The following is a 60,948-nucleotide window of genomic DNA, read 5'->3' as shown; positions in this document are numbered from 1 at the left end:
CGGTAGTGAGTAAGTGTCATGAGATCTGATGGTTTTATAAAGCAAACCCCTTTCACTTGACTCTCATTCTCTCTTGTCTGCCGCCATGTAAGATGTGCCTTTTGCCCTATGCCATGATTGTGAGGTCTCCCCAGTCTGAGGTGTGTCTTTATCAGCAGTGTGAAAACGGATTAATACAGTGGTTCACACCTGTAATCTCAACTTTGGGAGGCCAAGGCAGGAGGATCACTTGAGTCTAAGTTTGAAATCAGCCTAGGCAACATAGACTACATCTAAAATAGAGACAGAGAAAGAGAGAGAGAGAGAGAAAGAGAGGAAGCCATGTGAAGACAGAGGTGGAGACAGGATCTATGCATGCACAGCCAAAAAATGTGTGTGGCCACTAGGGACTGGAAGAAACAGAGGATTTCCCTCGAGTGCCTTCAGAGAGACTATGGCCCTGTGGACACCTGGATTTCAGACTTCTGGCCTCTGAAGTACAAGAGAATAAATTTCTGTGGTTTCAGGCCACCAAATTTGTGGTGCTTTGTTACGGCAGCCCTAGCAAACTAATACATAGTGAGCATTCTAAGCTTTTGTATTATGAACCCAGCCTGCTCTCCAGCTTCATTTTCCAACTCTTCTCCAGCTTCATGCTTCTGTTTTGCCTCCTTTACTATATTGCCTCAAAGCCTTTGCACGTGCTGTTCCACTGCACTAATTACTCTTCTCCATTCTTTACCCATCTCTTCAAGACTTGTTCAGGGAACCTAAGTGACCCTCAAGCCTTGCTCATCATCCCACAATGCCCGCTCTCAGCAACATATAGTTCTTTTCATAGCCCTGTATCATAGTCTGTATCTTTACCAGTGTGACTGTTAGATTCTGCCTCCTTACCAAATTCTAAGCTCCAGGGGAATAGGCACAATGCCAGTCTAGCCCTGTGCCTGCAGTACCAAAGCAATCCCTTCTGAATGAAAGAATAGCCACCGTTCCAGTACAGCTGCAGACCCAGGAACCTCCACAGCCTCTGGGAGGGCTGGGAGCTAGAAGGGTGACCATGACATGTATTCTTCAAATCCTACCACTTCAGAGAGCGAAAAGGGGTACTCTTCACACTTAGGAGTTGCCTGGTTACAGTCCCAGCCCTGAGTAACAGGCTGTGCCTGCAGGCCACAGGAGCAAGGCGAAGACAAGAGTCTAACCAGAAAGGAATGGGCTACAACATTTTGGGGGAATGGGGAGAGGGTAATTTAAATTTTGCTTAATTGTCCCCGCATTTTAACTGCTGTCTTCTACATCATGTATTCATTTGTACATTCGTTTGTCCCCCTCTCTAGAAAGTAAGCTCTGAGAGCCGGGCTTGGCCTGTTTGTTCATTGCTATATCCCACGCTAAGTGCCTGGTACATGGTAGACGCTCAATAAACATTTGAATGAATGTACTCACAGCTGAGTGTTATGTCCCAAGTGAATAAAGGATGAAGAATCATATAATACTTAAAAATCCAACAGGCCAGGCGCGGTGGCTCACACCTGTAATCCCAGCACTTTGGGAGGCCGAGGCAGCAGAGGCTTGAGCCCAGGAGTTCGAGACCACCTAGGCAACACCGCGAGACCCCGTCTCTATTAAAAAACAAATCCGAACAAAACCGAGACCTCACAGTTGGAAAGCCGAAGGCTCAAGACCAGAAGGGCAGGAGACCTACCAACTGCCAAGGTCCTGGGTTGAGGACGATGCGCTGAGGGCCGGGGGGGGTGGCGCGGTTGAACGCGGCTCTCACCGCCCCCACCTCTGCCTCTGCCCAGCCGCAGCCCCGCCACCACCTCTGGGTCCTCTAACCCCCGACGTCCCCGACGCGGCCCCAAGCCCCCTCTGGCTTCCGTCCTCCTGACATACACTGGCCCCCGCCGCCCCCTCCCCAAATCCCGTCGCACTCCAGGACCCTCCATACCCGAATCTCACAGAGCCTCCGAACGGCCACACTCCTGTCTTCGGGATTCCCGCGGTCCCCGGGCCGCGCCGGCCCCGCCCCCGCCCCCGGCCCGTGCGTCCAGGCTGGCGCCGCGCTGCGCCCCCTCTGCGCCGGCCTCTGCGGCTGCGCGCTGGCGGGGCTGAGGCCGAGGGGTGGGGGTCGCGCCGGGGGCCGGCGGAGCTCCTGTGGCGGCAGCGGTGGTAGCGGGAGAGTGAGCGAGACTAGCGGCCGCTGGCACACCCAGAGCGAACGGAGGAAGCGGTCATGTCTCGCTACACGAGGCCCCCCAACACCTCCCTGTTCATCAGGAACGTCGCGGATGCCACCAGGTGAACGGCCGCGGCTGCAGGTTGGGGGCTCGGAGGAGGGGCGGGGTAACGGCTGCGCCGCGGCGCCCGGCCGAGGCCCGGCGGGACTGCGCGGAGCCTCCCCGCGGGCCCAGGCTGCGCAGCCGGCGGAGGCGCCTCCCCGGGGGAGGTGTGAGCCCGCTGACTATTCCGCGGCCTGGGCGGGACTCGCGCCTCCGCCCTCCCGGCCAGCTTTCAGCCCTGGCGCCGCGCACATCGCTTGCCGGGCCCACGCCGCTTTCCGCGCCTCAGCGGCGCAGCCAGCGGGCCGTGGGGGCACGGGGCGCCCCTCTCCGGAGCCCAGATCGCTCCCCGCCTCGAACCGGGAGGGTTTTCGCTCCAGCGAGTGCCCGCGTTTCAGCCCCTTTGTCGCCATGCCCCGATAAAACCGCGCATCCAACCCTCCTAGATGAAGAGGAATTGGAGCTGGTGAGAACGTACTGTACCATAATGCGTACTCGGGCCTTACAGTTTCTTTCCCCCAGTTATGGTCTACTTACAGACGGTGCTGCTTGCATTTTATTCACACAATTTTATTCTGCACACAAAAAATAACTTCAATGAATGAGATCGGTGCGGTTTTCTTTTAAAGTTCTGAGTCCAGTATTAACACCCTTTTTAATGGCTTGAGGATAGACTCACCTGGTTGATCCTGATGCCCTACCCCTCTTTTGAGAATTCTGTCTACAGAGTGTCTGAACACAGATATTAAGGAATTACTTCTTCATATAGCACTTCCTTCCTTAATGGAGCTGGAGAAATTGGGGACGGGGGAGAGGGAAAATAGACATTTTCATTTCACTGGGCTTACTTCATTTACTTCCCCCAACCTTTCTACCTATGCAGTACTGTTTTATTGTACATAAGGGAGAGCAGAAGCTAAGAGTTCTAGTGATTCACCTGGGACTGACTAGACAGGTACAGATATATGGAGCTCTTGACTCCATAGTCATCTGAGATGAGTATTATAATTTACCTTTGAGAAGTAAATAAGTGTTACGTATTTTTTATTTTTAGTTATTTTATTTTATTTTGTTTTATTTTAGACGAAGTCCCGCTCTTGTCCCCGAGGCTGGAGTGCAATGGCCCGATCTTGGTTCGCTGCAACCTCTGCCTCCTGGGTTCAAGCGATTCTCCTGCCTCAGCCTCCCGAGTAGATGGGATTACAGGCATATGCCACCACACACGGCTAATTTTTGTATTTTTAGTAGTGACGAGGTTCCGTCATGTTGGCCAGGCTGGTCTCCAACTCCTGACCTCAAGTGATCCGCACACCTCGGCCTCCCAAAGCCACAGTGAGCCACCGTGCCCGGCCAAGTATTTTTTATTTGATCACTCCAAGTACATGTGTCAACTATATGCTGTGATTAATATATCTTAGTTAACACCTAAAAGGTGACTTGTTTACATTTCTTCTCTCAGCCTGTTTATCAATATATTACATAGAAAACACGAACAAAATTCATGATTTGGGCAGAATTTTAAAACCTCGCAGTTGAACAGACAACTTGAAAACGGAGTAAGCATCAAGCCTTTTCAGGGTGTCTGTAGAAAAATCAGAGGTTTCCAATTCTAATGGTTCACAGGGGCCGGCCAGGGTAATATAAACGAGTGAGGCTGCCAGCTTATAAGGCACAGTAGGATGGTGTGGACTATCAAATAGAAATAGAATAGCAAATAGAAAAGGAAATATGCCATCTAAAAGGAGCAGCATCTGCCTCTAGGCTCCAGCTGACAGCTGCCATGTAGACATCTGGACTTACTGTTAACATATCATCCTAGTTTTAAAGAGAAATCAGAAATCTGGATTTTGTATGTGTAAACTCAGTCTTTAGATGTTAGTATTAAGTTGAATCATATGAAAATCCCATTCATGGCCGGGTGTGGTGGCTCACGCCTGTAATCCCAGCACTTTGGGAGGCTGAGGCAGGCGGAATAAGAGGTCAGGAGATGGAAACCATCCTGATTAGCACAGTGAAACCCTGTCTGTACTAAAAATACAAAAAATTAGCCAGGTGTGGTGGCGGGCGCCTGTATTACCAGCTGCTCGGAAGGCTGAGGCAGGAGAAGTGTGAACTCGGGAGGTGGAGCTTGCAGTGAGTCGAGATTGCGCCCCTGCACTCCAGCCTGGAAGACAGAGCGAGGACTCCGTCTCAAAAAAAAAAAAAAGAAAAAGAAAATCCCATTTGTAGATTTGAAAGCTGTAAAATATAAGGCTGGGCGCGATGGCTCATGCCTGTAATCCCAGCACTTTAGTAGGAGACTGAGGTGGGTGAATCACTTGAAGCCAGGGGTTCGAGACCAGCCTGGCCTACCTGGTGAAACCTCGTCTCTACTAAAATACAAAAATTAGCCAGGCATGGTGGCTGGCATCTGTAATCCCAGCTACTCAGGAGACTGAGGCACAAGAATTGCTTGAACGCCAGAGGTGGAGGTTGGCAGTGAGCCAAGATCAGGCCATTGCACTCCAGCCTGAGCGACAGAGTGAGACTCTGTCTCAAAAAATAAATAAAGCTGTAAAATATAGCCTGGTGTATGACACCTGTAATCCCAATTACTGGGAAAGCTGAGGTTGGAGGATCACTTGAGCCTGGGAGGTCAAGGTTACAGTGAACTATGATCATACCACTGCACTCCAGCCTGGAGCAGAGAGACCTTTAGAAAGTCTAAAAAAATAAAAGCTGTGGCCGGGCGCGGTGGCTCACACCTGTAATCCCAGCACTTTGGGAGGCTGAGGCGGGTGGATCACAAGTTTAGGAGTTCAAGACCAGTCTGGCCAACATGGTAAAACCCCGTCTCTACTAAAGATACAAAACATTCGCTGAGCGTGGTGGTGCACGCCTGCAATCCCAGCTACTCGGGAGACTGAGGCTCTACTAAAGATACAAAAAATTCACTGAGCGTGGTGGTGCACGCCTGCAATCCCAGCTACTGGAGGCTGAGGCAGGAGAATCGCTTGAACCCAGGAGGTGGAGGTTGCAGTGAACCGAGATCGTACCATTGCACTCCAGCCTGGACGACATGGTAAGACTCTGTCTCAAAAACTAAAAATAAAAAATAAAAGCAGTAAAATATTGGCAATTTCATGTTTATACACATTGTTTTAAATGTTTAAACGTCGTGCAGGCCAAATAAAACACATCTGCAGGTGACACCTGATCTCTGATCTATGTACTTCATTCACCAATGAGTGATTGAGACTGATAGTTGAGATTTACAGATTTCCTTTTCCATTTTTTCACTTTTGTTTTTTTAGCTCTGCCACTGGCATACAATCAAAATCTACAAGATTATATTGCATGAATGAAATAATCTCTAACATTTGTTGAATACTCACTGTGTACTAGGTGCCATACTAAAAACCTTACATATATTAAATTTTCGCAGTAACCCTATAATGTATAGTTTGTGGTTGTTGTTTTTTTTTTTTTTTTTGACACAGAGTTTTGCTCTGTCAGCCAGGCTGGAGTGCAGTGGCACAATCTCGGCTCACTGCAACCTCCACCTCCTGGGCTCAAGCAATTCTCCTGCCTTAGCCTCCCGAGTAGCTGGGATTATAGACGTGTGCCACCATGCCTGGCTAATTTTTGTAATTTTTGTATTTTTAGTAGAGACGGGATTTCATCATTTTGGCCAGGCTGGTCTCGAACTCTTGACGTCAGGTAATCTGCCCACCTTGGCCTCCCAAAGCGCTGGGATTACAGGCATGAACCACCGTGCCTGGCCGTATGTTCTTTATTAACCCCATTTTATAGATGAAAAACCAACATTTAGGTTAAGTATTTTGCCTAAGATCGAATAGCAGGTGAGTGATGATATGAAGTTAGAATCATCACATGTAATCTATATTAACCTTTTAGTACAAAGTGGTATACAGTATAAGTTAGCAATGTGACATGTAAACATGTTTTAAATTGGCTTTAAAGGTAGGGCACAGTGGCTCATGCCTGTAATCCCAGCACTTTTGGAGGCTGAGGCGGGTGGATCACTTAAGCTCAGGAGTTTGAAACCAGCCAGAGAAACATGGCAAAACCCTGTCTCACCAAAAAATTAAAAAATTAGCCAGGTGTGGTAGTGCGCACCTGTCGTCCAACTACTTGAGAGGCTGACATGGGAGGATCATCTGAGCCCAGGTGGTCAAGGCTGCAGTGAGTCAAGATTGCACTACTGCACTCCAGGGGTGAGAGTGAGACTCTGTCTCAAAAATAATTAAATAAATAGCCTTTAACATTTAGTATGCTTATAAACAGAATCTTTGGGGCCTGGCACGGTGGCTCACATCTATAATCCCAGCACTTTGGGAGGCTGAGGCGCGTGGATCACTTGAGGTCAGGAGTTCGAGACGAGCCTGGCTAACAAAGTGAAACTCCATCTTTACTAATAATAGAAAAAATTGGGCCAGGCACGGTGGCTCACACCTGTAATCCCAGCACTTTGGGAGGCCGAGGTGGGCAGATCACGAGGTCAGGAGTTCGAGACCAGCCTGGCCAATATGGTGAAACCTTGTGTCTACTAAAAATACAAAAATTAGCTGGGTGTGGTGGCACTTGCCTGTAGTCCCGGCTACTAGGGAGGCTGAGGAAGAAGAATCGCTTGAACCTGGGAGGCAGAGGTTGCAGTGAGCCAATACTGGCCACTGCAATCCAGCCTGGGTGACAAAGTGAAATTGTGTCTCAAAAAATAATAATAATAATAAATCATTGTGATAAAATGTTATATAAAATGTATGTAAAATTATATACACAGCATGATTTCAATTACAGTCATGCATCAGTTAAGGACAGAGATAGGTTTTGACAAATCCATTTGGTGATACTGTTGTTGTACAAACCCAAACCTACTTTACATAGTAAAGCCAGCTATACACCTAGGCTATGTGGTAAGGCCTGTTGCTTCTAGGCTACATACCTGTATAGCATGTTACAATATTGAATACTGTAGGCAATTGTAAGACATTTACCTACATGTATCTAAACATAGAAAAGACACTAAAAGGCCGGGCGCGGTGGCTCAAGCCTGTAATCCCAGCACTTTGGGAGGCCGAGACGGGCGGATCACGAGGTCAGGAGATCGAGACCATCCTGGCTAATACGGTGAAACCCTGTCTCTACTTAAAAATACAAAAAACTAGCCGGGCGACGAGGCGGGCGCCTGTAGTCCCAGCTACTCGGGAGGCTGAGGCAGGAGAATGGCGTAAACCCGGGAGGCGGAGCTTGCAGTGAGCTGAGATCCGGCCACTGCACTCCAGCCTGGGTGGCAGAGCAAGACTCCGTCTCAAAAAAAAAAAAAGAAAAGACACTAAAAATATAGTGTACAAGATTTTTTAAAAGGTACACCTGTCTAGGACAGCTTTGTTATAAGATTATGGGGCCACTATGATATATATGGTTCATCATTGACTGAAACATTGTTATGTGGTGCATAACTATATTAAAAAATGAAAAAAGGAAAAACTATAAATGGAAAATGAGACTAGGGCCAGGCTCAGTGGCTTATGCTTGTAATCCCAGTGCTTTGGGAAGCCAAGGCAGGAGGATCCCTTCAGGACAGGAGTTCAAGGCCAGCCTGGGCAACATAGCAAGACCTCATCTCTACAAAATAAAAGTTAGCCGGGCATGGTGATGGGTGCCTGTAGTCCTAGGTACTGGAGTTCAAGGTTGGAGCAAGCTATGATTGCACCACTGCACTGCAGCCTGGGCAACAGAGTAAGACCCTGTCTCTAAAAAAAAAGAAAGAAAGAAAAGAAAATGAGACTAGAAAGAAATTCATTTGGACAGTAGGACTTAATTTTCCTCTTTTTTCAAATATTTTTCAAATTTTATTTACTAGGAATGTTTTAAAACAAAATCAATTTTTAGAAAATTAAAAGCAGAAGACACTAAAAGGCTTTGTGAATTAGTGTAAAATTTGACAGAAATGAAATTGAACACAATAACTGAAGAAATTTTAAAAATAAGTTTTAGGCTGGGAGAGGTGGCTCATGCCTGTAATTCCAGCACTTTTGGGAGGCTGAGGTGGGCGGTTCACCTGAGGATCCCAGGCAGACTGAGTCATGAGAATCTCTTGAACCGGGGAGGAGGAGGTTGCAGTGAGCCAAGATCACGCCGTTGCACTCCAGCCTTGGCAACAGACTGAGACTCGGTATCAAAATACATAAAGTTTTAAAATTTGTGTTGTGTTTCTTTTCACTGGTGAAACAAGATGTGGCTTAGGAAAAATAATATCTTTGCTTTTGTACTATATAAAGGAATAATTTTTTAATGTCAAATATAGTGTATTAATGGAACTGCAGTCTAGGTGACAGAGTGAGATCTGAGACCCTGTCTCCAAAAACAAAAACAAAAAAAACCAGAAAGTGTGAGCAAACTAGGAATAGAAGAGAACTTCTTTTTTTTTTTTTTTTTTTTTTTGAGACGGAGTCTCGCTCTGTCGCCCCGGCTGGAGTCCAGTGGCCGGATCTCAGCTCACTGCAAGCTCCGTCTCCCGGGTTTACGCCATTCTCCTGCCTCAGCCTCCCGAGTAGCTGGGACTACAGGCGCCCGCCACCTCGCCCGGCTAGTTTTTTGTATTTTTTAATAGAGACGGGGTTTCACCGTGTTAGCCAGGATGGTCTCAATCTCCTGACCTCGTGATCCGCCCGCCTCGGCCTCCCAAAGTGCTGGGATTACAGGCTTGAGCCACCGCGCCCGGCCAGAAGAGAACTTCTTAACCTAATAAATGTCATCTGTAGAAAACATGGCTAACATCATACTTAATGATGAAAGACAATGCTTTCCTTGTAGAATCAGGAACAAGAAAAGAATGCCACTCTTACAACCTCCAACATTTTACTGCAGGTCCTAACCAGTGCAACAAGGCAAGAAAAAGATATAAAATACAAAAATTGGAAAGATATAAGTAACCATTCTTAGGTGACATATTTGTTTACATAGAAAATACTAGGGAATGAACAAAAAAACTGCTAGAACTAATTAGTAAGTTATGAGGATATAAGGTAAATTTACAAAACTTTTATTTCTATATATTAACAGCAAACAATTGAAAACAATGACAATTTAAAAATTGCATTTACCATAGCATCAAAAGGCATACTTAGGAAAACAGTTAACAAAAAACATGCAGAGGCCGGGCGCGGTGGCTCAAGCCTGTAATCCCAGCACTTTGGGAGGCTGAGACGGGCGGATCATGAGGTCAGGAGATCGAGACCATCCTGGCTAACATGGTGAAACCCCGTCTCTACTAAAAAGTACAAAAAACTAGCCGGGCGTGGTGGCAGGCGCCTGTAGTCCCAGCTACTCGGGAGGCTGAGGCAGGAGAATGGCGTGAACCCGGGAGGCGGAGCTTGCAGTGAGCTGAGACCCGGCCACTGCACTCCAGCCTGGGCGACAGAGCAAGACTCCGTCTCAAAAAAAAAAAAAAAAAAACATGCAGAACTCTGTGCACCAAAAACTACAACATATTTTCAAGAGGAATTTTAAAAGCCAACATAACAAAATCCCATCTCTACTAATAATAGAATGAACTGGGTGTGGTGGCACATGCCTGTAATCCCAGCTACTTAGGAGGTTGAGGCTGCAGTGAGCCGAGATTGTGCCACAGCACTCCAGCCTGGGCGACAAAGCAAGACTCCATCTCCAAAAAAAAAAAAAAAGACAAAACAAGTCTCACCCTGTCTCCCAGACTGGAGTGCAGTGGCATGATCATAGCTCACTGCAGTCTCAAGCTCCTGAGCTCAAGTCATCCTTCTTCCTCAGCCTCCTGAGTAGCTGGGATTATAGCCACCACGCCCAGCTAATTTTTTTTAATTTTTTTGTAGAGATGGGGTCTCACTGTGTTGCTCAGGCTGATCTTGAACACTTGGGCTCAAGCAGTCCTCCCACCTTGGCCTCCCAAACTGCTGGTATTGCAGGTGTCAGCTGCCGTGCCTGGGCAACAGTGGGAATTCTAACACATGTTTTTGGAAATATAAGTTGGTTGGGCCACTCTGAAGAACATGTAGTGAATGAAGCTTGAGATAGGCATACCCTCCAGCCTACCAATTTCTCTGCTAGTGATACTGAAGCAGGAGAATAGGGTCTGGAGGCAGGGAACCTAAGGCTGATTCACACTGACTTCCTAGAACTGAATCAAAAGGAGAACTCCACCTCTCTACACCCAAGTGACAAAAGGATCAGAGGCTACTCCCTTTGCACTGTATTACAGATAAAAAATGGAAAGTACCTCTGACTGGTTCCCTCCTGCAACCAATCAGACTGGTCCCAGGCCAAGTCTTCATGTGTAACTCTGTAGCTTTGCTTCAGCCTCTGATTGGTCGCCTCCCTCCACCAGACTGGTGGTGGGCCAAGTCTTCATTTACATAGGGTGTAACCAAGTAACCAATGGAAAACCTTAGAGGGTATTTAAACCCTAGAAAGTTCTGTAATGGATGCACTTGAGCCGCTTGCTTGAGCCTGTTCCTACTCTGTGGAGTATCTTTTCATTTCAGTATATCTGTGCTTTCATTGCTTCATTTTTTCATTGCTTTGTGCATTTTGTCCAATTCTTCGTTAAAAATGCCAAGAACCTGGAGGACTCATAGTCAGGACCCTCCGTTGGTAACAGAAGGATGTAATATTTCTTTAAAAAATACTGAAAATCATGGCAAATATGTCAAATACTGAGAAAATAATTTTTTTGTTTTCTTTTCTTTTGAGACAGAGTCTTGCTCTGTCACCCAGACTGGAGTGCAGTGAAGCGATCTCAGCTCACTGCAAGCTCCGCCTCCTGGGTTCACACCATTCTCCTGCCTCAGCCTCCCGAGTAGCTGGGACTACAGGTGCCCACCACCACGCCCGGCTAATTTTTTGTATTTTGAGTAGAGACAGTGTTTCACTGTGTTAGCCAGGATGGTCTTGGTCTCCTGACCCGCCCGCCTCGGCCTCCCAAAGTGCTGGGATTACAGGCGTGAGGCAGCTCGCCCGGCCAGAAAATAAATCTTATTGGTAGATACATGGGTGTTTATTATTCTCTGTACTTTTTTGAATGTTGAAGTAGATCATACCAAAAGTACAAAAATAAATGAAAACAAAACAACAGCTAACAGGTGAGGGAGTGGAGACAGTGAATGGGAATTGGCTCTTTTGAAAAGACCTGTTCCATCCGACTCCCATCACCCTTGGCTTCCAGGACTCCAGACCTCTGTGGTACACAGTGCTCCAGCCTCCTCCTTTATATTATCTGTGGTCCCTTTCCTCTTAGCCACTACATTTGGTTGATGGGATTTGTTGTCTTAGAAGACCCTCATTTGAATCCTAGCTCTGCTACTGGCTGTGTAGATCGCTGGGCAAGGTAACTTCTCTCACCCTCAGTCTCCTTAACTCTTAAATGGTAACAGTAATGTATTCTTTATTCATTGATAGGCAAATGTGTATTGAGTACCTACCGTGTGCCCAGCAGCTACATTAGGTGCAGAGATACGCTGGTGAAGACACCTACTTTAGCAGTGATTCTCAACCTTCAGTCTCAGAATTGCCTATGAAATCCTGAAAAAATACAACATAACTGGGCCTCACTAAGGAAAATACTAATTAGATCCGAGTTAATGCATCAGGTTGGGGTGCCTATGTCTGTAACATCCCTTCACAGATGATTACAGTACTCAGGAGAGGTTGAGACCCTTTATACCACTCCATGGTCTGTGGGAGCAGGAATTGTGTTTTTCTTGTTTCTCATCATATTCCTAGAGCCTGGCACATAGTAGATGCTCAATAAATATTTGCTGAATTCTGAATAAGTGAAAGAAAAAGACGTTGTCACTGTCCTCAAAAACTAATAGTAAAAACAAACATGTTCTATTAGTATTAAGTGAAATAAAGTATGTCATAATATTGACTGAGCTACTGGCATATAGTGGATGCTTAGTCAATTTTTGTTGAGTCTTATATGTAATAATTTCTAAATCCCCATCTCTAGCCTTAATCACTGGCTTCTAATAATTATATTAATACACACTAATTAATATAATGCATATAATCACAATTTTCTGTTGCTTATAGAGCTCTTATCGATGTTCTACCATCACCTCAAATTCTGCATTTCTAAACCTGAAAGTTGCTTTTGCCTCTTTTCTTCCTCCTTGATCTAGCTCTTTTCTAGTTTTTGTCACTGACACCATCTTTTTTCCATTTGTCCAAGCTCGAAGCTTCTTAGTCATCTTTGAATCTTTATTTCTCTTGAGCCACATTGTATGATCATAGCTTGATGCAGAATCCCTGTGATAGCACCATGAAGCAGTAGGGTGTAGTGGTTAAGATGGACCAGTGTGAGACTGAAAATTTGATTTCTAGCTCTGTCACTTGCTGGCTCAGTGACCTTAGAAGGGTTAATCTGTCTGTGTCACCTGTAATCTGCCTGTATCACCTGTAAATAACCTGAAATCTGTCTATATCACCCGTAATTTGTCTATATCATCTGTAAATAACCACAGGGAAGTTGTAAGAATTAAGTGGTTGTAAGGTGAACAGTGGCTAATATATAAATGCACTGTAACTGTTAGCTATTATTGCTAAATATTTTGTCTCTTCAGTTAAATTGTAGCTCCATGAAGATAAATATCATGCTATTTAATTTTTTTTGGTATCCCTTCTGAAGTTCCTAATCACACTAGAAGGCATATAGCAGGCTCGAAATACCTATCAAATTTGGGAATACAGTAGTTACTTTGTTTTATGTTTAATATTAAAACATCCATTTTTCTTTAAAGCCTGATAAATAATTTTAGGACTTCTTTAGAATCTAATTCTTGCTATCTGAAAACAAGATAAACATAAACATGAAATTAAAGTGAGGCAAAATGAATGTGTTCTTAGTGCAACAATTACTTATTAGATCTTATAATAACTTTCAGAGGTGGATATCCTGGGTCAGTGTTTCTGGAAATTAAGCGTAACAACCACCTGGAGTGCTTGTAAAGATACAGATTTCCAGCCTCTAATCCAGACTTCCTGAATCAGAACCTATAAGAGAGGTGTGAGAATCTGGGGAGGTTTTTTTGGTGTTTTCTTTTTTTTTTTTTTTAAGACAGGGTCTCACTGCCACCCAGGATGGATGGAGTGCAGTGGTGTGATCTTGGCTCACTGCAGCTTCAACCTCCTCACGCTCAGGTGATTCTCCCACCTCAGCCTCTCGAGTAGCTGGGACTACAGGCACATGCTACCACACCTGGCTGATTTTTGTATTTTTTTGTAGAGATAGGGTTTCACCATGTTGCCCAGGCTGGTCTTGAACTCCTGGGTTCAAGTGATCCACATACCTTGGTCCCCCAAAGTGCTGGGATTACAGGTGTGAGCCACTTCGCCTGGCCTGAGAATTTTTTTTTCCTTTTTTTCCCTTTCTTTCAAAACCTGCATGATTCTTACAAAAAACAATTTTAGATAATGCTGGTCTAGATGATGTTCTTTCTTTTGAAGGTTTCAAGTGGATTTCTGTAGGCAAAATATTTTAATCCAGCTATTCATATTTCTTTGCCTTATTTCTAAAACACTTCAGGCCTGAGGACTTGCGCCGTGAGTTTGGTCGATATGGCCCTATAGTAGACGTTTACATTCCACTTGACTTCTACACTCGCCGCCCAAGAGGATTTGCTTATGTCCAATATCCTTTATTTTATTGTGTGCATGTGAATATACTGTATATGCGTGCTTATACGTATATGTATTCAGTAGCATATGTTACGAGATTAATATTGCCTAATTAAATGTGTTTATTTCTTTATCTCAGAAGATCTAAAGCAGTCCACAGTAGCTGGCAAGCACCCCCCAGTTTGAACCAACCTGTTAGCTAGAATCCAAGCATAAACCCAGCAGGCGAGACAAAAGGCACCTAAAGTTCAAGCATCAAGGAGTAAAGAGGGAGGGTGGACACAGATATAAAGACCTGGAAGAGGGGAAGTCTTTATCAAGCAAAAGACAAAGCCAACACCAGGTTGAGACTTCGGCTTTCCTACATTTACTCAGAGTTCCAGAGTCAAAGCCAAGTCTGATTTTGTTGGTTCTGCGTCTCTTGTAAAGTCCATCTTGCAAGCCTTAAAGAGTAAAAGTCAAGGTTCAAGATCAAGTGACATTGAGGTAATTGCCAGTCTCGTTTTATATTGCTTATCTTGAGCTTTTTCTGTTTGTTATTTTTTTAATTAAACCAGTGAACAACCTCCTAAAAAAAGTTATTTATTTTTATATAGCTAATTTCCATTATAGCTAGGTTTAATATTATATAATTCATATACATAAGGAAGTTTAGTGGGATATTACAAACCAGTATATGTAATTCCAGATATTTACAGATTGCCCTTATGTTTCTTTTATATTTATATCCCAAGTAGTAAAAACATAAATGTTTGGCGGGGTGCGGTGGCTCACACCTGTAATCCCAGCACTTGGGGAGGCTGAGGTGGGTGGATCCCCTCAGGTCAGGAGTTTGAGACCAGCCTGACCAACATGGCGAAACCCCATCTGTACTAAAAATACAAAAATTAGCAGGGTGTGGTGGTGGGCACCTGCAATCCCAGCTACTTGGGAGGCTGAGGCGGGAGAATCTCTTGAACCTGGGAGGCAGAGGTTGCAGTGAGCTGAGATCACACCATTGCACTCCAGCCTGGGTGATGAGGGAAACTCCATCTCAAAAAACAAAAACAAAATAAATGTTTGAAGTGGTAGGTTCAAAAGTAGATACCATTTTGAAAGGACTAAATCATTTTTTTGTTTTAACTCACTTGTATATGTGCAATTTTGTTTGTAAGTGATGTCTCTTAAATGTCAAATTTAAAAGCCTTTTAATGAAAGAGTAATTTTAATTTCAGAATAAAGGCTTCTTCATGCTGATATTCAGTGAAAAACCTGATGGATCCTTTATCTGAAAGAAGGGAGTGAGTCCTAAACAGTTTGTAATTTTATAATGCTAGCCAAATTTGGACTTTTTTTTTTGGTTTTCTTGTTTTCAAATTATACATGCATACTGCAGCCACACTATTGTAGACACTAAAAGTACAGTTACATGTTTGTTTTGTTCTTTTTATTTTTAGACTCACTCTTCTAAATCATAATGGGTCATTTGTTTTCATGAGAAAAAGTGAAAGTTTTTTTTTCTGATTATTCATACTATATTGAAGATGTGAACTTAATAACGTGAACTTGATTTTCATATTAATTTCATTTCATATGTAAATAATACTTTTAAAATATGTTTACTTGATATCTCGTGTTCAAAGTGTCCTTAACAGCTGGTCATATTTGAAGATGTTCGAGATGCTGAAGACGCTCTTTATAACCTCAATAGAAAGTGGGTATGTGGCCGTCAAATTGAAATACAGTTTGCACAAGGTGATCGCAAAAGTAAGTGTGACTGAATGCCAGATTTTATTTATTCAGCAGAATGAGTTTCAGTGATGACTCATTTTTTTTTTTTTTTTTTTTTTTTTTTTTTTTGAGACGGAGTCTCGCTCTGTCGCCCAGGCTGGAGTGCAGTGGCCGGATCTCAGCTCACTGCAAGCTCCGCCTCCCGGGTTTACGCCATTCTCTCGCCTCAGCCTCCCGAGTAGCTGGGACTACAGGCGCCCGCCATCTCGCCCGGCTAATTTTTTGTATATTTTAGTAGAGACGGGGTTTCACCGTGTTAGCCAGGATGGTCTCGATCTCCTGACCTCGTGATCCGCCCGTCTCGGCCTCCCAAAGTGCTGGGATTACAGGCTTGAGCCACCGCGCCCGGCCGATGACTCATTTTCTAATTTAAAATTCTTTTAGTAAATGATTACTAGTTGAGTGGTTGTTACTGTGGTGTTCAGGTAACAAATTATGTCATAAGTCTTGTTCTTTATGTTCCAGCACCAGGCCAGATGAAATCAAAAGAACGTCATCCTTGTTCTCCAAGTGATCACAGGAGATCAAGAAGCCCCAGCCAAAGAAGAACTCGAAGTAGAAGCTCTTCATGGGGAAGAAATAGGAGGCGGTCAGACAGCCTTAAAGAGTGAGTACAAAATACAAGAGGACCAAAAACTTCATTTTCTACTTTTTCTAGGAAATATATATAAATATATATGTTTTTTGATAGGGTCTCACTGTTTCCGAGGCCGGAGTGCAGTGGTGTGTGATCATGGCCCACTATGGCATTGACCTCCCAGACTCAAGCAATTTTCTTTATGTTCCAGCACCCCAAGTAGCAGGTACTACAGGTGTGCACCACCACACCAGGCTAATTTTTTTATTTTTTGTAGAGATTGTAGGTCTCGCGCTGTTGCCTAGGCTGGTCTTAAATTCCTTGACTCAAGTGATCCTCCCACCTCAGCCTCCCAAAATGCTAGGATTACAGGTATGAGCCACTGTACCCAGCCTGGAAAATATTTTAAAGTTTTTATAAACAGTCCAGCTGAGTCATTTTGCTTAATGTACGAACATAATCAATTTTTGTTAAAAGATAACACTCGGCCGGGCGCGGTGGCTCAAGTCTGTAATCCCAGCACTTTGGGAGGCCGAGACGGGCAGATCACGAGGTCAGGAGATCGAGACCATCCTGGCTAACACGGTGAAACCCCATCTCTACTAAAAATACAAACACTAGCCGGGCGAAGTGGCGGGCGCCTGTAGTCCCAGCTACTCGGGAGGCTGAGGCAGGAGAATGGCGTAAACCCGGGAGGCGGAGCTTGCAGTGAGCTGAGATCCGGCCACTGCACTCCAGTCCGGGCGACAGAGCGAGACTCCGCCTCAAAAAAAAAAAAAAAAAAGATAACACTCTTCTCTATTTATCATATATTGTTATTTAACTTGGGTTTATGGGATTAATTCTTATGTTAAAGTTACAGACTTAGCTTTTATCTTTTTACATAAGAAGATAATATATAGTGAGCAGAAAACAAAAAGTAAAAAAAAATACATACTCAGCCGGGTGCAGTGGCTCACACTTGTGATCCCAGCACTTTGGGAGGCTGAGGTGGGCAGATCACAAAGTCAGGAGTTCAAGACTGAACTGAACAACATGATGAAACCCCATCTCTACTAAAAATACAAAAATTAGCTGGGCGTGGTAGCCACACACCTATAACCCCAGCTACTCAGGAGGCTGAGGCAGGAGAATCTTTTGAACCTGGGAGGCGGAGGTTGCAGTGAGCCGAGATCACACCACTGCACTCCAGCCTGAGCAACAGAGCGAGACTGTGTCTCAAAAAAAAAAAAAAAAAAGGTGATGAGTTTTAGATAAATAAAATTTTCCTAAATGTGCCCAACAGTTTGTAGTCTTTAACTTTAAAAATGTTTAAATGTGGAATAAATAGAATAAAACGTACAGGTGCAGTATTCTCAGCACTTTGGGAGGCTGAGGTGAGAGCATCACTTGAGGCCAGGAGTTTGAGACTAGCCTGGCCAGCATGGTGAGACCCCATCTCTACAAAAAAAAAAAAAAAAGAAATGTAATAAAATCCCTTGTGAAAGGTGGTTGACTAAAGTTAATGTAAATCAATGTACTTATAAAAGATAAGTTATCAAGAATAAATTCCAAGTATTGAAGAAGACATATTAAATAGTAATTTTGGGGGAGGGGAAAAGATATTTTGAAGAAGACATATTAAATAGTAATTTGGGGGGAGGGGAAAAGGTATATTCAAGTTATTTATTTTGCTAGCCAGTTTATCACAACAGAAATTAATTATATGAACCGGGCATGGTGGCTCATGCCTGAATCCTAGCACTTTGGGAGGCCAAGGCGGGTGGATTACTTGAGGTCAGGAGTTCAAGACCATCCTGAGCAATATGGTGAAATCCTCTCTCTACTAAAAATTCAGGGTCAGCACAGTGGCTCATGCCTGTAATCCCAGCACTTTGGGAGGCCACGGTAGGCAGATCACCTGAGGTCAGGAGTTCGAGACTAGTCTGGCCAACATGGCAAAACCCTGTGTCTACTAAAAATACAAAAATTAGCTGCGTGTAGTGGCACACGCCTGTAATCCCAGCTACTTGGGAGGCTGAGGCAGGAGAATCGCTTGAACCTGGGAGGCGGAGGTTTCAGTGAGCTGAGATTGCGCCACTGCTCTCCAGCCTGGGTGACAAAGCAAGACTCCGTCTCAAAAAAATAAATAAATAAATAAACAAATAATTTAAATTGATTTTTCTAAATGCATTACAGCTTTAGTGAACCAGTTTTTTTTCTCTTGCTCGATTTAAATAAGGTGGATATTCACATCATTTTCTGCCTTCTGGTGGAAGTAAAGTATAATACCTGACTGTCTCAAGTCATTATCGAGTATCAGGGATAGAAGGGCCACATCTTTCAGGACAATGCTATTCTGCTTTGTACTTGTTATCAGACCATTGCTTAACCTCCCTGACCCCAGTTTTTCTCATTTTAAAAATTGTATTATGGCCAGGTGCAGTGGCTCACACCTGTGATCCCAGCACTCTGGGAGGCCAGGGTAAGATCACGAGTCCAGGAATTCAAGAGACCAGCCTGAGCAACATAATGAGACCCCCATGTCTACAAAACTAAAACTAAAAAATATTAGCCGGGTGTGGTGGCACACACCTGTTCCAGCTACTGGGAGGGAGGGAGAGAGAAGGTGGACTGAGGTGTGAGGACTCCTTGAGCCCAGTAGGTCAAGGCTGCAGTGAGCCATGATTGCATCACCACACTCCAACCTGGGCAAGAGAGGAAGACTGTGTCTCACAATAAATGAATGAATGAATGAATGAATGTAAGAAAAGGTATTCCATAAATCTTTGTTAACTTTATATCAAGGAATGTGTATGTTAGAACTCTAAATGTTCCTAACAATGTTAAAATTGCTCCTCAACTCCCTTTTCTTTAGTCCAAATATATTATAGCATCCTTCTTGTACTATGTTAGGATTTTTTTTCAAGGACATTTTCTTCATTTTGCTTCCTACAGCTGTCTACAAAATGAATGAAATTTAATAATTTCTAAAAGACTGTGAATTTATTCCAGAATATATTCTACATCAGTATATTTTCAGTATAAATATATAATAAAAAATTCAAGAGAGGCAAGGTGTAGTGGCTCATACCTGTCATCACAGCACTTTGGGAGGCTGAGGCAGGTGAAGCACTTGAGGTCAGACAAGCCTGGCCAACATGGCGAAACCCCGTCCCTGCAAAAGGTACAAAAATTGGCCAGGTATGGTGGCGTGTGCCTGTAATCCCAGCTACTTGGGAGGTTGAGGCAGGAGAATCGCTTGAACCTGGGAGACAGAGGTTGCAGTGAGCCATGCTTGCCCCACTGCACTCCAGCTTGAGTGACAGAGCAAGGCTCTGTCTCAGAAACAAACAAAACAAAAAATTAAAGAGGCTCTGCATGGTGTAATCATTCTCCAAAGAAAGCTTTTTAAATTTCTTCATCTAGTTCAATGTTACTATCTAGTATCATTTTTCTTCAGTCTAAAGAATATTTAGTATTTCTTTTTTTCCTCTTTCAGCTCACCAGGAAGTACCAGGGCAGTGAATATTTAGTATTTCTTGTAGTATACATCTGCTGATAGTGAATTCTCTCAGCTTTTGTCTGAAAACATCTTTAGTACTCGTTTGTGAGAAATATTTTTGCTGAGGATCAAATTCTATATTGGCAGTGATTTTATTTTTCTCTTTAAAAATGTCATTCCATTGTTTTTCTGATATCCATAGTCAGTTGTCAGTCTTATGATTGCTCCTTTGAAGGTAATTTGTCTTTCATTCTCTGGCAAGGTTTTCAGATTTTTTTTTTTTTTTTTTTTGAGACAGTGTCACTCTGTCACCCGGGCTGGAGTGCAGTGGCCCAATCTTGCCTCACGGCAACCTCCGCCTCCCAGATTCAAGCGATTCTCCTACCTCAGCCTCCCACTACCACATCCAGCTAATTTTTGTATTTTTAGTAGAGGCGGAGTTTCTGCATGTTGGCCAGGCTGGTCTGGAACTCCTGACCTCAGATGATCCGCCCGCCTCAGTCTCCCAAAGTGCTGGGATTACAGGCATGAGCCACTGTACCCCGCCAGTTTTCAGATTTTTTCTTTGACTTTGGTTTTCATCAGTTTCACTGTGATGTGTCTAGTGTAGTTTTCTTTGTCTACATGGGTTTATTGAGCTTTTTGAAATTGTGAGTTAATGCTTTTTGTTAGTTTTGTAAAATTCTATGCCATTATCTTCAAATATTGCTTCTGCCTTATTCAGTCTTTCCTCTTGCCTGTGTGACTGTATGCTATACATCTGTTGTGTTCTTCTATGGATTTCTTAAAATTCCTTTTCTCGCATTGTATTTCAGTAGGATGTTTTTCTAATGATATTTTAGTTAACTATTTCTTTTCTTTTCTTTTCTTTGACTTAGAGGTTTTCTCTTGTTGCCCAGGTTGGAATGCAATGGTGCGATCTCGGCTCACTGCAACTTCTGCCTCCCAGGTTCAAGTGATTCTCCTGCCTCAGCCTCCCAAGTAGCTGGGATTACAGGCATGCGCCACCACGGCCGGCTAATTTTTGTATTTTTAGTAGAGATGGGGTTTCACCATGTTAGTCAGGCTGCTCTTGAACTCCTGACCTCAGGTGATCCTCTTGCCTTGGCCTCCCAAAGTGGGATTATAGGTGTGAGCCGCTGAACCCAGCCTAGTTCATTATTTCTTCTGCTATATCCAATCCAGATTGCTGTTAAGACCATCTAATGACTTTTTAATTTCAGATACCATATATTTTTAGTTTTAAATGTCTATTTGTTTCTTTTTATAGATTCTAGTTTTCCACTGAAACTATCTTTTTATCTGTTTTGTCTTTTCCTCTTATTTTCTTGAACATATTATTCATAGTAATTTTTAAAATTCCTGTTTGATGATGCCAATATCCAAATCATTTTGGGAATGATTCTTTTGCCTTTTTTTTTTTTTTTTTTTTTGAGACGGAGTCTTGCTCTTTCGCCCGGGCTGGAGTGCAGTGGCCGGATCTCAGCTCACTGCAAGCTCCGCCTCCCGGGTTTTACGCCATTCTCCTGCCTCAGCCTCCCGAGTAGCTGGGACTACAGGCGCCCGCCACCTCGCCCGGCTAGTTTTTTGTATTTTTAATAGAGACGGGGTTTCCCCGTGTTAGCCAGGATGGTCTCGATCTCCTGACCTCGTGATCTGCCCGTCTCGGCCTCCCAAAGTGCTGGGATTACAGGCTTGAGCCACCGCGCCCGGCCTCTTTTGCCTTTTATTTTCCTTAGTTTTTAGTTATTCTTGCCTGTTTTTTTTTTTACATGCCTCATAATTTTTTAAAATAGCATGTTGGACATGGACAGAAAATTGTAGAGGCTCTGCATCACATTATCATTCTCCAAAGACAGTTGTTTTTTTTCTAGCAGGCAGAGTACTGGCGGATCACTTTGATCTTAAGGCTTGGTTTTGGGCGTTGTTAAGGCTGCTCATTTTGGCTTTGTATTTATTCCTAGGGCATGGCCCTTGCCTCTAGAATGTAGCCCTTCTGGATTGTTGCCTAATGTTCCTCATTGACCTTTTGGGAGTTTGGACTGTAATCTCTCTCCCCAGCACCATGTGTCTGATAAAAATTTCAGCTCATTTCTTGAATTTCTGAATTCCAGTTTTTTTCTGGCCCCTTGGAATCTCTTCCCATACACACACAACTTAGAAGATGGCCAGTGATTTAAGGAGAATTTGTAGGCAAATTTTAGAAGTACTTTTTGATCTCGAATTTACTCATCTCTAGAGTTTTTGCCTCTCATTGTCCCACCCATTTTGGTAGCCCTGAATTCTAACTTTCTTCAGCTTAGTCAAAAAGCCATTTTCTGGTTGGGCTCAACTCCTCCATGCTGTCATTTGAAAAATGGTTTTATTTATTTATGTATGTATTTATTTATTTATGAGACGGAGTCTCGCTCTGTCACCCAGGCTGGAGTGCAGTGGTGCGATCTCGGCTCACTGCAACCTCCGCCTCCCGGGTTCTGCCATTCTCCTGCTTCAGCATCCTGAGTAGCTGGGACAACAGGTGCCCGCCACCATGCCCGGCTAATGAAAAATTGTCTTAGTAATAAGAGCCAAGGCTTGTAATCCCTCAGGTTCTTCCTGCTTGTGTTGATTATCCTCCAGTGCCTTTGAACAGTTGTTTTATAAGTGTTGTGTAGCTTTTCAATATAGCTGTTTTCAGCCAGGCGCGGTGGCTCACACCTGTAATCCTAGCACTTTAGGAGGCCAAGGCAGGGGGATCACCTGAGGTCAGGAGTTTGAGACCAGCCTGACCCCCATCTCTACTAAAAATACAAAATTAGCTGGGCGCGGTGGCGCATGCCTGTAATCCCAGCTACTCCAGAGAATTGCTCAAACCTGGGAGGCGGAGGTTGTGGGGAGGTGCGATCGTGCCATTGCACTCTAGCCTGGGCAACAAAAGCGAAACTCCATCTCAAAAATATATATATATATATGGCTGTTTTATATGGGAAGATTATTCTAATACAAGCTGTTCTGTCATGGCAGGACCCAAAAGTCCTGCATCTAGATTTTTATTTTTATAAGCATTATTTGAACTGTAAGTAATTGACTTTTTAATCTTTTTTTCTTCAGATTTTTGTACCTCTTAAGAGCTGTATAACCCAGACTAAATATGCAGTGCATTTTTCAGAACTGATCCCTATAAGATACGTCTAGCAAAGTAAAAATTTTTGGCTATGTATTCTAGTATAACAAATATTACAAACTTGTTACTTATGTTTTAACCAAAAGCATGCATGATAAAATGAGAAATTTTTTAAGCTTATCTAGTAAAAATATAACTAATGTTATGTAAAGTATGTAAGTTCCTGAAAGTGTTGTTTCCTGATCTCTTATTTTGTATGAAATATATGCTCTAACATTATGGATGTTTGCAGGTCTCGACACAGGCGATTTTCTTATAGCCAGTCTAAATCTCGTTCCAAATCATTACCAAGGCGGTCTACCTCAGCAAGGCAGTCAAGAACTCCAAGAAGGAATTTTGGCTCTAGAGGACGGTCAAGGTCCAAGTCCTTACAAAAAAGGTCCAAGTCAATAGGAAAATCACAGTCAAGTTCACCTCAAAAGCAGACTAGCTCAGGAACAAAATCAAGATCGCATGGAAGACATTCTGACTCAATAGCAAGATCCCCGTGTAAATCTCCCAAAGGGTATACCAATTCTGAAACTAAAGTACAAACAGCAAAGCATTCTCATTTTCGGTCACATTCCAGATCGCGAAGTTACCGTCATAAAAACAGTTGGTGAACAGCAACAGAAAGAGCACCACGCAGTCTTTAATATAAGTTATTAAACTCTCATTATGTTAAATAAAAATTCTTTAAGGCATACAGAAAATGCGAGTTGATATTACTTTGGGCATAGGGAAGAAATAAAATCTCTAGCTTTGGATTAATAAAAATTTGGTCTCCATTTAAAGGGCCTACACTACAAATTATGATTTGTCTAATGTCACCATTTTATGGACCATTTTTTATTTACATTGTGGCAGAAGGGTACTTTTCAAGGGAAATTAGTAAACTGGAACTAATTTTTAAACTTCTACTTGGATAGAATTGATTAGTACTATTAAATATTTTTGACTTTAAAGCACTTTTATGTAAAAAGTAACTATGACTGTATAATTGCATAGAGCAGACTTAAGCTGTTTGACACCTATGTCTCTTTTGTGTCTTCTGTTTAAACTTGGGCCAATTCCTGGTGGATATTAGTTCATACTACAAAATTCTGATGTTCCAAAAAGTAGAATTTATATAGAGATCAAACATTCAAAAGATACATTCTCTCCTAAGCTCAAAGGTTATATTTTTATTGGGTAGAACAGTATAGGTAAGTTGACATGAAATTGCATCCTGCACCATGTCCACATTAGTAATATCAAAACTTTTGAGAAATACTGGATTTTGAATGGTTTGAGACTAATTCTTTAAAAATTAGGCTGAGCAACACTCACAATCCAAAAATATTCATTTTAAGCCTTACACATTTGAAGAGTGGTACATTTTGTATAAAATCATATTTCATACCATTATTTCCACATACCTACTTTTCATCTGCTGCTTAATTTTTTCTTTTTAGAGTTCTTGCTCAACTTTAAATTATATAGAATAAGTCGTATTATTTTTGAAAGAGTGTTTAGTACCTTGTATTAAGAAACTTGGCCAAGGTGGTGGTTCACTCCTGTAATCCCAGCACTTTGGGAGGTCGAGGCGGGCGGACTGCTTGAGGCCAGGAGTTTGAGACCAGCCTGGGCAACATGGTGAAACTCTGGCTCTAAAACTTAAAAAAAAAGAAGAAGAAACTCAAGACTACATCTTCAAAAAACAACTTCGCATTATTTGAATTTTACATTATACTGCCCTTCATTTCTGACAGCCAAATAACTCTTGATATTTATTGCTTTTGTAGTTGTTATAACTAATAATTTCTTTGAAAATGTGTTGTAGTTTATGTTTTTCAAAGGATTTTGGTAGTATTTGTGATAGAATGGTTTTGCATATGATTATTATAGGGGATATATTTATAGAACTCCACTTGTATACTTTGCGACTTACGAAAACTTAAAAGTTCTCAACCCATACAGTTAGTATTTGTATCCAGAGTGTTTAAGAAAAAAATCTGTCTTATATTTTTAGTATATAGGAGCCAGTGTTGCTTCTATTTGTTTTGAATACAAATTCCATTTTTCTTTGCTTATTAGATCCCATATGTAAGAAACAACTTTACACAATAATTTGTATGCTGGTAATATTTGGACAAGTGCCATAAATTAATGTATGTTGTACTTTCTGAATAGATTTTCTCTAATCATAGCAAAATTTATTTCAAAACCACAACTCTTTGAAGTATTCAGCTATAATAAAATTTACTTATAAAATTATGTGGCACTACTGAATATCTAAAGGATAATCTGAAGAATGAGTAAGACAAATATTGATAGTAATTTTTAGTATTTTCAAAATGTTTGGGATCATACACTTAAATGAAATCATTTGGGCCGAGCGTGGTGGCTCAAGCCTGTAATCCCAGCACTTTGGGAGGCCAAGACGGGTGGATCACGAGGTCAGGAGTCCTGGCTAACATGGTAAAACCCCATCTCTACTAAAAAATACAAAAAACTAGCCGGGCGAGGTGACGGGCGCCTGTAGTCCCAGCTACTCAGGAGGCTGAGGCAGGAGAATGGCGTGAACCTGGGAGGCAGAGCTTGCAGTGAGCTGAGATCTGGCCACTGCACTCCAGCCTGGGCGACAGAGTGAGACTCCGTCTCAAAAAAAAAAAATCATTTTAAAAACTAGGGGCTGGGCACAGTGGCTCACACCAGTAATCCTAGCACTTTGGGAGGCCAAGGCAGGAGAATTGCTTGAGCCCAGGACTTTGAGACCAGCTTGGGCAACATAACAAGACCCCTTTATCTATAAAAATAAAAATAATAACTAGGTACTATTGTGAAAAATAACTAGGGATTGATTACAGTGTCTTTACTATGTGTTCACAAATTGATTTCTATATTCCCAAACATATTTAATCCTTTGATTTACCTCTGACCAGGTTTGTCATTGTAATCCCTAGGCTGCTTAGGAGGATACCATTTGATTTGATGAAAAAGCTGGAATGATAACAGCTCGAACTCTTGAGCATTTAGTACATGCTTGGCACTGTTCTATATGTTTTAAGTTATTCACTCATGTATTTAACCATCAACACTCTTATAAGGTAAATATCCTGCAGTTACTTTTGCACCAACCTAATACCACTGCAGACAAGGAAACAGATGCAGAGAGGCTAAGTTACACACAGCCATAAACTTCGGATCAGTAGAGTGACTGGGCTTCGAAGTCCTCTTCCTGACTGCCGTTCCCGTGTCTTTTGCAAAGAGAAGTCTTTGACAGGTATGTGCTTTATTAAGATCATGCTTAGAAAGAAATGAGAGAACAGAATTAGAAAAAGAAATGACTGTAGGCTTCGATGAAAATTACTTTTGTGACTAAGTGAAAATTGTTTGGCTAGGTATCTTGGAAAATTGTCTTCTGGGAATATCTATATTCTAGGGTTCACTTTTGTCTTAGAATTGTTTCTTGGCCCATTTACGAGAGATACTTTGTTTATTAATAAATGTTTTAATTTTAGACATCTGTGATCAGTTCTTTTAAAGTGACTGTACTTACTTAAGTACTTCCCAAGTTTAGCGCAGGGGTACTACCTACCATTTATTCAGGATCATAGAGGATAAGTTAGGGTCATAGAAAATAAAGACTGCCATGAGAGCTGCTTGCTTGCTTTCTCCCAGGAATAATGCACAAATAATTTCTGTATAGCAGCTGATATTTTTCGGTGTTAACAGATAAAAGGGGAATTTGCTGAAATTTTTATTTGGAGCTTCGGATTTAATTTTATGCCACTGGGCTAATTTATTTTTAAATGTAAATTAATTCCAGTACTCTATTTGTAAAGTTTACTTGAGATCTAACTATTCTAAGACACGCTGTTGCATTACAAATAAGAATTGCTGCTTTTATTTTGATCCCATTGCCAGAGGCAAAATTAGTCAAAATTTAAAGGTATGTAGAAATACTTTTGTAATCCTTCTAAACTACATTAAATTTCTGGCTGACCATGGTGGCTCACACCTGCAATCTCAGCACTTTGGGAGGCTGAGGTGGGCAGATCAACAAGGTGAAAGCATGTCTTTACTAAAAAATACCAAAAAAAATTAGCCGGGGATGGTGGCACATGCTACTCAGGAGGCTGAGGCACGAGAATCTCTTGTACCCGGGAGGTGGAGGTTTCAGAGAGCCGAGATGATGCCAGTGTACTCAAGCCTGGGCTACAGAGTAAGACTCTCTCTCAAAAAAAAAGTAATTTATTAGATTTAAAAACTAAACTTGTTTTCCAAAGAAAGAGGGTAGTAGAGTATGTAGGGTACTTGTATAGATAGATATATGCTACTTAATGCAGTACAGTCTGGTGCAGGGGATCTTAACGTGGCATAATAGACCCAGAGCTTCAAGTCTAGGCCGTGTAAAGTGAAATGCCAAACTACCGTGTGTGCATGTGTCAAAAGAAAGGTGATGTAGTTTTACACAATTTTGAACCAAGTCCATGACTCCCAAGGGTTTAAGGACCAATGATTCAGTGAGACTTTTACAGATTTTGAAGTCAGAATTCAGTGTGAATTCTACACACATTTACTAGCTATGCAACCTTGGACAAGTTGCCTCACATCTGTGAGCCTCAATTTCTTAACCTGTAAAATGTGGATATATTTGCCCCATTGGGTTGTTAGGGTTAAAAAAAAAAGATGCTTAGCAGAATGCCAAGTACCTGATAGGCATTCAAATATCAATTTCTTCTTTCATTTTTTTATTTAAATATTTAGAAAACATTTCCTATTTCTAAATGTGAATTATGCACCTTAGCATTTAAATCACTCCCTGGATGAAAATAGGGTACTGAGGATACCCTAGGTATATGTTTGGTTCACATAATTCAAAACACCATAACCTACATCTGTTTATAAGCTAGTAAATAGGTTACAAATTAAAATCAAGACTATCTAGGCTGGGCGCGGTGGCTGATGCCTGTAATCCCAGGACTTTGGGAGGCTGTGGGGGAGGGCGGGGGGATAATTTGAGGCCAGGGGTTTGAGACCAGCCTGGCCAACATAGTGAAACCCTGTTTCTACCTAAAATACAAAAATTAGCTGGGTGTAGTGGCACACCCTGTAATCGCAGCTACTCAGGAGGCTGAGGCGGGAGAATCGCTTGAACCCGGGAGACAGAGGTTGCAGTGAGCTGAGATCGCACCACTGCACTCCAACCTGGGTGTCTCAAAAAAAAAAAAAGTCCGGGTGTAGTGACTGATGCCTGTAATCCCAGCACTTTGGAAGGCCGAGGCGAGCGGATCACTTGAGGTCAGGAGTTTGAGACCAGCATGGCCAACATGGTGAAACTCTGTCTCTACTAAAATTACAAAAATTAGCCAGGCATGGTGGCAGACACTTGTAATCCCAGACACTCAGGAGACTGAGGCAGGAGAGTCACTTGAACCTGGGAGGCAGAGGCTGCAGTGAGCCAAGATCACTCAACTGCACTCCAGCCTAGGCAACAGAGCAAGACTCGGTCTCAAAAAAAAAAAAAAATCTTACTGTATATCAGGTTTCAGGTTCTTTCAGAATATTGGTAGATGAAAGGGTCATTCTCTTCACATGAGAGACTGCCTAGCCAGTAATTAATATTTAGTCCTATAACTACATTGCTTGCATGTTCATTACTGTTTAGTTTTGTGTGTGCTAAAGCTTGTGTAGGGTGAGTAGTTCCTCAGAAAATGTGTAATTGAAGCAAGAAGCAAAATTACTACTTCTCTAGGAGTAAAATTCTATTAACCAAATGCATAAGTACTACATGCTTTTTAGAAATTGCTTCATAGAGGTAGATGGAGGGACACGATCCAGAATTCTTAGTATTTGCTTGTGACCACCTGTTTTGTTCTTACAGAAGTGTGGCTTATAAGACTGATCACCTGTTATCTAAAGAAACAACTATGGCCAGGCACGGTGGTTCAGGCCTGTAATCCTAGCACTTTGGGAGGCTGAGGTGGGAGGATCACTTGAACTCAGGAGTTTGAGACCAGCCTGGGCAACCTAGTGAGACCTCATCTCAAATAAATAAATAAATAAATAAAACTACATTCCAGTTTTCTTAGCTTACTCCTAATAGTATGGATTTTTAAAAAATGCTGTTAAATTGACTTTGTCAACAAAAATCTCAATATAAAATAACCTTCCAAGCCCCAACTGATAGCCTGTTTCTTTTAATAGTAAGAAAACATTAACGGACTTTTGTGGGTTGGGGGAATTACACTTGTGAGGTAGTATCAGATTCATAGTAACAATTTTACTCTGTTAAATATCTTTTCAGAATTGACATAAGCTGTTAACTTGTCAGACTCTTCTGAGCAATGTTATATTTTTAAAATAAGAAGGGGCCAGGCATGGTGGCTCACACCTGTAATCCCAGCACTTTGGGAGGTTGAGGCCACAGGATCACTTGCACCCAGGAGTTCAAGACTAGCCTGGGCAACATGTTAAGACCCTGTCTCTGCAACACTTTTTTTTTTTTTGAGACAGAGTCTCACTCTGTCCCCCAGGCTGGAGTGCAGTGGTGCGATCTCGGCTCACTGCAAGCTGCACCTCCTGGGTTCACGCCATCCTCCTGCCTCGGCCTCCCGAATAGCTGGGACTACAGGCGCCTGCCACCACACCCGGCTAGTTTTTTTGTATTTTCAGAGAGATGGGGTTTCACTGTGTTAGCCAGGATGGTCTCGATCTCCTGACCTCGTGATCTGCCCGCCTCGGCCTCCCAAAGTGCTGGGATTATAGGTGTGAGCCACTGCGCCCAGCCTCTGCAACAAATTTTAAAAAATTAGCGGAGTGTAGTGGCGCATGCCTATAGTCCAGTCCTACTCAGGAGGCTGATGTGGGAGGATCACTTGAGCCCAGGAGGTCGAGGCTGCAGTGAGCGGTGTTTGCACAACTGCACTCCAGCCTAGGTGACAGAGCGAGACCCTGTCTCAAATAAATAAAAGGAATGTTACTCAAATTTATCTGAACACTGTGAAGTATTTACATATTTTTTTTTTTTAGATCGAGTTTCGCTCTGTCGCCAGGTTGGAGTGCAGTAGCGCAATCTCGGCTTACTGCAACCTCCGCTTCCCGGGTTCAAGCGATTCTCCTGCCTCAGCCTCCCGAGTAGCTGGGACTACAGGCGTGTGCGACACGCCTAGCTAATTTTTGTAGTTTTAGTAGAGACGAGGTTTCACCATGTTGGCCAGGATGGTCTTGATCTCTTTACCTCGTGATCTGCCCTCCTCGGCCTCCCAAAGTGTTGGGATAACAGGCATGAGCCACCACACCTGGTAAAATATATTTATATAATTTCATAGGACTATTAGAAAAAAAATCTTTAAACATTCATTGTCAGTAAACGTTAAAATGTTGGCCTTAAAATGTTAAACGTAGCTGAATTTAAAATATTAATATTCTAGTTAGGATGTTCATTACAGTTTTTAATGGATATAGTCATAGATCACTTAATGACAGGATACATTCTGAGAAACATCGTTAGGCGATTCTGTTGTGCAAACATAGAGTGTACTTACACAAGTCTAGATGGTATGTATATTTAAATATATTTTTTCATACAGAAATTCAAATGTCCCAGCACTGATACTGAATACCAGTAATGGGGATGCTTCCGCGACTTGATCTGCAGTGCCACATTAAGTGCCACGTATCAGGTTTCTATATATGCTCCATTATAATCTTATGGGACCACCATCATATATGTGGTCCATTGTTGACCTGAATGTTGTTAGGCAGTGCATGACTATGTAAATTCTAGCAATTTTTGATATTGTTTTACACTTTATAATTTCTTACTCATATATCCTGTTAAATAGGATTTTTTAAAATACCACTTAAAAACATGGATGAAAATTTTGTATTCTAAAGTACAAATAGTCCTTTATACAAAGCTCTGAGCTGCCTGTCAGTGGTCAAATATAATTGATACTCATTTGGGCTTTTGTGACCACACCTTGTCATACTCATTTGGGCTTTTGTGACCACACCTTGTCTACCCTTTATTTTGACCAAAAGATTGTAGTTTCAGTGTCTATCATAGAAAGTGGAACAACATTACTTAAGGAATAATTTCTTTCTTTTTTTTTTTTTTTTGAGACGGAGTCTCGCTCTGTCACCCAGGCTGGAGTGCTGTGGCCAGATCTCAGCTCACTGCAAGCTCCGCCTCCCGGGTTTACGCCATTCTCCTGCCTCAGCCTCCCGGGTAGCTGGGACTACAGGTGCCGCCACCTCACCCGGCTAGTATTTTTTTTTGTAGTTTTTAGTAGAGACGGGGTTTCACCGTGTTAGCCAGGATGGTCTTGATCTCCTGACCTCGTGGATCCGCCCATCTCGGCCTCCCAAAGTGCTGGGATTACAGGCTTGAGCCATCGCGCCTGGCCAAGGAATAATTTCAAACAATGCTTTTAGCATCTCATTTACTTCACTGGTGTTAACTCAGCATGAAAGGCTTTAAAAGGCAGGAACCGGTGAAATGTTAAGAGTTGCATGCTGCCTTACACTCTACTCCCTAGTCACTTCAGTGCTAAGTAACCCTCAGTCAGCCCCTTTCTTTTCTGGGGACATGCATCTTTTATTTATTTATTTATTTATTTTTTGAGACAGGGTTTTGCTGTGTTGCCCAGACTGGAGGGCGGTGGCTCTTCGCAGGCATGATCCCATTACTGATCAGCACGGGAGTTTTGACCTCCTTGTTTCCAATCTGGGCCAGTTCACCCCTCATTACTAAACCTGGTGGTCCCCCTTCCCAGGAGGCCACCATGTTGATGCTGAACTTAGTGTGGACCCCCAACTGGCATAGCATAGTACAGCCCAGAACTCTTGGACTCAAGCCATCCTCCTGCCTCAGCTTCCCAAGTAGTTGGGACTATAGGCACACACCACCATGCCTGGTGACATGCATCATAAACACATTTCCTTTCACTGCTTGCAGTTTGTTATTCCATTTGCATTTCTTTAACTCTCTTCTCAAACCATGGACAGTTAATAAATCCCTTTCAGAATCTTTGTAGAGATGGAGAGTCTCACCATGTTGCCAGGTCTCGAATGCCGGCCTCAAGTGATACTACTGTCTAGGCCTCCTGAAGTGCTATAATTACAAGCATGAGCCACCAAACCAAGCCCTTTTCAGAATCTTTATAATCCCCACTTACCTCTGTATCCTTCTCTAATTATTCTTCAAGTATTAACATTTATGTCAACATTAACATTAAATGTTATCTGTCACATTTCCTAAATAAGCCAGTGCTTAAATACGTTATGGTTTCTCTAATCTTTCAGCTCTTACTTACAATGGCCTTGGTGTTTCTGTCATTAACTAGAGTTCTGTTTTTTAGATGTTATAACCAATTAACCAACCTACTTGAAAATGCAGAGGAAAACATTCAAAAGATTCAAAGTTTACAACCTCGTAAGATCAACTTATTTGTGCTGTATGCTACATATAAGTGAGCTTTTAGAGTTATTAGAAAAAAAAGGAAATATTCAAATTATATGTTATGTTGGAGTCAACCAGTAAAGCAGCCTTAATTTTCCCCAACTCTATTTTCTTTAAGGCTTTATTATAAAAATATTTAGCATAAAAAGAATGTTAAATGTAGCTGAATTTTAAAGTAGAACATCCATATACCCCCTACCTAGATTCTACAGTTAGCAGTTAATTACACCTGCTTTGCAACATATATTTCCATCTATCCCCCAAGTATTTTGAATTTAACAAAGTAAAGTTTAAAAAAAAAAAAAAACTGGAATATTCGTACTGGGGTATTCTAATTAGCTAAAGTACAGCCAGAAAACGTTGGTTGAATAGCTTTCATAAACAATTCTGTTTTCTTATTTTTGAAATTCGGGATCTGGTCTCAGGCATCTACAAGAACTTAAGAAATAGACCTGGATGGTTAAGGAGACTGGACTGAATGCACAGTGACTCTAAGAGCCTTGAAAGACTGGTAGAAAAGGGACATTTCCAGTCTTTGATAGTAATCCTGTCTAAAATTTGAGAGCATAAGTACTTATGACTTAGAGTAAGAACAACATTTGAGGCTGGACACGGTGGCTCATGCCTGTAATCCCAGCACTTTGGGAGGCCGAGGCGGGCGGATCACGAGGTCAGGAGATCAAGACCATCCTGGCTAACACGGTGAAATCCTGTCTCTACTAAAAATACAAAACATTGGCCGGGCGCGGTGGCTCAAGCCTGTAATCCCAGCACTTTGGGAGGCCGAGACGGGCGGATCACGAGGTCAGGAGATCGAGACCATCCTGGCTAACACGGTGAAACCCCGTCTCTACTAAAAATGCAAAAACTAGCCGGGCGAGGTGGCGGGCGCCTGTAGTCCCAAGGCTGAGGCAGGAGAATGGCGTAAATCCGGGAGGTGGAGCTTGCAGTGAGCTGAGATCTGGCCACTGCACTCCAGTCCGGGCGACAGAGCGAGACTCCGCCTCAAAAAAAAAAAAAAAAAAAAAATACAAAACATTAGCTGGGCGTGGTGGCGGGTGCCTTCCCAGCTACTCAGGAGGCTGAGCCGGGAGAATGGCATGAACCCAGCAGGCAGAGCTTGCAGTGAGCAGAGATCCAGCCACTGTACTCTAGCCTGGGCGACAGAGTGAGACTCCGTCTCAAAAAAAACAAAACAAAAAAAATTTGAGAGCATTAAATGTCTAGTCATTTGAGGAGTAAGGTTAATTTTGTTGAACTTTGGAAGGCATTGTCGAAAGCCCTTGTTTTATAGTTAGAAAATCCCCTCAAATTGTAACTTATCCAAAGTTTTGATGGGACCAGAAAGCCCTCTGATTCTATGTTGTCAAGTAAAGTGAAATAATAAAGATCTTGTGTTTAAAAATCTTACTGTTAGTAGGCAATTGTGAGTTCAATTTAAATCAAACATTTGCAATTGGAAATAACCAAAAGTCATCAAAATGGCTACAAAAAAGGAAGAAATCACTTAAAAATCCTGAAAACATAAAAAGGGAAAATGTTTTTGGCTGGGTGTGGTGGCTCACTCCTGTAATACCAACACTTTGGGAGGCCGAGGCCAGTGGATCACTTGAGCTCAGGAGTTTGAGACCAGCCTGGACAACACAGTGAAACCCCATGTCCATGTCCCTGTAGTCCCAGCTACTCAGGAGGCTGAGGTGGGAACATCACTTGAGACCAGGAGGCAGAGATTGCAATGAACTGTGATCCTGCCACTCACTGCACTCCAACCTGCGTGACAGAGCAAAACCCTGTCTCAAATAGAAGAGGCCCAGTGGGGTGGCTTATGCCTGTAATCCCAGCACCTTGGGAGGCTGAAGCAGATAGATCACTTTAGGCCAGGAGTTCGAGACCAGCCTGGCCAACATGGCGAAACCCTGTACTTACTAAAACTATAAAAGCCAAACAGGGTGGCGTGCACCTGTAGTCCCAGCTGCTTGGGAAGCTTCAAGTTCAGAATCACTTGAACCCAGGAGGTGGAGGTTGCAGTGAGCCAAGATTGTGCCACTGCACTCCAGCTTGGGTGACAGAGCAAGACTCTGTCTCCAAAAAAAGAAAAGAAGAAAGAAAACACTTCCGCTTGCCATCCCTTGACCAAGATCCTAAAATGCCAAGATGCCAGAACACATTTGTAATTTGCATTTGACAACGTCAGATTAACAAACTCTAATCTTGGAATGAGAGAACTATCTGTAATAATTTAGTAGGAGCAGCCATGTATATAACCAGCTTTGGAGAAGTGTGATTATTGTCTAGTGTCTTTACAACCAGATATAACATATTTTTCTGAATGCTAATTGTATTAGACTAGGAAAAATTACTTAACTTTCCTGAATCTTTTCTTCCACATTCATAAAAATATTGTGTGAATAACTAGAGAAATGAGGTATTTTTATCATTGTTTAATGTCATTTTGTCTTTTATTGTTAAATGTTCAAGATTATCTGACCTCTTCTAATTAAATGCAGCTTGAATAGAACATGTAGACTCCTTTGATAAATGTGCATCTGACTTTCATAAATTATGTGGGTTGCTTCTATCAATTGTCCCACTTTGTTCCTTTTTACCATTATTAAATTCAGAAACTATGATTAATGTCACATAATCTATGATAAGCTATTCCTTTAATGAGGGAATTTAAAATTTGTGTAGCCAGTTCTACACTAAGCCCACATTATTATAAACCCTGCTCTAGAAAATGAATTCTAAAATCTCAACAGTGGACCCTCACTAAATGCAACACCTTTTATAAATCTTAAATTGTTATTGAATTAGGCATTTTTATAATTCAAGTTAACAAAACAAGTAGTTCTTGAATTACACGATTTGTGTTTACACAATTCTGTCTCCTACACCATCTCATCTCACAACACAGGCATACTTTCTTTCCCCATTTGAAAACTCATGGAACAGTTTCCGGGAGATTTCTAGATTCAGAAGGAAAGAAGTACAACAATGAGAAAACAATTTGCAGGAGTTAGCTCAGGGATCAGACTCAGCAAGGCAATTCTGTGATTTTAAAATGTATTTAGTTTAGCAATGTCCTTCAAAAATTTAAATATAGGAGTATGATGGCACTATCAGCCTTTCATACCCAAGGATACATATACTTGATTCCTTCAACCTGAAGCAGATATCAGTTGCATATAAATTGCCTTCCACCCAGGAAAGCAAAGGATAGTTTATCCAGCAATAAGATGAAGAGAGTTATAAGGAGATGAGAGAGCTGCCAAGAAGAGATAAAGAGTTATAAAAGATCAGTTTCACCCAATTTCAAATTGTAGAAAAGGGAAGGAAATTTCATTCCTCCTTTGCACCAACTGGGCCCCTGCTATCAGAATTCAGAATTCAAATTAGAACTGTCTGCTAACACAGACTTCTACAGGTATGGAAAAAAACCAACCTCTGTGTAAGTTTCATGAGGAATTTTTTTTTTTTTTTTGAGGCGGAGTCTTGCTGTGTCACCCAGGCTGGAGTGCAGTGACCGGATCTCGGCTCACTGCAAGCTCCGCCTCCCGGGTTTACGCCATTCTCCTGCCTCAGCCTCCCGAGTAGCTGGGACTACAGGCGCCTGCCACCTCGCCCGGCTAGTTTTTTTTGTATTTTTTAGTAGAGACAGGGTTTCACCGTGTTAGCCAGGATGGTCTCGATCTCCTAACCTCGTGATCCGCCTGTCTCGGCCTCCCAAAGTGCTGGGATTACAGGCTTGAGCCACCGCACCCGGCCTCATGAGGAAATTCTAATTCAACAACTAATTTACTATCACTGTTAAGTTGATAGTCCATAGGAGGCAGAGAGGATGAGGTCAAGACTACTGGTAAAGCATTATTATTATTATTTTTAGACAGGGAGTCTCACTCTGCTGCCCAGGCTGGAGTGCAGCGGCGTTATCTCGGCTCACTGCAACCTCTGCCTCCCGGGCTCAAGCGGTCCTCCTGCCTCGGCCTCCCAAGTAGCTTGGAACACAGGCATGCGCCACCACACCCGGCTGTTTGTATTTTTAGTAAAGATGGGGTTTCCCTGTGTCACCCAGGCTGGTCTCGAACTCCTGGACTCAAGTGATCTGCCCCCCTCAGCCTCCCAAAGTGCTGGGATTACAGGCGTGAGCCACCGTGCCTGGCCTAAAAGCATTAAATCTTATGGGAGAAAAAGGAGAGGATATAGAAAGACAAAATATTCCACTTCCATTTCCCTGTTGTAATTACTGCTTTGTGCACTATTTACCAAAGGCATACCTCTGGATCTGACCTATTTTCTATCTACTTGCTGTGCTTTTCCAAATGGATGTCCTAGAGGCACCCCAAAGTTCAACATGCCAAATCAAAATGACCTTCCTTTATAATTCTGATCCCCCTGCAACCCCCTGAGTTTTATCCTTTGAGTTGCTCAATTTCAAGTCTCTTCCTTACCCTCTATTCAGATGCTCAAGCCTCAGTTCTAGCTCTAAAACATTCCCCCAAATAAGCCCATGCCTCTGATAATGCCCTCCAGGTCCTTTTCTCTTTTGAGCTACTGAAATATCCTCACCTAAGTAGTCTGTTTCAAGCTTTCCCTTATGAAGCTGTCCTCCGTATTTCTACGTTTTCTTTTTGAAGAATTCCATTCCCTACTCATAAACCTTTGAGGACTGCCATGCTTACAGAATAAAGTTGAAGCTCTTCCGCATGACACTGAAGGCCCTTCGTGTTCTTACCCCAATATACCTTCAAAAAACTTCCCTTCCTTCCTTGCATCTCTCTTAAACTACTGGACATTGTACATCTTTTTTTTTTTTTTTTTTTTTGACACGGAGTATCACTCATTGCTCAGGCTGGAGATCAGTGGCACAATCTTGGCTCACTGCAACCTCTGCCTCCCAGGTTCAAGCGATTCTCCTGCCTCAGCCTCCAGAGTAGCTGCAATTACAGGAATCCACCACCACACCCAGCTAATTTTTTGTATTTTTAGTAGAGACAGGGTTTCCCCATGTTGGGCAGGCTGGTCTCGAACTCCTGACCTGAGGTGATCCACCAGCCTCAGCCTCCCAAAATGCTGGGATTACAGCGTTGTACATCTTTTTACACCGCCATCTGCTCAGACTTTTACCTCTCGCAATTATTTTCCCTTTTTTGTGTGTCAAGTACTTTTAAGGCTCAATTGTTACTTTTTTTTGAGATGGAGTCTTGCTCTGTCGCCCAGGTTGGAGTGCAGTGGTGCGATCTCAACTCACTGCAACCTCCACCTCCTGGGTTCAAGCAATTTTCTGCCTCAGGCTCCCCCGAGTAGCTGGGACTACAGGTGCCCACCACCACGCCCGGCTAATTTTTTTGCATTTTTAGTAGAGATGAGGTTTCACCATTTTGGCCAGGCTGGTCTTGAACTCCTGACCTTGTGATCCACCGTCTCAGCCTCCCTAAGTGCTGGGATTACAGGCGTGAGCCGCTGTGCCTGGCTCAACTCAAGTGTTACTAAGGCGTCAGATTCCCAAAGAGAAAGTTTTCTCACCAAAATTAATCCCTTCACCCTACCTTTTTCTCTCTTCAGGCATTCGTTGTTGTAGAGTGGGGAATATAGCTTGTATTTTAGTTATGTCTTTTCTCCCCATCCCACCTGAACTTTCAGCTCTGCCATATATCCTTCTATTTCCTTAACATATATTACACATAAGCCCCCACACATTAAATTGCAGACATACTGCTCAAAATGACAAGAGCTGACAAACGCTGGACAAGGAAAGAAGGGTGGTTGAGGTAGTAGGATTACTACGTTGTGTAGGAATTTTTATAACCATATGCAAAAATGTGTTAAAACCTGTGACAATGTCCTTTTCTAGAATCACAAATTGATTTGGGAGAGATGTCAGAACTCATTGTAGTCAGTCATTAGTATTAATATTTACAACAGACTACTAACAAAAGCTAAAATTGGTGACTAAAACTTGGGACATCTTCAAACTAAACTTTCAAATGAGCTTCCCATCCATTTGTGAGGAAGGCCTATCTGCATTTGTAAGGAAGGAATGGTGACTCTTACAAAACATCAAACAGAAGGTTCCTTTGTATCTTCCATCTTCTTTGCTTGACCTGATTGCTTAACATTCCCACTCAAAATCTGTCTCCCTTACTTCCTCTTGGCCTTTTTCTTTTTTTTTTTTGAGACTGTGTCTGTTACCCAGGCTGGAGTGCAGTGGCCTGATCCTACCTCACTGAAACCTTCACCTCTCAGGCTCAAGAGATCCTCCTGTCTCAGCCTCTAGAGTAGTCCAGTACTATGCCCAAAAACCTCAATGCTGCTCCTGGTAAGAAAATGTAGATTATGGCCAGGCATGGCGGCTCACATTCAGCCACTATGAGTAGAAGTTAAAAAAATCCAACCACACAAAATCATCTAGTCACACATTCAAACATGAGAAAGCCACACACAAAGAGTCAAGACTATTTTAAAAGGGGGGGCCAAATTATTATTATTTTAAAATTTGATTACAACCAATTTTGTTGGCATTAAAATTAAAGGCATTAAGCTGGAATGGATATATACCAAAACCAGAAATTGAGTTTGGCAAAAATGGGAATAGGAGTTGTTCAGTAATTTCAAATTAGAAATCAATTTAGAGAAACAAACCCCATGCTTACATTGATTGTGCCACAGATTTAAACTTCAGTAGTGCATTAGTAAACTGTTCACATTTAGATCTTCACCTTGAGATTTGACAGCTGTTTCTTGAAAAAAATCTCAGTACCTTGTGCAAATAAAATCGGTCTTCCATGTGCCTTAGCACACACTTAAAATTTCTCCATTGTATATATACAAAACACCTGCAATGTGGGCAGGGCAAAATACATACTTTCATAACAAAACTATAATATACCTCTCAAGTATGAACAATATACACATAATACATGGTATACAGTATTTACAAAATATAAAATATAATACAAGCTGTTTGTATGTAATTTTTTAAACTCATCTTTTGCAATTGTATGTTGTTGCAACAAGGCAAATTTCCATTTCTGTACCAATTTTCTCAAGAGTCCAGGGATATGGGAAAAATTATGTTTTACACACATACTGAAATCTGAAATCTAAGTTTGAACTTTCAGGAGCGTTTTTAAGTGTACTGCCATCAGCTCCCTGTTTTGGTTGGAATTTTCAACAGTGCTTCCCATCCAGTGACTAGGAGGCTTTGGAAGAACACTAGGAGAAGGTGGATCACTAAACTTTGCCCCAGCATAATTTTCCTTTTGGCTCACTTCAGTTAGAAATGCTGATTTCTTCAAATGCGAATTTTTAATGTTCTCGGTATTTTTAAAAGGCTTTTTTTCCTGCTTCTGAATTCTGTCAGATGAAACAGAATCCTGCCAAAAGCTGTTTTCATTTCTTTTTGCAGAGGTGATCTTGGTTAGTGGCAAGTTATATTTGCTTTTCTGTCTGTTTATCTTTGGTTGCTCATACAAGTGTATACCATGAACAAGCTGGCCGTGGGGAAGGGCAATTTTCTCCGATTTTCCCATCTTTGATTTTAAAACCTACAAAGACAAGAACACAAAAGTAAATATAGTTTCTAGATATAAACCAGTTATGAACCTCATATCACATATCTAGTTTTGTTGTGTTTAAGTTTGCCCACAGCCATAGAAAAGAACAAAATTATGTTCTTTGTAATAATACATATGTAGTTGGGGGCCATTACCCTAGACGAATTAATGCAGAAACAGAAAAACAAGTATCACAAGTTCTCACTCATAAGTGAATTTGGGAGCTAAACGTTGCGTACAACATGGATATAAAGTGGGGAACAACAACAGACACTAGGCACTACTAGACGGGGAGGGGACCTATAGGTACTATGCTCACTACCTGGAATGGGATCATTCATACTCCAAACCTCAGCATCACGAAATATACCGATGTAACAAACCTGCACAAGTACCTCCTGGATAAATAAAATAAAAGCTGAAATTACAAAACCTTTAATTGGGATGGTGGCTCACGCCTGTAATCCCAGCACTTTCGGAGGTCAAGGCAAGTGGATCGCTTGAGCTCAAGGAGTTCGAGACCAGCCTGGGCAACATAGCAAAACCCCATGTCTACTACAAATATAAAAATAAGCCCGGCATGGTAGCACGCGCCTTGGGAGGCTGGCTGAGATGGGATCCCTTGAGCCTGGGAGGGGGAGGCTGCAGTGAGCGGAGATCCATCGTGCCACTGCATTCCAGCCTGGAGTGCGATACAGACCGACCTGTCTCTAAGAAAAAAAACAAAAAAAACTTAAATTTCCCTTGACTTTTAAGTTCACTCTTGTTTGCCACTAAAAATGCAGTTAATCACCACTGCTAGTTACCAGTATGCAACGTGAACCAGTTCTAAAATGTCAAACTAAAAATGTCTGAAATAACCCAAGTCGACCTTTCTACAACTGTAAGTTAGACTAATGAGCTCTCTTCCAAATACCAGTGCCAGAAACAACGTTTGCTGTGTACCCCCCACTTCCTGGTTTAGTAACTGCTTCAAGAACGCTGCTTCACTAATCTTAATCTTTCCTAACTTAAGTGGGCCTTATAGGAAGTCTTGAACAGATGGAAAATCATAAGGTAATCCACTAGATCACTGCACTACCAACGCTTGTAACGCGGTAGTAAGCAAGACACGATACGAAAGTAGAGCACAACTTTCCACGTCTGTAAGGTTCACTGCCAGAGCTCCCTGGTTAGTAGCTGTTCTAGAAAACAGGCCAGGAAACAAGCACAAAAACTTTTAGGTAATCACGGATATTTCAAAAGTCGTGTAATTTTAAAAGGTGGGAGACACTGAGAACATAAGTTAAAGAAACACGGTGGGCGAATTTAGTAATTTTTTCCCAAGGGCACAAACCACAAATCCCTAATTCAATGCAACATTCTTCACTACATAAAGGGAACTTTTTCATTTCATTATTTCGAAGAGTCACTTAAGTCCGTCAAACGTTATTTTGACAAGACTTTGAAATCATTTCGTAGACTTAATCCCATTTAAACTTCTATCCATTTTATTCTAATCCAACAGCACTGCAATCAGCAGTCGCTAACTCTTCTGAAAACTTATTCCGGACACACTAACACGAAGTACACAGTGGCAACGGTAATAAAATGAGTTTTGTGCGGCTCCTGCCAACTCCGAACTTAGAAGGAACCATTAAGTAGGTCAAGCCCGCGGCCTGGACTGCGCGTCCCACACGGGGCACCTCATACTTCGGCACAACTCCAAACGAAACCGAGCTGCTCAGAGCCCACTCCACCCCCCACGGCGGGACGTCAGAAACCGTCTCCGCGTTTCACCGACTAGGACTGGGGCTCTCCACAGCCGGGAGGCCGAAAGCGGGGCCCCGTCCTCCCCTGGCCGCCCACACTCGGCCTCGCCTCCTTCATGGGCGCCGTAGCGCCGGGCACGTAGCGCGCTGACGTCAGCCCTCCCGCGGGCCCAGTCCCTGCCCCCACACTGCCGCGCGCCCGGAACGCCGAAACCCCCTGGAACGCCGCCAGCCTTCTAAATCGGGGCTGTTGCTGGGGCGCAGCGGCGCTTTTCATTGGCCGACTCCTGGAAGCCAATCAGAAGCACCAGCGCATGCCTCCCCTTCCCCCTTCTTCCCCCAAAGCAAGAATGGAGAGGGCGTCACGGAAACTTCCCTCCCGAGTAAACAGCCGCCCCCCCACCCCGCCCCCACCCGCCCGACCCCCCGGGTGCAGGACCTGCAGCCCCAGAGCTCAGCCGCCACCGCGTAAGGGCCCGACTCCCCAAAGGCCCGCTGGCATTCCTTACTTCTTTCCTGAGCGGGGTTTGGCCGGGAGCCGCGGGCCGCAACGGGGCAAGGTCGGGACTGGCTCCCTCCGTGCGGGTTGCGGCTGCAGGACTCGGGGGCAAGGAGGCGGCCGGGCCCGGGACCTCCTGCGCTGCTCCGGTCGGGCCGGTCGCCGGGCTCCGGCCGCCCTCCAGACTGGGCCGGTGCTGCTGGTACTGGTGGAAGCGGCTGGGCAGCTGCCCTGCGGGGCTGGCCCGCACCTTCTTCTTTCGCCGCTTCTTCGGCGCTGCCCGAGGGGTGCCTCCCGCCACGGCGAGGCTGCGGTTGGGCAGAGCTGCTGGAGCGCGAGGCTGCGGGGTCAGACACGGGCCATCTCCCCCTAAGAAGTGAGGGAGGAAGAGGGTCGGGGGCAGTGCCCGGGGGTCCGGGATCCGGGGTAAAGGAGGCGGAGCCGTGGTCACCATCGGTAGGGCTCCGAAGTAACCGCGGGAGGAAAAGCCAAGCGGCGCAAGGCGGCCACCCAGGACAAGCGGCTCCCGCTGTGGGACGGAGACGACGGTCATAGCGCTAGGAAGCTTGTCGCTCAGCAACGAGGCGAGAAGGAGGTGAAGCCAGTGAAAATAGGGTGACGGCGATGGATGCTGCTAGGAGAGCCAGAGAAGATCGCGGTACATGACTCGGGCGGTGGCGGCGCAGCAACAAATAGCCACAGCCCCAGTTCCGAGTGTTGTTATCGGAAGCTCCGCCCCGCGCCCGCCCAGTTCCCTGCGAAAGCCCAATCAGAGTGCGACAAGGCAGGCCACGCCCCTCGCTCCGCCTCCGCCGCTTTGGGTAGACACACACAAACAACCAGCTTGCCGCAGCCTGGCACAAAGAGCGAGCACTGCGCAGGCGCTGCCGGGGAGCTCTTTCGGGAAGAGTCGGTCCCGCGAACAATGAAATTGGGTTTCCGCCCCACCCTCCTTACCCCTCCCCAGCACGCCCCCGCGCTTCGCCCGGCTAGGGAGTGGTGGGACTGAAAGGTCCCGGCGGAGTTTCTTGATGGGGGTGGGGAAGGGAGGGGGCAGAGGAGGACGGCAGTAAGAACGGGGACGGGGAAGTGGGGGACGACTCTGGCAAGGCCACGGTTGCCGCCTCCGCTGCTGACCTTGGGGAAGTATCCGTTTTATTTTCAGCCCAACATTACAGCGTTATCATTTTAAAATAAAGATTTCTAAGTACGCTGTAAGGATTTCTTCTCTAGCAATCGTGGAGAAAATCAGTCTACATTTAAATTATATCTACTGAAGTGTGGCTCACGCTTCTTTCATTTACTTGGTTCAGCATCGCTGCTTATTAGTCTCGGTGATCAGAGTTAAAATCAAAGCGACTTACTGATTGAATTGGCCCCTCAATGTATAAAAAGTTCTGCGTAAATCCATAAATGGAAGCTGGAGTTTTTACTGACTTCATACTTGAAGGATTGTGAGACTTTGGGATCGCAACATTGTGCCTGGTTACTTGAGGCAAGGCATTCCGGCTTGCATCTCAAAGGGAGAAAGTGAAACAGCTCTGCAATATACAGAGTATTTTGTTAGCTGCGTGTGGATAGAAGTTTCTCATGATCTCCCCGCACTGCTCAACCACAGAAAAGAATTGTGGCCATAATTTATCAAGCATTTATGTTCCAGGAACTGTTATTTACATAAATTGTCTCACTTTAACCTCACAACAACCCTTATGAATAGGTACTAAGAAAGATCAGACCTCAGCTCTGCGAAGTAGGCAGGCTGTCGTTCTATTCATTTCACTACCAATGCCTGGGGCAATTGTTTAAAGGCATTTTGTTCCTGATTAGCTGCCTACGCATTATCTTTATGTTTCTGGAATTTAAGATAACAAAGAATGTATAGCTAGTCAAGAGCCCATGATATTGTATGGTAAACACACACATTCATGGTAAACAATTTAGGAGCTGCCTCTTTTCCTTTAGAAACGTACTTGTAACTTGCTAATCTGAGTGTATATTCAGGGCAGCTTGAATCTGTGGTCCTGGGTTGCGGTCCTCAAGCTTGGCCTAATTTTGCCCCAGCTTCTTTTTAGAGGGACACTGCTATATTTTATCCCCATTTTACAGCTGGGGAAACAGGCTTAGAAAGGCTAAAGGATTTGTCAAAGATCAAACGGTAAGTTAACATCAGAATTTGATCTCCAGTCCAGGTACGGCAAGACAAAAGTTTTCATTTTTTTTTTTTTTTTTTTTTTGAGTCTCGCTCTGTGGCCAGGCTGGAGTGCAGTAACGCTGTCTCGGCTCACTGCAACCTCCGGCTCCCTGGTTCAAGCTATTCTCCTGCCTCAGCCTCCGAGTAGCTGGGATTACAGGCACGCGCCACCACACCCAGCTAATTTCTGTATTTTTTAGTAGAGACGAGGTTTCGCGGTATTGGCCAGGATGGTCTTGATCTGACCCCGTAATCCACCCGCCTCGGCCTCCCAAAGTGCTGTGATAACAGGCGTGAGCCACTGCACCCAGCCCTGCCACACTGGATTCTATGTTACTAGAAGACCACAGTAATCTTACACTTCTGTATCCTCACCGCCTCTCCGCTAGTTTTCAGCTTTGGAGTAGTAAGTAGTTAGTAAGCAATGAAACGTTTTATGATTGATGGACAGATTGAATATCCAGAAAAATGCTTCCCAATCACTTTATAAACTTTTTTTTTTTTTCTTGAGATGGGGTTTCTTTCTGACACTCAAGTTGGAGTACAATGGCATGATCTCAGATTACTGCAATGGCCGCCTCCCAGGCTCAAGCGATCCTCCAACCCCAGTCCCCCATGCCGCTGAGTAGCTGGGACCAGCAGGCACACACCCCCACTCCTGGCTAATTTTTTTGTGTTTTTAGTAGAGACAGTGTTTCATCATGTTGCCCAGGCTGATCTGGAACTCCTGAGCTCAAGTGATCTGCCTGTCTCTGCCTCCCAAAGTAATGGGATTATAGGAGTGAGCCACCAAACCCAGTCAACCTTACAAGCTTTTAAAACTACCTTTCAGGCCGGGCGCGGTGGCTCAAGCCTGTAATCCCAGCACTTTGGGAGGCCGAGGCGGGCGGATCACGAGGTCAGGAGTTCGAGACCATCCTGGCTAACACTGTGAAACCCCGTCTCTACTAAAAAATACAAAAAACTAGCCGGGCGAGGTGGCGGGCGCCTGTAGTCCCAGCTACTCGGAGGCTGAGGCAGGAGAATGGCGGTAAACCCGGGAGGCGGAGCTTGCAGTGAGCTGAGATCCGGCCACTGCACTCCAGCCCGGGCGACAGAGCGAGACTCCGTCTCAAAAAAAAAAAAAAAAAAAAAAAAAAAACTACCTTTCAGGCCGGGCGTGGTGGCTCACGCCTGCAATCCCAGCACTTTGGGAGGCCAAGGCGGGTGGGTCACCTAAGGTCAGGAGTTTGAGACCAGCCTGGCCAACATGGTGAAACCCTGTCTCTACTAAAAATACAAAAATTAACCGGGCATAGTGGCGTGTGCCTGTAATTCCAGCTGCTAGGGGGGCTGAGGCAGGAGGATCGTTTGAACCTGGGAGGTAGAGGTTGCAGTGACCCGAGATCATGCCACTGCACTCCAGCCTGGGCAACAGAGTGATACTCCGTCTCAAAAAACAAACAAAAAAACTACATTTCATTCCGATTGCTGAATTTTACTCATTTTTGTTTCTGCAACATGTAATACATAGTAAGTGCTCATGTTCATTGGATGAGTGGGAATCATGTACATCCAGAGCTGCGAAAGAATCTACTTTTTCAAGGTACTTTCCATCTGTCATCTCATTTTGTTCTTACTCTAGCACTTTAAAGTAGATATAGACAGATCCTATTTAACGTGTGATGTAAATAAATCTAAATATATAGTAACGTGTGTGGGTGGGTCACACAATGAGGTAGGAATAACTCGAACTCCTGATGCCTAGTCCAATGTTCTTTTCACTATATCCCATGGTTTTTAGGCTTGACTTTATCTGGGGATAATATCATACAGTCCTGGAGAATAATCTACCCTTCAGGGACCTGGTCATTGGTAGCCAGCTCTGTGGGGCCCTTGGTCAAAGATACTTATCATTGTCTATGTGTATTTCTTGGGTGAATGTTGGAGGAATTATGTGTATAACTTATCATTTTGAGGCCTTAAGGGTAGGCTTCATGTTTGCCCTGGGTTCTGTACTGTTAGAAAAGTAACCTTGCAGCTGTGACCACCTGGGTGATGGATGCTAAAATTGCTAAAATGCTGCCCACCACTAAGAAACAGAATGGGAGCTGAAATGGGGCACCAGAAGAGAGCAGTTGAGGTGTTATAAACTAGATGATTGGATTTAGTGTTACTCTGTGTGTGTAGTCTTTGTAAACTCTTAGTCTTTAGTAATGTCTAATTTTACTGTTTAAACCTAAGTGTTTTAGGTTTAAACATATAGTGTTAGCTGTGCTATATGATATAAAGGAAAAAGATCAGCCTGGGTGCCATGGCTCATGGAGGGCAAGGTGGATGGATCACTTGAGGTCAGGAGTTGGAGACCAGCCTGGCCAACATGACAAAACCCTGTCTCTACTAAAAATACAAAAATTAGCCAGGCATAGTGGTGCATGCCTGTAGTCTCAGCTATTTGGAAGGCGGAGGCAGAAGAATCACTTGAACCTGGGAGGTAGAGGTTGCAGTGATCTGAGATCACGCCACTGCAGTCTAGCCTGGGTGACAGAGCAAGACTTCATCTCAGAAAAAGAAAAAAAAAAAAAAATCATATCCTTTTGCTTGGGCCCAAAAGGCCAATCTTGGAGGTAACAAGATATTCCAAGGGTAAAGGAAATTTTAGGAGGACTCTCAGAGTTTTTGAAGCTTTTTGTTCCAGTGTGTACGTCTTGGTTTTATTTTTGTTAAGCTAATCTTTAGAAGAGTTAGAAGAAAAATAAAAGATTGGAAAGTAAACCAGGTATTAAAGAGCAGAAAAATGAGGTAATGCCCGTTTATGAAATAAGCAACTTACCCGCATTAACACTAAGCAGAACTCCAAATTCCACTTCCCTCTCTTCTATCTTCCTTTGTCTGTCATGTATTTTACTTCTGTCCTCTTTCTCTCCCTCTGTCTGTGTGAAATGTCATTTTTCTTTCCTGCTACACTGAATGTCATTTTTTCCTCTTTATATAGGCTTTATTACCATTTTCTCTACCTATTATTACTTCGATTTTTTTTTTTTTTCTTTTTCAAGACAGGGCTTCACTCTGTCACCCAGGCTGGAGTGCAGTGGCGCAGTAACAACTCACTGCAGCCTGCACCTCTGGTGTTCAGGAGATTCTCCCACCTCATCCTCCCTAGCTGGCGCATGCCACCATGTCTGCTAATTTGTGTGTGTGTGTGTTTGGTTTTTGCCATGTTACCCAGGCTGGTGTTGAACTCCTGAGTTCCAGTGATCCACCCACTCTGGCCTCCCAAAGTGCTGGGATTACAGGCCTGAGCCACCCCACCCGGTCTGTTGCTTAGATCTGTAAAGTCTAAGGTGTGAGGGACACCTGTGTGAAAAGAGGAACACTTAATCCAACTTCTATTTTGCTTTTTTTTTTTAGACGGTGTCTGGCTCTGTCGCCCAGGCTGGAGTGTAGTGGCATGATCTCGGCTCACTGCAACCTCTGCCTCCCAGGTTCTAGCAATTCTCCTACCCCAGCCTCCTGAGTAGCTGGGATTACAGATGCACGCCACCACGCCTGGCCAATTTTTGTATTTTTAGTAGAGATGGGGTTTCACCATGTTGGCCAGGCTAGTCTCAAACTCCTGACCTCAGGTGATTCACCTGCCTCAGCTTCCCAAAGTGTTGGGATTATAGGCGTGAGCCACTGCACCCGGCCTTCTGTTTTGCTTAATGCTCAAATTATTAATCTTTCAAATTTATAAAATAATAGTCTTCTAAACGTAAAACCAGGAAATCAAAATGTTTTTGTTTAGCAAGTAAAAATTTTCCTAACATTTCAGCATTGATTATAAAATTTATAATGTACTCTGAAGAGTTCAAATAAAAATCTAAAATTTGTGTTAAAAAGCAAAATATGCACAAATTTTCACAATAATGACAAATTTATGACACTTGGAGTGCTTATAAAGTATGTTTCCATAGATTGAAATTAATGTCTCCATTATCCCTATACTTATACCTCTCTGGGGTTACAGGTTTGTACAGGTTATAATTTGCATGAGGGTGCCTGGCAAAAGAGTCAAGGGGGAGCTGAAATAGAGCTTTGACTCTGCTCTTGAAGCCATCTTCCCAGGGGCTGGGGCCATCTGGGCATTGCTATGATTTGAATGTTTGTGTCTTCCCCAGATTCTTATGTTGAAACCTAATAACCAATGTGATAGTATTAGGATGTGGGGTCTTTGGGGAGTGATTAGGTCATCAGGTTGGAGCCCTCATGCATATGATTAGAGGCCACAGAGGCCCCTCCTCCTTGTACCATTGAGGACACAGCAAGAAGTTTGCAGTCTGCAACCCAGAAGAGGGACCGCACCAGAACCCGACCAGCTGGCACCCTGATCTTGAACATCCCGGCCTCTGGAAGTGTGCGAAATAAATCTCTGTTGTTTGTTGTCTACCCAGTTTATGATATTTTGTTATAGCAGCCAGAATGGATTATGGCAGATGTCTTTTTCTTATTGGTATAAAGGTGTCAAAAGGACTAATGGCAGCCTTAGGATACAATAATAATGATGGACATTTGATTCTATTTCATCCTCGATATAAAATCAAAAGAAAAAGTATGTTATGGCCGGGTATGTTGGCTCATGCCTGTAATCTCAGGACTTTGGGAAGCTGAGGTGGGAGGATCGCTTGAGCTCAAGAATTTGAGACCAGCCTGGGCAACATGGCAAACCCCACAAAAATTAGCTGGATGTGGTGGTGCCCTCCTGTCATCACAGCTACTCAGGAGACTGAGGTGAAAGGATGGCTTGAGCCCAGGAGGTCAAGGCTACAGGGAGCCATAATTGCACCACTGCCGTCTAGCCTGGGTGACAGAGTGAGACCCTGTTTCAAAAAGAAAAAAAAGAATAGAGAAAGCATGTTATTTAGACCAGCTGATGTTTAACCAATTGCATCTTAGCTGGGTAACAGTCTCCATTATGCCTTCCTTACCAGAGCCTTGCTCTCATTGTATACATTGATCAAGCTTTTAAAAATCTTTGCCATTTGCAGAATGTATTTATTTATTTAGTTAGTTTATGGAGATAGGGTCTTGCTCTGTTGAGCAGGCTGGAGTGCAGTGGTGATCATAGCTCACTGTATCGAACTCCTGGGCTCAAGGAATCCTACCACCTCAGGTTCCTGAGTAGCTGGGACTACAGGCAAGTGCCACCACACCTAGCCAATTTTTAAATTTTTTATAGAGACAGAATCTTGCTATGTTGCCCAGGCTGGTCTTGAGCTTCTAGCCTCAAGCATTTCTCCCACCTGTACCTCCCAAAGGACTGACATAAGTCAATGCCCCTGACCCTGGAGAACTTTTAATGTCTAGTAACTTGATGCCTCTCCCTGAAATACAGTGTATTTTTTAAGTTTCAGTTGACTAGCCTTGCAAAACCTAGTTTCTTATCATTATATATTGACCTGGCCTGTTAATCATTTTTGCAGACTGATTTTGCCTCATTAAGTTGTTATAATTAATAGAGTCATTGAAAGGGTTCATCATGCATGAGATAGGGATAGAATGTGCACGGTTAGCTGTCTTCTTCAGGGCATTTGATTTGGCAAATCTTCATCTTGAAACACACGATTGAATTCTGTTTCTACATGATCCTGTGTGACTCTGGTGCTGACTGACTATTGGATCTCCATTCTGCCTGGCTGGTAGGTGTGACAGATGCTGTGGAGCAGTTCTTTCTGTTCTTGGTATGGCTAATTGTTTTTCCAGGACTGCTTGACTGATGCCCACTTCCCACTATTCTTCTCTCCCTTCTTTCACAATGAAAGGCATGTCTGTGCTTTATAAACTAATATACACTTTAGATGTAAAAAAAAATCATCCACACATATAACTTTTTTTTTTTTTTTTTTTTTTTTTGAGACGGAATCTCGCTCTGTCGCCCAGGCTGGAGTGCAGTGGCCGGATCTCAGCTCACTGCAAGCTCCACCTCCCGGGTTCACGCCATTCTCCTGCCTCAGCCTCCCGAGTAGCTGGGACTACAGGCGCCCGCCACCTCGCCTGGCTAGTTTTTTGTGTTTTTTAGTAGAGACGAGGTTTCACCGTGTTAGCCAGGATGATCTCGATCTCCTGACCTTGTGATCCACCCGTCTCGGCCTCCCAAAGTGCTGGGATTACAGGCTTGAGCCACCGCGCCCGGCCACATATAACTTTATTTCTGCAACTTTAAAAAAATTAACATCTATGTTATCACATTCACTATCTTTTATAGTCAAACTGTTTATTACTAAATTTTTCCTCTGGAGAATCATTATGGACTTTAATAGATTCAAATAGTTTTAATTATCCATAATCATTTTCCTTTTTTTTTTGCTCAAACCTTAGGGTGTAGCCAGTGAAAACCAAGATATTTCTATTGTAGCAGTTTTGTTGCCTCAAGTATTACCCCAGCTCTTTGTCTCACAACCAAGAAAATTAAGGAACATGGACACCAAGAGTGAGGTGGGAGCAAAAGTTTAAAAGACAGCAGAGAGGGAGTCTGAGTGGGTTGCCATTTTTACAGTTGAATACAAAACTTTTATAAGAAACTCACCTCTTCTCTGTAGCTGTTTGTGTAACTTCCCTTATATGTGAAGCTGTGTAACTCCCCTTATCTGTGCAGCTGCAGACATGTCTTTAGTCAAACACAAAGCATAGCTTCTCTTGTTTGTACAACTGTGGATATGTTTTGGGTAAGTACCCCGACTCTGTACAAGTTCCCCTGGAGCCCACCGTGTACATGCCTGAAAAGGGGAGGAAACTTTTTCCTGGGAGTCACTGACTACACCAAGAACAAAGGCTTCTGTGTTGGGCCTTGCTTTCTTTTCTGTGCAGTTGCAACCTGAGTTTTTCCCCAGGCTGCTCTATTGGTGCCTGTAGCTTGATTTCTCAGGCTTTCTGTTTAAAAGAATTTTACCAAAGACTAGCTTTAGCTGTCTGCCCAACTCATTTTTCCTTTTATCCTCCCGCACTATTATCTCTTTAGCACTTCTCCCAAATATTTAAGAAAACATTTTTGCTTTATATCCATAACAAGATGTTCCATACTTATCTTGGCCTTTCTCTGATCCAAGACATGAAGTGAGCTATTCTATTCTATAAGAAATTTTCGGCCGGGCGCGGTGGCTCAAGCCTGTAATCCCAGCACTTTGGGAGGCCGAGACGGGCGGATCACGAGGTCAGGAGACCGAGACCATCCTGGCGAACACGGTGAAACCCCGTCTCTACTAAAAATACAAAAACTAGCCGGGCGAGGCAGCGGGCGCCTGTAGTCCCAGCTACTCGGGAGGCTGAGGCAGGAGAATGGCGTAAACCCGGGAGGCGGAGCTTGCATTGAGCTGAGATCCGGCCACTGCACTCCAGTCCGGGTGACAGAGCGAGACTGCGCCTCAAAAAAAAAAAAAAAAAGAAATTTTCATTTCTTTAAATGAAGAAAAAGCAGCAAAATCTGGGCATCAGGGATCAACATCAGATAGTTCCTCACGAGACTTGAGATAGGGAAGTGTTTTTCCTACTTTCCACTCACACACTCACAACAATCAACACAGCACACTTCTGTGACCAGATGCATGAAGTTTTCCCTCACACACCAAGCACTTTAGGGGACAACAACTGAGTGTCCTATATATATCATTCAATTTAATTCTGACACTGTCTACCTGGAGTTAGAGTCAGATCCCATAGGTTAAGGGCTCAGTCCCACAAGACTGCCGCCACTTCAGACACCAATGACAAGTAGTAGGTTGTCACCTATACTTTATTTATTTATTTATTTTTGACACAGGGTCTTGCTCTTTCACCCAGCCAGGAGTGCAATGGTGCTATCATAGCTCACTGCAGTCTTGACTTCCTGGGCTCAAGTAATCCTCCCACCTCAGCCTCCTGAGTAGCTGGGACGATAGGTGTGTGCCACTACTTCAGGCTAATTTTAAAATTTTTTGTGGAGGTGGGTTCTCACTTTGTTCTCAGGCTGGCCTCAAACTCATAGGCTCAAGTAGTCTTCCTGCCTCGGTCTCCCAAAGTGCTGGGATTACAGGTATGAGCCACTGTGCCAGGCTTCCCTCTACCCTCTTCTAGAGTTAGATTAATTTGCTAAAACAGATCACAGAACTCAGGGAAACACATACATTTACTGGTTTATTATAAAGTATAGATAGGATACAGGAGGCCAGGCACAGTGGCTCACACCTCTAATCCCAGCACTTTGGGCAGCTGAGGTGGGTGGATCACCTGAGGTCAGGAGCTCGAGGCCAGCCTGGCCAACATGGTGAAACCCTCTCTCTACTAAAAATACAAAAATTAGCTGGGCATGGTGGCGGGTACCTGTAATCCCAGCTACTCAGGAGCCTGAGGCAGGAGAATTGCTTGAACCCAGGAGGCAGAGGTTGCAGTGAGCTGAGATCACGCCACTGCTCTCCAGCCTGGGCGATACAGTGAGACTCCGTCTCAAAAAAAAAAAAAAAAAAAGAGAGAGAGAGATTATTGTTTACATTATTTTTTCTTCATTGCAAGAATTAACTTAGGTTACCTAACGTAATGGGTTGTTTTAAGGATATGCACACATAGACATAAGGAAGACAAGAAGACTGACCACATACCAGGCCTCATAGGATACCAGGAAAACCTTCATACCCAGAACTCATGGAAGGAACAAGAATTGTAATGTAGTACCTGACTGACTTGAAACGACATTTGGAAACTCAAAATTGATTCAAGATCCAATACAGCCTTAATTACTAGGTTACTTGTTACTTCTTAGCAAATGTTTGTTGAGCCTTACTCTAAAAGACTCAACCACTCTTTCTGTTTGTTCTTTTTCTGTATTTCTACTTCTACTATCACTACCACCTAGCTCTCTGTTTACCTAAAGTTCAAATTCCAGAGAGAGGGAAGCTGATTGGTTCAATATGGATTGGTCCAGACAGGATAATTGGATGGTTAGTCAATATCATCTACATTCAGCAGCACTCTCTTACTAGACCTGTCCTGGGTGGCTTCTGGCCAGGATGGTGAGGCACCTGTCTATAAAGAACCACTGAGGTCCATTTCAGGAACTGTGGACAGACAAAGCATTGAGAGGATTGGCCAGGCCAATGTGGTAGTTTTAGGAGGTTGAGATTGTTTCAGGAATGAAAGCAAGAAACCCAGGGCAACTTGAGGAAGTAAGAATCCTAGGGCAACTCTAGGAATTTCTGACTTCTCTTGGAAAATTGAATTCATTCCTTCCTTCCTTCCTTCCTTCCTTCCTTCCTTCCTTCCTCCCTCCCTCCCTCCCTCCTTTCCCTCTTTCTTTCCTTCCTCCCTCCCTCCTTCCCTCTTTCCCTCCTTCCCTCCCCTCCCCTTCTCCCTTCCTTTCCCTTCCTTTTTCTTTTCTCTTTACTTTTCTTTTCTTTCTGACAGGGTCTCACTCTGTCACCCTCGCTGGAGTTCAGGGGCTCAATCATAGGTCACTGTAGCTTTGACCTCCTGGGCTTAAGTGATCCTCTCACCTCAGTCTACTGAGTAGCTGGGACTATAGGCATGTGTCATCGTGCCTGGCTAATTTTTTTTCTAATTTTTAAAAATATTACAAAAAAGTAGTTTATGTAGCTTTACAAAAGAGAAATGGGGTCTCGCTGTGTTGCCAAGGCTGGTCTTGAATTCCTGGGCTCAAATGATTTTCCTGCCTTGGCCTCCCAAAGTGCTGGAATTACAGGTGTGAGCCACTATGCTCAGCCGGAAAACGGAATTTCTAGTAACACTGTCTCATTGATCTCTGGTGGAGCAACAATTGGCTAAAGCTGAGTAGAGAATACCCTCTTAAAATAAGACCTGTGCTCACCCAGCTTATTTCGCTCCTTTACTTACCTGACTCTGGGCAAAAAGCTTGAAACTCCTACACATATAGACTGGAGGCAGTGAGGCAAATGGTACTAACTCAGCTGTGGGCACTTGGGGACTTGGACTAAGATAGTTCAGAGGAAATGGAAACGTAGACATCTTAATAAAAACCTGAGTCCTGGCCGGGCGCGGTGGCTCAAACCTGTAATCCCAGCACTTTGGGAGGCCGAGACGGGCGGATCACGAGGTCAGGAGATCGAGACCATCCTGGCTAATACGGTGAAACCCCGTCTCTACTAAAAAATACAAAAAACTAGCCGGGCGACGAGGCGGGCGCCTGTAGTCCCAGCTACTCGGGAGGCTGAGACAGGAGAATGGCGTGAACCCGGGAGGCGGAGCTTGCAGTGAGCTGAGAGCCGGCCACTGCACTCCAGCCTGGGTGGCAGAGCAAGACTCCGTCTCAAAAAAAAAAAAAAAACCTGAGTCCTGGTAACTGGTGACATTGGTCAAGCTGGGAGACTAGACAGGGTAGAAAAGATGAGGATCAGGAGAGGAGAGAAGAAAGAAGAGTAAAAGCGTGGCTCACAGGTTTCCAAATCTAGTTGACTTAGAGAGGAGCGATAGCTTTGACAGGGATATGAAAACCAACAGGACAATTCGGAGAGAAAATATGATTATCTTATTTATTTATTTTTACTTTTTTGAGACTGAGTCTTACTTTGTCACCCAGGCTGGAGTGCAGTGTTGCGATCTCAGCTCACTGCAACCTCTGCCTCCTGGGTTCAAGCAATTCTCCTGTCTCAGCCTCCCAAGTAGCTGGGATTACAGGCGCCCACCACTACACCTGGCTGATTTTTTTGTATTTTTAGTAGAGATGGGGTTTCACTAAGTTGGCCAGGCTGGTCTTGAATTCCTGACTTCAAGTGATCCACCTGCCTTGGCCTCCCAAAGTGCTGGGATTACAGGTGTGAGCCACGGCACCCAGCCATTATCTTGATTTTTTGTTTTTTTGAGACAGAGTCTCTCTTTGTCGCTCAGGCTGGAGTGCAGTGGCATAGTCTCGGCTCACTGGACCCTCCACCTCCCTGGTTCCAGTGATTCTCCTGCTTCAGCCTCCTGAGTAGCTGAGACTATAGAAGCCCACTGCCATGCCCGGCTAATTGTTGTATTTTTAGTAGAGACGAGGTTTCACTATGTTGACCTGGCTGGTCTCAAACTCCTGATCTCAAGTGATCCACCTGCCCCAGTCTCCCAAAGTGTTGGGATTACAGCACTTGAGTCACCGTGCCCATCTGATTATCCTGGTTTAATAACATTTTCTTTCTCTTTCTCTCTCTCTCTCTTTTTCTTTCTTCCTTTCTTTCTTTCTTTCTTTCTTTCTTCCTTCCTTCCTTCCTTCCTTCCTTCCTTCCTTCCTTCCTTCCTTCTTTCTTTCTTTCTTTCTTTCTTTCTTTCTTTCTCTTTCTCTTTTCTTTCTTTCTCCCCTCCCTCCCTCCCTCCTTCCTTCCTTCCTTCCTTTCTTCCTTCCTTTCTTCCTTTTTTCTTTTCAGACAAGGTCTCACTGTGTCATCCAGGCTGGAGTGCAGTGGTGCGATCATGGCTCACTGCAGCCTTGACTTCCCTGGCTCGAGCCATCTTCCCACCTTAGTCTCTGGGTAGATGGGACTAGAGGCTCATGCCACCAAGCCACGGTAATTTTTTATTTTTTGTAGACACAAGGTCTGGCTATGTTGCTCAGGCAGCTCTTGAACTCCTGGGCTCAAGTGATCTTCCCACCACATCCTCCCAAAGTGCTGGGATGACAGATATAAGCCACCATGCCCAGCCAGGTTTTATTTTTCATGTTCTTCACTTTCAAGCCTGATAAAACTGGATGCAGAGGGTTCACCCTTGTAATCTCAACACTTTGGGAGGCTGAGGCAAGAGGAGAATCACTTGAGGCTAGGAGTTGGAGTCCAGCCTGGGCAACATAGCAAGACCCTGTCTCTATGAAAAAATTGTAAAAATTAGCTGAGCATGATGGCACACAACTGTAGTCCCAGCTACTCAGGAGGCTGAGGTGAGAGGATTGTCTCAGCCTGGGAGGCTGAGGCTACAGTAAGCCATGATTGTATCACTGCATTCCAGCCTGGGCAACAGAGTGACTCTGTTCCCCCAAAAAAGAAAAAAAAAAATCCTAATGAATTGAAATTTTTATGTTTTCTCTCTTAAAAACAAAAGAATCCCCAAATAACTAAGTTGCTTTTTAGTTGCCTGCGAACCATTTATACAAAAAGTGTTCCTACGCTTGTGCAAAATATGGAAATCTATTTATTTAATCATTCTGGTTATCCTTGGTTATTTGACTTGACATCTCCAGAATGGGAGTAAAATTATTTTCAAGAAGTTTAAAATAAATTAAGGAAAATGGATTGAAACATACCCTGCCAAATGTCATTTACTTTTCAGGCCTCAAGACAGTCAGTTCATTCCTGTCCTTCTAGTCAGCTAAAATTCCATAAGGGAAATAGCATATTTCATTTTTACAAAATACTGCAGTGCCCCAATTTTTACAGTATTTAAATTTAAAGTGATATGATAGAATAGAATTTCAGGCTGCAGAGCTCTTTCAACTATGTGATAGTAAAAGGTTACAAAATGAACACTTGTTTTGGAGAAATGCTTATAATTTTTTAGCCTGAGTGAGACTGTATAGAGAGTTTTTTCTTTAGTTTGTAACACTGGAACATAAGAAGAAAAATGAGATTTGATTAATGATTTTCTGGCAATTCATACTAAGAAAAGAACATTTTCATGTCCTTATAACATCAGAAAAATTTAGGATTTGTACAAAACAATCAAATTGACATTGCCTGATTTTTTTTTTTTTTTTTTTTTTTGAGACAGGGTTTCACTCTGTCACCCAAGCTGGAGTACAGTGGTGTGATCTTGGTTTACTGCAACCTCTGCCTCCCGGGTTCCAGTGATTCTCTCACCTCAGCCTCCAAGTAGCTGGGACTACAGGCATGTACCACCAAACCCAGCTACTTTTTGTATTTTTAGTAGAGATGGGGTTTCACCCTGTTGGCCAGGCTGGTCTTGAACTCCTGGCCTCAAGTGATCTGCCCGTCTCAGCCTCCCAAAGTCCTGGGATTACAGGCATGAATCATCGCGCCCAGCAAGTTATCTTTATCATGTTTTTATTTTATCCTTCAAAATATAAGGTTTGTACAAGAAGACAAAACTGACATTCCCTAAGTTATGTCATTTTTACAATTCCTGAACACACAGAGAAAGACCAGAAGTATGTCTGGATTTCAGAGCTGAAGAGCAAGCACAGCCGCCTTCACAGGGAAGCTCAGGATGAACCTGTGTGGTTGATATTCTGCCAAGTTTTATTTGAGACATTGATTATGATTCACAGCCAAATATGACTTATTGCTATAAATGCTATATCTAAAAAGACGGCATTAGCTTTTTGAGTTTCAGGGCAGAGGAGAGGGTGATATTTTAGCCTAACTTGTAAATTAGCATATTACAGTTATTCTTAACATATACAAGTGCATATAATGTGATTGGTTTAAATATTGACACTCATATTCTTTAATTTCTAATGTTCTTTAAGATACTTTTTTTTTTTTTTGAGACGGAGTCTCGCTCTGTCGCCCAGGCTGGAGTGCAGTGGCCGGATCTCAGCTCACTGCAAGCTCCGTCTCCCGGGTTTATGCCATTCTCCTGCCTCAGCCTCCTGAGTAGCTGGGACTACAGGCGCCCGCCACCTCGCCCGGCTAGATTTTTGTATTTTTTAGCAGAGACGGGGTTTCACCGTGTTAGCCAGGATGGTCTCGATCTCCTGACCTTGTGATCCACCCGTCTCGGCCTCCCAAAGTGCTGGGATTACAGGCTTGAGCCACCGCGCCTGGCCTTTAAGATACATTTAAGCCAGAGGATCACTTGAGCCCAGGAGTTGGAGACCAGCCTGGGTGACATGGTGAGACCCCTCACCCCTGCAAGGACTAAAAAATCAGCTGGGCATAGAGGTATGGGCATGTAGTTCCAGATACTCAGGAGGCTGAGGTGGGAGGATCACTTAAGCCTAGAAGGTTGAGGCTGCAGTGAACCATGATTGTGCCACTGCACTCCAGCCTTGGTGACAGACTGAAACCTGTCTCAAAAAAAAAAAAAAAAGAAAAAGATAGAGCCCAGCCAGATAGATCATCCCATAGGGAAGTCCACAAGCCAGTGAACTGCAGGGGCCAAGGGTAAACTTCCTCTTTGCCCTCTGAAGGTTTGCTGAAAAATCAGCTCACAATAGACGTTAATTGGAGAAAAGGCACAGAAATTTTTCCTGGGGAGAATCACAGAGTGATTACTCAGCCCACACCACCGGGGAGTTTAGAAGCTTATATATCATCCTGGCAAAAAGGCTGTGGGAGGAAGAAGAAGAATCATTCTGTTTAGGGGATTAGTAAAGAGAATGAATGATAGGGGAACAGAGCTTAATTTATATACATTATCTCCTGAAAGAGTCTCTTCAGATGTGGTCTTACAGGAAGAGGAAGAAAAAAATTGTGCCTTTTGGTGGGTCTGGATCTTAGGCAGATGAAGGAACTTCAGCTTGATCCTGTGCTTTGGGAGAGATGGTGGGGAGCGTGGTCAGAGAAAGTTTGAAGCTTCTTCCATTTAGCACATCTAAGCACTATATTTTGGGATACTGGTTTCTGAATCCCCCAACAAACTCAGAGCATGCAATTGGCCTCTTACTGCAATATCCTAAAGTGTAAGCAGCCAGGCAAGGATGACTTAGTTTTTGAGGATCAAACCATACATACAATTAAATAGGAATAAAAGGAACCTGTAGGACATAAATACAGCAGAAGAAAAAATGTTTAAAGCCCCTCTAATTAATAGCCTCACTGTGTTAGAAATATAGTACATACATGAAACAAAAACAAGATACAATAAAAAGAAAATTTAAAAACTTGCTGGGATCACAGGCTGAGCCACCATACCCAGCCGAGAATCTGACCAGCAGAGCCTAGCCCAAATTATCAAATTGTGAGCAAATAAAGTGGTTCCTCTCTATATCTCTTTTGTCTTCTTCAAGGTTATCACTGGTCTCTTCTTACCAGTTTAATATCTGATACGTCCTCTGTCTGAGGACAATATATTAAATGGATTTTTGGAGCAGGGAGATGGAATAGGAGCTTGCTCCATCCACTCCACGCATAGACCTGGTATTGCAGTACCTCCAGGATCCTTGCTCTGTTGCCCAGGCTGGAGTGCAGTGGCATGATCTCGGCTCACTGCAACCTCTGCCTCCCGAGTTCAAGCAATTCTACTGCCTCAGCCTCCTGAGCAGCTGGGATTAGAGGCACCTGCCACCATGCCTGGCTAATTTTTTGGTATTTTTAGTAGAGACAAGGTTTTACCATGTTGGCCAGGCTGGTCTCAAACTCCTGACCTCAAGTGATCTGCTCACCTCAGCCTCCCAAAGTGCTAGGACTACAGGCATGAGCCACTGCACCTGGCTAATTATTTATTTTTTGTAGAGATATGGTCTTGCCTTGTTGCCCAGGCTGGTCTTGAACTGATGGGCTCAAGCGATCCTCCTGCCTTGGCCCCCCAAAGTGTTGGGGTTACAGGTCTGAGTCAGCACACTTGGACTTTTTATTTTTGAGACAGGGTGTGGCTCTGTCACCCAGACTGGAGTGCAGTGACATGATCATAGCTCACTGCAGACTCGAACTCCTGGGCTCAAGCAATCCTTCTGCCTCAGACTCCCAAGCAGTCGAGACCACAGGCATGTGCCACCACACCTGGCTAACCCCTGCACTTTTTTTTAGAGATGAGGTGTATGTTACCCAGGCTGATCTCGAATTTCTGGCCTCAAGCAATCCTCCCTCCTCATCCTCCCAAAGTGCAGGGGCTACAGGTGTGAGCCACTGCACCAGCCCCACATTACAAAGCTTTTAAAGTTAGGCCCAGAAGGTCCAAGGTTGTAGTACAACATGATCATGGTTGTGAATAGCCACTGCAGTCCAGCCTGAACAACACAGCAAGACCTGCTTCTCTTAAAACAAAACAAAACGAAACAACAACAACAAAAAAAATCTCTTGGCTGGGTGTGGTGGCTCATGCCTGTAATCCCAGCACTTTGGGAGGCCAAGGCAGGCGGATCACCCGAGGTCAGGAGTTCAAGAACAGCCTGGCTAAACGGTGAAACCCCATCTCCACTAAAAACACAAAAATTAGCCAGGTGTGGTGGCACATGCCTGCAGTCCCAGCTACTTGGGAGGCTGAGGCAGGAGAATCGCTTGAACCCGGGAAGCAGAGGTTGCAATGGGCCAAGAATGCACCAGGTGACAGAGCTAGACTCTGTCTCAAAAAAAAGACAGCCTTCAGAAAACAACGTTACTCAAAATGCCTTGTGTTTAAATTTTAAAACTTTATTGGCTGACAGAAAACTGCCATACTTTCTTTCCACTACCGTCCTGCGATTCCTGAAATAAATTTGCAAAAAGAAGTATAGACCAAGAAGGGTTCCTTAGGTGCTCAACAGAATTTAAAGAAGTGGGAAAGATAAATTTACAATTAGAAAATAAAACTTTTCTCTCAGTTAAAAAAATTTTGTTTCTTTGTACATATGTAGAAAACTGCTATTTATAATGTCTTTGGAAGGATACTCCATTTTGTAATTGTGGTCTTCCAGATTCTTCTGGGTTACAGATGATGAGATGTATTCCATGGTACTAGCATTTCCGATAAATCCATGTTGTCTGGAAGATACTTCCTTTCAGCTTTCTGACATAAAGAATTAGT

At 43.5% G+C, this 60,948-nt stretch overlaps 3 protein-coding genes, 1 long non-coding RNA gene and 1 other non-coding gene across 10 annotated transcripts in view; 2 read left to right on the top strand and 3 right to left on the bottom strand.

The window, feature by feature from the left end:
* The first annotated feature begins 2,011 nt into the window (after nucleotides 1-2,011).
* Nucleotides 2,012-23,605, top strand: SRSF12 (serine and arginine rich splicing factor 12). Of its 6 annotated transcripts, none has more exons than XM_033234584.1 (5): nucleotides 2,012-2,283; nucleotides 14,295-14,405; nucleotides 15,542-15,665; nucleotides 16,155-16,296; nucleotides 23,146-23,605. In XM_033234584.1, the coding sequence occupies exons 4-5, from the start codon at nucleotides 16,166-16,168 to the stop codon at nucleotides 23,513-23,515; spliced, it is 501 nt and encodes a 166-aa protein (XP_033090475.1). In that variant the 5' UTR covers nucleotides 2,012-2,283; nucleotides 14,295-14,405; nucleotides 15,542-15,665; nucleotides 16,155-16,165; the 3' UTR covers nucleotides 23,516-23,605. The 6 variants fall into 6 exon arrangements, with proteins under 6 accessions (XP_033090475.1, XP_033090472.1, XP_033090470.1 ...); XM_033234581.1 differs by having other exon boundaries at nucleotides 14,059-14,405; XM_033234579.1 differs by lacking the exon at nucleotides 14,295-14,405 and adding an exon at nucleotides 13,828-13,932 and having other exon boundaries at nucleotides 15,562-15,665.
* Nucleotides 11,155-26,993, bottom strand: LOC117097072. The gene is made up of 3 exons (XR_004442792.1): nucleotides 26,013-26,993; nucleotides 24,411-24,547; nucleotides 11,155-11,822 (listed from the first exon to the last, which is right to left on the bottom strand). It is a non-coding gene; the product is annotated as an uncharacterized LOC117097072 (long non-coding RNA).
* Nucleotides 26,994-38,798: 11,805 nt separating this feature from the next.
* Nucleotides 38,799-43,416, bottom strand: PNRC1 (proline rich nuclear receptor coactivator 1). Its single transcript, XM_033234574.1, has 2 exons — nucleotides 42,157-43,416; nucleotides 38,799-39,887 (listed from the first exon to the last, which is right to left on the bottom strand). The coding sequence occupies exons 1-2, from the start codon at nucleotides 42,697-42,699 to the stop codon at nucleotides 39,444-39,446; spliced, it is 987 nt and encodes a 328-aa protein (XP_033090465.1). The 5' UTR covers nucleotides 42,700-43,416; the 3' UTR covers nucleotides 38,799-39,443.
* A 15,796-nt stretch (nucleotides 43,417-59,212) lies between these two features.
* Nucleotides 59,213-59,397, top strand: LOC117098210. The gene has a single exon (XR_004443257.1). It is a non-coding gene; the product is annotated as a U2 spliceosomal RNA (small nuclear RNA).
* Nucleotides 59,398-60,878: 1,481 nt separating this feature from the next.
* The window catches only part of LOC117097364 (AP-4 complex subunit sigma-1-like), a 659-nt gene continuing 589 nt past the window's right edge, over nucleotides 60,879-60,948 (bottom strand). The window contains exon 1 of the mRNA XM_033235233.1: nucleotides 60,879-60,948. This exon is cut by the window's right edge and continues 589 nt beyond it. Within this exon, the coding sequence (XP_033091124.1) occupies nucleotides 60,879-60,948 (70 nt within the window).

The sequence above is a fragment of the Trachypithecus francoisi genome, unplaced genomic scaffold (assembly GCF_009764315.1).
Source record: "Trachypithecus francoisi isolate TF-2019V2 unplaced genomic scaffold, Tfra_2.0 Lachesis_group15, whole genome shotgun sequence".
Classification (NCBI taxonomy): Eukaryota; Metazoa; Chordata; class Mammalia; order Primates; family Cercopithecidae; genus Trachypithecus; species Trachypithecus francoisi.
This window is presented reverse-complemented; position numbering and strand designations above follow the sequence as displayed.

What these genes read in the sequence shown, in the direction of transcription:
- SRSF12 (XM_033234579.1), top strand. Translation starts at nt 2,219, where the DNA reads ATGTCTCGCTACACGAGGCCCCCCAACACCTCCCTGTTCATCAGGAAC. An exon ending in TGCACAAGGTGATCGCAAAA is followed by an intron (nt 15,666 to 16,154) that starts GTAAGTGTGACT and finishes TTTATGTTCCAG; the next exon opens with CACCAGGCCAGATGAAATCA. An exon ending in CGGTCAGACAGCCTTAAAGA is followed by an intron (nt 16,297 to 23,145) that starts GTGAGTACAAAA and finishes GGATGTTTGCAG; the next exon opens with GTCTCGACACAGGCGATTTT.
- PNRC1 (XM_033234574.1), bottom strand. Translation starts at nt 42,699, where the DNA reads ATGACCGTCGTCTCCGTCCCACAGCGGGAGCCGCTTGTCCTGGGTGGC. An exon ending in AAACCCCGCTCAGGAAAGAA is followed by an intron (nt 39,888 to 42,156) that starts GTAAGGAATGCC and finishes TTGTCTTTGTAG; the next exon opens with GTTTTAAAATCAAAGATGGG.